The 69,332-nt window shown below is 51.7% G+C and overlaps 6 protein-coding genes across 6 annotated transcripts in view; 2 read left to right on the top strand and 4 right to left on the bottom strand.

Annotated features, from left to right (window-relative positions):
- Positions 1–740: 740 nt before the first annotated feature.
- On the bottom strand, positions 741–1,472 carry LOC139674693 (olfactory receptor 14C36-like). Its single transcript, XM_071561298.1, has one exon. The coding sequence runs from the start codon at positions 1,470–1,472 to the stop codon at positions 741–743; it is 732 nt and encodes a 243-aa protein (XP_071417399.1).
- A 14,489-nt stretch (positions 1,473–15,961) lies between these two features.
- On the bottom strand, positions 15,962–16,891 carry LOC139674692 (olfactory receptor 14A16-like). The gene has a single exon (XM_071561295.1). The coding sequence runs from the start codon at positions 16,889–16,891 to the stop codon at positions 15,962–15,964; it is 930 nt and encodes a 309-aa protein (XP_071417396.1).
- Positions 16,892–25,711: 8,820 nt separating this feature from the next.
- Positions 25,712–26,570, top strand: LOC139674691 (olfactory receptor 14J1-like). Its single transcript, XM_071561294.1, has 2 exons — positions 25,712–26,209; positions 26,469–26,570. The coding sequence occupies exons 1-2, from the start codon at positions 25,712–25,714 to the stop codon at positions 26,568–26,570; spliced, it is 600 nt and encodes a 199-aa protein (XP_071417395.1).
- Positions 26,571–34,151: 7,581 nt separating this feature from the next.
- Positions 34,152–35,075, bottom strand: LOC139674690 (olfactory receptor 14A16-like). The gene has a single exon (XM_071561293.1). The coding sequence runs from the start codon at positions 35,073–35,075 to the stop codon at positions 34,152–34,154; it is 924 nt and encodes a 307-aa protein (XP_071417394.1).
- Positions 35,076–43,807: 8,732 nt separating this feature from the next.
- On the top strand, positions 43,808–44,785 carry LOC139674688 (olfactory receptor 14A16-like). The gene has a single exon (XM_071561292.1). The coding sequence runs from the start codon at positions 43,808–43,810 to the stop codon at positions 44,783–44,785; it is 978 nt and encodes a 325-aa protein (XP_071417393.1).
- Positions 44,786–61,394: 16,609 nt separating this feature from the next.
- The window catches only part of LOC139674687 (olfactory receptor 14C36-like), a 16,249-nt gene continuing 8,311 nt past the window's right edge, over positions 61,395–69,332 (bottom strand). The window contains exons 4-5 of the mRNA XM_071561291.1: positions 64,194–64,246; positions 61,395–62,065 (exon numbers count right to left, since the gene is read on the bottom strand). Of these exons, the coding sequence (XP_071417392.1) occupies positions 61,395–62,065; positions 64,194–64,246 (724 nt within the window). The remainder of the gene's footprint in view (positions 62,066–64,193; positions 64,247–69,332) is intronic.

The raw sequence follows: 69,332 nt of genomic DNA, 5'->3' as shown, positions 1-69,332 counted from the left end.
GGGTAGCAGTAGTGTGTTCACTGAGGGTAACACAGAACACTCACCAGGTCATTTTCCCTGTTTCCTGCTGTAGCCCCTGCAGTTACAGGGCTCTGTTTGCTGGTTCACACGAAGGTTTAGAGCCCCTGGAGAACAAGCAAACAAGGAGCCTCTATAGAGTCTATGCCTTGGCATGTTCTTGAGAGTGACTTTGCAAAAAGCCCTAAGACTGCATGTCCTGAGCTAAGGAGAAGCCCTTTCCTGATGGAGCTGCTGTTGTGGAGCCCAGCTGTGTCCCAGCAGTGCCCATGGCCTGTCCCTGCCTGTGAGCCCAGGATGCACATGCAGCAGGTCTGTGTCCCAGCTGGCAGAGGACCAAGGCCTTAGTCCAGCCCAGGGGCTCTGCAGGAGAGTGTACAAGTGGAAAGAGAGCAGGTCAGCAAAGGCCCAGTGCTGGTGCTCCCTGGCAGTGCTGCTGTGCTGGGACTCTTTGCCCTTCTCTGCACACATGGAACTGTACAGTGGCTCTCTGAAAGCCACCAAGGAAAAAGATCAGATAATCAAGGCTACTGCAAGAGAATTTATTTTGTTTAAATATACAGATAGCACAATTACTCAAAGATTTAAATATTCAAATTAATGAACCATAATTAAGATGACAGGATGAATAAAATAATTGAATTGAGCACAACATTATGACAAAAAGAACCCACTGACCACCAAGAAAAACCTGGGAAGGCAAACTGAGCCTGTCATGAGTTTTATTGTGAACACTGTACAAAAGAAAACTGACAGGTTCTCGCTGCTGAAAAGCATCCAGTCATCATTTTCCTCAGGGCATCCTTGAGCTCCTGGTTCCTCAGGCTGTAGATGAGGGGGTTCAGTACTGGAGGCACCACTGAGTACAGAACTGACAGGGCCAGATCCAGGGATGGGGATGAGATGGAGTCAGGCTTCAGGTACAAAAATGTGCCAGTGCTGACAAACAGGGAGACCACGGCCAGGTGAGGGAGGCACGTGGAAAAGGCTTTGTGCCGTCCCTGCTCAGAGGGGATCCTCAGCACAGCCCTGAAGATCTGCACATACGAGAAAACTATGAAAATGAAACAACCAAAAGCTAAACAGGCACTAACCACAAGAAGCCCAACTTCCCTGAGGTAGGAGTGTGAGCAGGAGAGCTTGAGGATCTGTGGGATTTCACAGAAGAACTGGCTCAGAGCATTGCCATGGCACAGGGGCAGGGAAAATGTATTGGCTGTGTGCAGCAGAGCATTGAGAAAGCCACTGGCCCAGGCAGCTGCTGCCATGTGGGCACAAGCTCTGCTGCCCAGGAGGGTCCCGTAGTGCAGGGGTTTGCAGATGGCAACGTAGCGGTCGTAGCACATGATGGTGAGGAGAGAAAATTCTGCTGACATGAAGAAGACAGAGAAAAAGAGCTGTGCAGCACATCCCATGTAGGAGATGGTTGTGGTGTCCCAGAGGGAGTTGTACATGGCTTTGGGGACAGTGGTGTAGATCCAGCCCAGGTCTGTGAGGGACAGGTTGAGCAGGAAGAAGTGCATGGGGGTGTGCAGGTGGTGGTCGCAGGCTACGGCGCTGATGATGAGGCCGTTGCCCAGGAGGGCAGCCAGGGAGATGCCCAGGAAGAGCCACAAGTGCAGGAGCTGCAGCTGCCGCGTGTCTGCCAATGGCAGGAGGAGGAACTGGCTGATGGAGCTGCTGTTGGACATTTGCTACTTCTGGAGGTGGGGCACTGTCCAAAGAGGAAATAACAGTGACAAATCAGATGAGATATTTCTGAGAATAATCACAGCCATTTCCAAATACACTTTTCCCTTCTGCTCACACTCCCCACTTTTCCTTTTTCAGGAAACTTTGCTTCATATGCATGGCTGGAGCCCTGCTTGGTGCTCACTACATTTCCCATGAGGAGCAGCCCCTCTGCCCACTGGCTGTGAGGGTCAGCCCTGCTCTGCTCCATTGGGGTCATGCCCATGGTGGGGGCAGGGCCTATCCTGGTGTTCAGCTGTGTCAGATGAAACTGCTCCTAAAGCAAAAGTTCTCATGGGCATCTGCACTCCCAGTTTTGAGAAGATTTCAGGATTCCAGAAGACAGTTTCAGAGGTTTGGGTGTTTTGTTTCTGACTCCCCTCATCTTCCCTGTGGAGTTTTCCTGGATGTCAGAACCCCTCAGCATTTGTGATGCCCTGAGGAAGAGCAGAGCAGGGCTTCCCAAACAGGACCATGTGTGTGGCTTAGCGCAGAGTGAGGGGAGCTGCTCGGTCCCTCTGCCTCCTTCCAGCTACGCTGGACTTGGGCCTTCCTCAGACAGAGAGTGATCACACTCCCATTTTTGTCTGAAATTCCACTAGACACTGTTGAGAGCAGAGAGATCCATCACAGACCACTCAATGTCTCAGCCTGGCTCACGGTCTCAAGGACACACGAGGCTCATCTCACCAACTCAACAGCATTTCCTGGGATGAGCACAGCATCTCTGCCCCTCTGCACTGGGGATTTCAGATAACACAATTATGCTGAGGGTGATTTGCATTCTTGAGGGCAGCTCCCAGCTTGGAAGGACATCTCAGAGAAGAGCCAAGTGTCCTGACAATGGGGTTTGATTCTGGGAAACACACCTCATTCTCCAGGCACACAGAATTCACTACTGACAGACCCATAGGTCAGAGGAAAATTGGAATGTCTCATTCCCAGGGACCCACCTGCCTGTGAGGAATCACAGGATCAGTGATTGACTCTGTAGCTTGAACTCCCATCCCCAGTGAACCTGACTGACAGAACAAGGAAACAATTCCAGTAACATGGGCAAGTTGAGAAACATGGAAATACTGCTGGGAGAAGCCAGGGCAGAGCGCATTGGACATTCAGGGCAGCCTCGCCCTGAGCCAGCTATGCCACCTCCCAGACAGCAACAATACCAGGTAGTTCTCAGCCCCTGTGCAGCTCCTCACAGTTCCCTCTGCAACATAAAACACCAGGCATGTGGCTTGAGATCTTCATAGAAATCCCTCCTTTCACCTTCTCCTTGAAGTATCCCCTGGAAAATATCCTGCAGTGCTCTGGTTCTGTAAGCAGTCCTCACCTATGAAACTCTCACTTGATAGCTGAATAAATCTGCCCTGCCCTGCCCTGCCCTACCCTGCCCTGCCCTGCCCTGCCAGGGTTTGCTCTTTCCACCCACAGCCTCTCCCCCAGCACTGAGGGAGCTCCCCAGGCCAGCTGAGAGCTGCCCCTGGCAGGTGGCAGAGCTCTTGCCCTGGCACAGCACCCTGGGGTGCAGGACCCTGCTCTGCAGGACACTTTGGGGCAGCCTGGGTGGCACAGCCAGAGTTCAAACCTTTCACCCTAGGAGAAGGGAACCCTGCTGGGATGTCCCTGGGATGGTGCAGCAGAGAGTCCCTGCTTTGCAGCCAGTCCTCCTCTTCAGCACCAGAGAAACTGTGATATCCCACATTAGAGACCCCCCAGGCTGTGGGATGTGCCAGCGTTGGGAGATCGTTCCACAGACTGCACATACATTGCCCTTCGTGCAGACTTACCTTCTGAAAGCCTGGAAAGATTCCTCTTCTGTGGATCTTCCTCTCAACTTTCCTCACATCCCAGACTGTGTGTAACCTCTCTCTGCCCTGCTTTTCTGCCCTCGGTGTGTGCAGGCAGTGCCCTGAGCCTTGCTGGGCTGTGCACAGGAGCTGCTCCTGGGCAGAGCTGTCTCTCTGCAGCGCTGCCCGCTTGCCAGGAGCTCCCTGTGTGCCAGGAGCCCGGCCCAGCTCAGCAGCACAGCAACAGCCCAGGGCATTTAATGGCCCTCTGGGGGGGTTGGTGCTGAGTCCCTGAACATCAGATCATGAGGAAAGTTAAAGAAACCTCATGAGAAACCAAAATCAGAATCGAACTTTACGTTTCTTTTGTTGTTAATGGGTCCCTCTGAGGGACATAACTAAGAAAGTGTCCCCAGATTCCAGTTAGAAAACAAAGAGACAATGATGACAAAAACGGACTAGGAAAGAAAGGTCACTCTGATGCTGAGGAAAGTAAGAAGCATTTCATTAACCCAAAGGTCACAGCCACGACACCCAGGCCTGGGAAGAGAGATCCTGTCTCTCCCTCATTCCTCAAGGCTCTTCCTTGGGCACAGGGCTGCTGGGATATGGAATACCAGGGTCAGGAGGATGGGGTGGCACCTCCCAGGCTGCTGAGCAGGGACAAGGAGGCAATGAGGCCCCAGGGCTGCAAGGCTCACTTGTCTCCTCATGCCATCAGGGGCACACACAGCAGCCATGGCCAAAGGCCTGCACAACTTGGCTCTCTTGGGGCCTTTCAGCTTCTGCACATCCCTGTCTCCTCTCCAGCCCAGGCTGTCCTACGGTGTCCATGCCCTGCCCCTTTCCCTGCAGGCTGTCGGCATCCCCCGGCTGCCCCACCTCGCTGGCCCCTTCCTGCACTGACATATCTCCCTCCTCCCTGGCTCTGCCTTGGCACACAAAGCCTTGGGCTGATCCAGACTCCTTCAGGGGGATGTGTTGCACCACAGCACTGCCCTTGGGGGGAAATTCCTTTCTCCTTGTGTGCAGTCTGGACCTCCCCAGCTGCCCTTTAACTGCCCTTCAGCCCTCTCAGCCTTCTCCTCTTCTTTCCTCAGTCTCCACAGCACTGGGTCCAGGACTTGTTCTTGAGGCCTCCAAACCCCTCCATGGGATGTTTCTGGTCCCTCTCCAAGATGTTTAGCCATGAAAATGTTGTGCTCTTAGTGCAGGAGAGACAAAGTGACACTTTCTGCCAAGGGTTGTATTGGCAGAACAAGGCAGAGGAACTGGAACTGAATGAGGGGAGATTTCCATTGGATGTCAGGAAGAAATATTTTGTGCTGAGGGTGGCAGGAACCTGGGCCAGCTTATTAAGTAACTGAAAACTCCATTCCTGGATCTGTCCAAGTTTGGGAATTTTGTACAGCCTGAACTTGTGGAAGGTGTCCGTGGCTAATGCAAAGGTCCTTGGACTAGTGTCTGGTTTAGGTCTCTTCCAATCCAAACAGTTTATTATTCTTTTTTCATATATCCCCAACTCCTTCTCCACAGGGTTGCAAACACCTACATGCACCATTTTGGCATTTTAATGTGACCTAATCCCCAACACTTTATGAAAATGGAAAAACAGTCCTTTTAGGGACATGAATTTCAATGACTTTGGAGGAACCTTTCAAACCTCAAAAGTTACAAAGGAACTAATAGAGATTTCCAACATCTCTACATGAAAGGCTCCCCAAGTGATCAGTGACAGCCCCCCAGGATGGCCTTGCAGCTGAGGTTGGGGGTTTTCTCACTCAGGTCCTGAGACTCAGGATGGGCAGCCAGAAAGTGCATTTAGGGGCAGTGCAAGACTTGCCATGGGATGTCCAGGAAATGACCAAAGTGACTTGTGGAGGAACAGACATGAGAAAACAGAGAGAAAAGGGTATGAAGGAGCTGGGCATGTGCAAAGAGGTGACTGGTCAGTGCCTTTCCCTGGCTATGCCCTGTAACTGATCCCACAGTCTGTTCCATTTTCCTAATCCCTCCACTGCCAAGACCTTTCTGGGAGAAGGGATCTCTGTGCTCTGGGTTTGAAGGGAGGTCCAAGTGACAACCACTGGAGTGGGAGCCCCAAAATCATTAGATCTTGTGTTCCTTGGGGGCCCAGACACTGGTGAGACTGGTGTGTATGCACAGAACACTGGTGGGTGTGTGGGTGGGTGAGTGGGTGTAACCACCAGTGACCATCAAACCAGAACAAACAGGGATTGGCAGAAGCCTGGGAGTCCCTGTCTGAGATCATATCCTGGAGGGATCCACATTGTCTGGGTGTCTCTGGAGCTCTACATCTTCTCCTGACATGGCAGAGCACACAAACAGCCCATCCTTGTGTCCCTTTCCCCACTCACTGTGCTTTGGTTTGGCCCAGAACCCGCCCGAGGTCCCTTCCAGGATGAGTCTCGGTGCATTTCCCTCCCCCATGGACCTTCCCTTCCTGATGCAGCATCTGTGGGGCAGCAGGGCTGGGTCAGTGCAGGGCCAGGGCTGGCTGTTACAGGGGCCATGAAGCCACTGCCAGGAGGTGACAGCAAGGACAGTTTGCAAAGAAAGTGTTAAATATGGGGACTGTTTTTGAGGGAGGGAAAGCTTGGCTGGAGCTGGCATGTGAAGAGGATGAAAGACAAGGGGTGTTGAGGGAAAGAGGGAATGTTCAGCCTGGAGATGAGGAAAAGAATTTTCCCCAGTTGCAGGGCCAGTGCAGAGCAGGGTGGCCACAAGCCCAGGCTGCCTTCCTGCCTGCCAGGGTTGGTGGGATTGTGTGACAGAGCTGCCCCCAGAATCAGAACCTGGGGGGCTCTCCCTCCTGCCCCACTCCTTCACCTCCCCCAGATGGAATTTCTGTTGTGTGGGTTCCCTGATGTGCTGGATGACCTCACAGTGCTCCCTGGCCAGAATGTCTCCTGAGGGCCACCCAGGCTGCTGCAGTGGAAGTGACCTCACAACCATCACATTCCAGCCATATCTCCTTGGCCTGAGTCTCCCCTTTCCTCTGCCCCTGTCTGGTCTCTGCTTCGATTGTAGGAAATGATATAACTTTTCTAATATCATAATGGTTTTAATTAGCCTTTTAATGAACTGCTTGAATTAAGGACAAGTTGTGTGTTGGGCCTTAAATCTCTTTCAGCCAGCACTCAGCAGAATTTAACCTACCACTGTGAGAACACAGCTTGGGAAAAGTACTAATTCTCTAAGTTTTGTTAAGTGAACCTTGATATGCTTTGATGAACAAAGCCTGGGATAGAAAGATGTACTGTTGATGTTGGACATCTGGAATGCAGAATTTATGGACCACAAGGACATTTTGTAGAAACCAGCAGATAAAGAAGATGGCTAACAAGGACTTAGTAGATGTGATGGAAAGTCCCAACCAGGAGAAAAAGACTAAAAATATGGACTAATTAGCATAGAGAGGGAGAAGTACATAACCAATAGAAGATAAAAATTAATTCAATATTAATTCAAAATTACTTCAATAAAATTATGTCATTTAGAACCAATGAACATTGATTTCTTTGTTTGCTAAAAATGTATAAATAGGTGAAAAAGTGATGCATTGGTGTCTGTGTGAAAGGATTTCTGTTGGACACACACACAGAGCACTGGGAATAAAGTGATGCCTTCCTTTCTAACACCAAACATGCAGTGTTAGGGGGTTTTATTACCCCAATCATTTCAGAGGGGTTTGGCAACAGCATGAGCAGGTTTTTATTAATATTTTGTCTCCAAGTTGCTGGGGCCCAATTGCTTCCCCATGAGGCTCCTGTAGCAGAAGTGGCTTTGCAGAGCCCAGCAAGAAAGAACACCCTTAAGCAGCAGCTCTGCAGTGCTGCCCACCAGGCTGGGCTGGCAAGGGAGGGCTCCTGGCCATGGACTGGCAGGACCTGCTGCTGCCAAGATGCATTTGGGGTTTCAGGCTCTCCCTGGCAGAGGTGCAACCAAGTCACTCTGCAGTTGTGCCCGTGGCCTTCAATGTGCTGGGGCTGGCCTGGGGCTTTTCCTGCAGTGGGATGTGCCCTGGTCCTGTCACAGGAAAGGCAGTTCCTCCCCCAGCAATCTGCTCCTTCTGTGTGTCAGGCCCCCACTCGTTGCCCCTCACTCTGCTCAGTGTTTGCCTTGCCTCGTGGGTGCATTGACCAGATCTGTTTGAGTGTTCTGAGCCACAACCCAACACCTACTGCCTTCTGCACCCACAGCATAAGAAATATCATTTTCCCTTTCTGTGGGGCTGGATCTTATGGGTCTTTTTGCATTCCTGCTTTAATTGCCCTTTTTGGAAGGTGACGTTTTCCCCAGTGAGATCAAAATGTTGGGGTCTTTCATAGTTGCTTCAAGAAATTCAGAATCCTAAAATGTCCTGAATTTCAGGGACCTTAAAATATCACCAAGTTCCATCCCCAGTGATATGAACAGAAGAACCTTCCACTAGACCAGGTTGCCCAGAGCTCTGTCCAATCTGGCCTTGAACACTCCAGGGATGAGGCAGTCACAGCTTCTTTGGGAAACCTGTGCAAGTTCCTCCACACCCTTAGAGGAAAAAATTACTTCCTAAAGTCTCATCTAAACCTACTCTTTGTCAATGTCAAGCCATTCCCCCTTGTCCTGTCACTCCTGGCCGTTGTAAACAGTCTCTCTCCATCTCTTTGTTGGCTCCTTTCAGGTCCTGAAAGGCACAATTATGTCACCTCAAAGGTTGTCTTCTCCAGGCTGAACAATCCCAGCTCTCTCAGTATTCCCTCATGGCAGAGCTGCTCCATCCCTCTTATCATCTTGGTGCCTCTTCTGGACTCACTCCAACAGGTCCATGTCCTTGCTGTGCTGGGACCCCAGAGCTGGAGGCAGCTCTGCAGGTGGGGTCTCGCCTGAGAAGGCAGAGGGGCAGAATTCCCCTCCCGTGCTGCCCAGGCTGCTTTGGAGGCAGCCCAGGACACCACTGGTCACCACTTGCCTGGGTGACCAAAGATCCAGGAACACATCCCCCCTGGAAAGGCCTCCTCTTACCTGGGTCAGGAAGTTTTCCCCCATGCATTCCAGGAGTCTCCTGCAGTGCCCAGAGCCCTCCTTGCTGCTTTCCCAGGAGGTGTTCAGAGGATTGAATTCCCTCAGCAGGACAAGGGCCTGTGAGCTCGATGCCTCCTGTGAGCTCCAAGTGAGACCATTCCACCTATTTCATCTCCTAAACCAGAGTCACACATCCTGTACCCTGGAGGGGATGGAAAGGAAAAGTGATTTGATGATTTAGGGAGTCTTACAGGAAGCCACTATAACAGATGTGTGAGATGAGTGCAAAGTTGATCATCCAAACCCCAGGGGTGTCACTGACACTGGTCACTGCTCCCCTGTGTCAGGTGAGAGAGCTCCACCTCAGAAACCTCAGGGAACTCCTTGTGTGAGGTGGGGCAGGGGCAGTGATGGGCAGAAAGGATTTATCTGGGGCACTGGGCACTTTCCTAGGCAGAAAGGTACCCAAAAATCATCCAGAGGGAAGAAAATGTTAAGCTCTTAATATTCTTTTTGATTCTTCTCCTTGTCTTACCAGGACACAGATACCTGATGCTCTTATGTAGGTTCCCTGGGACCCTCTGCCCAGGTTCCATCTGCAGCTTCAAAGAGTTCCTGATGTCCTGCAGGTCCTGTGTGACAGCTGCCAGTGCCAGGGAAGGACCTCAAATACACCTGAGCCTCCAGCAGCACTGGGTACTGATGGTCAGTCAGTGCAGCTCAGCCTGAAAACCAAACAGTATCCTTTCATATTTTGAATTTTAAATAACATATTTTTATCAATTGAAATGATTCAATATATTCAAGGAAATGTCAATACCATTTCTGTCATATCAGAATGTGATTGCAGGAGAAGAATTATCAAAATCATAGATTTGATGAGTCATTGCATCAGAGAATCACTGAGGTTGGAAAAGCCCTCCAAGGTCACCGAGTCCAACCACAATCCAGCACTGCCAAGTCCACCAATAAACCATGTCCCCAGGTGTCACATCCACACCCCTTGTAAGCCCCTCCAGGGATGGTGACTCTGCCAGGTCCCTGGGCAGCCTGTTCCAAGGCCCAGCCCCATCCTCGGGCCTGACCTCAGAAGCTCCTCCTAAGCCTTGACTGACCCAGCTGAGCAGGGAAGTGTTCCTGGACTGTTCCAGTCAAGCCACAGGGACTCCCTGATGGCACCAGGAGCTCTTGCATGGTAGAGGTGGGAACAGGCAGAAACAGAAGGGGCCAAGAAGGGTGGGAAACCAAGGATGAGTCATTAGCCCTTGTAACCCTGATGAACTGTTTACCTGACTTGTAGCCCAAGTGGATCAGCACCACTGGGAATTGTTGTAACTGGAAATCAGAGGGAGTGTGGTTCAGAGCCAAGGCTTGTGGAAGGGATTGAAGACATGAGAGTGTCAGAGAGGAGGAACAAATGCCTCAAGGGATAAGTATTTCAAGGCCAAAAAGGATGATCTCCCCTGAAAGAGCTGCCAAGCATTGAAAGAGTCTGCCCAGGGAAGGGGCTGAGCCACCATCCCTGAAAAAGTCCAAAAGATGTCTGGGCATGGTACCTGGGGACATGGTTTAGTTGTTGGTGAAGGTGACAGCGATGATAACTTGTGTTCCATGATCTTAGAGGTCATTTCCAACCTTAACCACTCTGTGATTCCATGGTGACTCAGTCACTTCCCTGGACATTCTCTTCCAATGCTTGATAACCTCAGTTGCACAGACCCCACAGGCAGCCGAGCCCTGTCCTGCCAGCCTGCACAGCCCAGCTCTGCATCTCTCTGACCCTGGGGACAGCAGGGATTACTCCTTGGGGACACCTCAGTTGCTCTTTCATTGCCACCCACTGTTGCAAACCAGGGCCTAGGGAGACTGCACACACCAATGTGATGTAAAGCAAATCCCAAGTTTATTCAAAAACACAGGTATATATGACCTCAAGTGACCCCGCCCCAGGTGCGGTGGTCTGACTCCAATTGGTTGAGGCTGGAAACATGTCCTTTTAAGGTGAAAACGAAACCTGTAACGTGGTCCTCCAGACCCACCTGAATCAGGGGCTGCAACATCTCCCCCTTTTGTTTCAAAGAACAAAGCAAAAATGCAAACAACATAATACACATCTTGCATATTGCAACTTGAACAGAAAGGCTGAAAATTTTGAAAATTGAGAAATAACATTTTGAAAGTCTTAAATTTTGCTACTTCCAGACTTAACAGGGTATTTGCAGGTTACACATTCCTACCTCCCCCTCTCTTTTCAAAATAGAACTTTTGGAAGGAGGTACAGTAACCTTTGTAAACTCACACAAACTAATACATGACTAAGACATGTATGTTTGGAATTTGCAAACTTACAACTAATGCAAAACAAGAAACTTTTCTTTCACACGTGAAATCGTGGTGGTTTTGTGCAGTCATCACCGCACAGACCACTGTAAACAAACTACAAATTTTATTAAATTTTGTGCAAAGTGTCCAAGAGTGCAGAGTGACTTAGCAAAGAAGCAAGTTCAGTCCAGCTGAACTAAATCGCCTTATGCTATAGTTCAAGGCTCATTCTCAGAACTTCTGTGTGGCCATCACAGAGGTTTGAGAATCAAGTTGTGATTTTTAGTCCTTATACACTCTTGGTAAGCAGTAAACAAGTGTGAATTCACAGAGAAAATTCACAAAGGCTAAACATAACCAACACTGAAAGAGAGTAAGTACTGATGATCTTACGCTCTCTAGAAAATGTTCAGCAGCTTAGGGGGGCAGGTATCCTTACCCCTGCAGCCTGCTGGGCAACTTGGCAGTGCAATAAGCTCAAAATATTCCTTTAAACTCATCACATTGGTAACCATGAATCATCAACAAGAATCTTAGGGCTTCTCTGTTTTGTAATACTGCTTGTTCTATCCTATCAGCATCTGTTGAGAAATCATTAAGCATTTTGGCAATGATGTTTAGTTGTTCCTGCACCCAGTAGTTAAGCATTTGCACTAAACGTAATGCTCTGTCTACACCAACTGGGGAAAAAACTGCTTCTAGCAAATTTCCTGTATCACTCCAATGTTCTGTGGTGTTTTCCTCAGCTTGAGGACTAGACCACTTAACATGCTCTTGTATTGATTGTGTAAATTTGGTCAGCTTGCCGAAGTAACAAGGTCCACTTTTTACCTGGGTATTCCAGGCCATGCTCTATTACCACAAATTAAGAAATATCCAGGAGGCAACGCTCTTCTCTGGTTACCTTTTGTGTGAACCAATCTTGTTTTGGGGTAACTTGTATTTTGTGAACCAACAACATTCCAACACCAACTGCTATTGGTGTAACTCTTATTATGAGGAGTGACATCTGTGCTTCCCACAGGAAAATATTGCTGTGACCAGTGTTTGTTTGACCATTCTGATACACTGGAATGCACAGGGTGAAATTCAACACATGACTCATTTCCAGGGAGAGCTCCTACTAACCTTAGCTCTTGCGGATCTCTCTCTAAGGGAGTATTCAATTGCCATATGATGTCTGCTATGGTTTCTCCAGTACCACTGCAGGACACTTTTGCTTCCTCAATACCAAAAGGAATGAAATCTTTGATGTTATGATAAGGTGTTCCTATAAGGCACACTTTGTTTGGTTCTCCTCCTTTAACCATGTTATCTGAGCAGAATTTTTTTAGATTTGCCTGTTGAGAAAGCATTATCCATACATTCTGATTAGTAACAGCAACAAGACAAGTTACAAATGCAAGAGATACACTTAGATACTCTCTGGATTTAACTACCCTTTGAATTATGGTGGCTAGATGCTTTTCATCTGGCTTCACCATAGTTGTGAAGGCTTCTGAAATGGTTTTTTGAGTTACCAGAGGCTTCCCTGTTCCAGGAAGGTTAGAAAAGACAGCTAAAGCAGCATTTTTGGATCTTTCTAATCCCTTTTTTACTACATCGTGATTCCCAGCTCCCCCCAGCATGTTCCAAACAGAGGCTTCTTTTTCTTTTGGTGCCGTGCCTTTAAATGGCTGTGCTGTTGCTTTCCATTCTGGGATACAGCTGGTGGGTGTGGCTGTCGGTGATGGAGGCTGCAGGTACCAGGTTGCCGGTGCAGGGGCAGTCCCTACCGGTGCGGGGGGTTCCAGTGCCGGTGCTGGCAGCTGCGGGCAGCGCGCGGCTATCGGGGAGGGAGTCCCTGCTGGTGATGCAGAGCTTGTGTCCTGCGCGACTGGCGCTGTGGGAACTTGTTCTCGGGACGCTTGCGCTGTGAATGGCACGCAGTGAAGGGAACGACCAGGGGGAGCTCCGCGGGTTCCGCTCCACTGGGGAGGAGTCTCTCCCCTCTCCATGACGCAGTCGATCCACGCAGGAGGTGGTGGGGGTGGCGCGGGAACTGATCCGCCCCAGGAGCAGGCGAATTCGGAGCCGACTCTGGCCCCTGCAGGCTGCGGCGGACCCGCGCCTGGCGCATGCGCTGTGATTGCCATGCAGTACGGAGGGGGGTCAGGCGGTCCGTGCGCCTCGTGGTAAGGGCGCGCCGTTCCTTTGTTTGATTTTGCGGGGTTTGCAATCACGTGGTCTCTTTGTTTTCCTGTCCACGCGGTTTCGAGTCCTGCCAAAATGTCTCCCGCGGCCGCCTCTTGCCACAACGGAGCAACTCCGGCGTACCCGCGGGGCGGCGGGGAGCGCGGCGGCGGGGCGACCGCAGCCCCGAGGAACCCGCAGGGCATTGGCGGCAGCGGCGGCGGTGGCGGAGCCGGCGCCGAAGGTGGATGGACAGGGGGAGAGAAACTCCACGGGGTTTGTCCCCCCCTCCACATGTCTCTCTCGGCTGAGGGCATTCCCCATCGCGCCTTCTCGGAGTTAGGATTTAAATAAAACTCACTCACGGTTTGGTTTTCTGCGGCGTGTCTCGTGGGGTTCCAAGGTTGCTGCTGAGGTCCGGCCGCTTCTACAGCGGCAGCCGATGGTCTCATTTGCTGTGCATAGGCTGTTTCTTGGTAGTTGTAAGGCGGTGCACAGACGACTTCTTGGCTTTTCGCGGTGACGAACGGCGTGGAAAAGCTTTGATTCCATGGTTGCTGTGGTCTTGCCGGGTTTTCTGGAGCGGGAGCGGGCGGTGCCGCGTGTGGGTACCGCGGCGGGGGTCCCGCAGGCGGCACGGGCGATGCCGAAGGGTACCGCGGCGGCGTTTCTGCGAGCGGCGGTGCCCACGGCGGTGCAGAAGGATGTTCAGGAGAAAAACTGCTCTGTAGAAACTGACTTTTTTCCCTTCTCTCTGGTAGCTCGAGGTTTTTACGGGCTCGTTCTACCTCTAACAGCATTTTCCTTACAGCTGCATATGACGGAATGAGCTGTAAAAATTCGTCGGGTGCAGTTTGCACTAAATTCCACAAGTCTGCCCCAATTTTATCACACACTTCTATGGGAAGTGTGGAATTGGCATCTGTTAGGTGCCTTCGAGTGAAACACCAATCCAAAATTCCTGTAATGCTTGTCTTTCAATGTTTGTTTTTGTAACATGAGCTAGTTTTTCAAATTTATCAAGCAATAAGTTCGTTTTAGTCGAGTTGGAATTTCCCATGTTTCTTTAACTCACCGGTTCGAAGGTCATGGTTCCTTCAGTCCACGTTCTTTCAGCAGCTCTCAAGGCCACTACAAAAAACTCCCAAGTTTACGGGATACAGAAGCTCTCGGGGGCTTCTCCACAAAGCACCCAAAAAAAACTGGGGCATAGCAGCTCTCAGAGGCCACTTCTTAAGGCTCTAGGCAGGTCTGCAGGTGGCTTCATGTTCTGAGACACGTTGGGGTCCACCAATTGTTGCAAACCAGGGCCTAGGGAGACTGAACACACCAATGTGATGTTCAAGCAAATTCAAAGTTTATTCAAAAACACAGGTATATATGACCTCAAGTGACCCCGCCCCAGGTGCGATGGTCTGACTCCAATCGGTTGAGGCTGGAAACATGTCCTTTTAAGGTGAAAACGAAACTTGTGAGGTGGTCCTTCAGACCCACCTGAATCAGGGCTGCAACAGTTGTGGACAGTCCCCATTTCAACCAGTAAAACTTTTGGGGCTGATGTCTGAATTTCCTAGTCCCTTTTATCAATGGAAGTATTTACTCTTCCCTTTAACTTCTTTATCTCCTTTAAAATCTTCGTGTCCCCTCTGCCCTGCTTGGACACCTGTGACTGAGAGCATTTGTTTCTCTGTTGGGTGCTCACTGAAGCTGTGCAGGCAGCTCAGAGGGGTGACCCATGGAGGTGTGTGTGCCTCTGGCTGCATCCCACTGCCCAGCTGTTCTCTGTGCTCTGGGAAAGGGCAGGAATGCTGCCTGCTGGAGGGCAAAGCTGCTCCTGCCTGAAGAGCCCTTTCTGCCTGCACAGGGGAAATGCTGCCCAGCCAGGCTGGTTTGCTGCTGGGAAGGGAAAGGGACAGGCCAGAAGACAGGACAGGGACATACAGAAGACATGCTGAAGTGCAAACCAAACATGGACTTCTGACCTTGACATCCCTTCATGGAGGCACAACCAATTTCTTGCAGGTGAGATGAGAGGCCAGAGCCGGGAATGGGGCTTGCAGGAATTGGTCTGTGACAATTGCTGTGGGGCACCTTTCAAGGCTCTGCAGGGAACAAAGACATAGCCCAGACCCTGCTCTGCTGGTCCTTCAAGTCTGTCCTAGGAGCTCTGGCTGTGCAAGGAAACTGCTACAAGCCCACATCCTGCACACTCACACTCTGCAATGGGGCACTGGGATTTGCTTTGCCAGGGAACTTCCTTGGGCACATTCTTGACAGTGACTTTGGAAGAGGAGCAAAGCCTTCCTGCCCTGCCCTCAGGAGATGCCCTTCCCTGATGGAGCTGCTGTTGTGGAGCCCAGCTGTGTCCCAGCAGTGTCCATGACCTGTCCCTGCCTGTGATCCCAGGATGGACATGCAGCAGGATGTGACCAAGCTGGCAGAGCACTTGGGCCTGGCACCAACATAAGGGCTCAGAAGGAGAGTGTGGAGCTGGAAAGAGAAGATGTGGAAGGAGCAAGTGCCCTTGTCCCTGGTTTTCCTGCTATGCTGGGAGTCTCTTCCCTCCCCCTGTGCACGCAGACACTGACCCTGCAGCACAGAGAAGGGTTTAGGAAGCATCTTGGACACCACAAGTCAGTGCAGGGAAGTTTATTTCATTAAAAATCACAGGACTCATGACTTTTGAACAATAACTGAATATCAGGAGACTTGTAGATATTGTGGTAACATTAATCATTAATTAGACATGACATTCTTTAATGGAAACATGTTTAATAAGAAAAGAAAAAAGAAAAACTACCAGAAACAAAACAAACACAAAAGAGGACATGTGACTAAAAGCAGACAGGGCTTGTAACAAGTTACATTCCGAATGCTCTAAGAAGAAAACTGGTACTTCATTATGTCTGAAAGAAACCAATCATCAATTTCCTGAGGCAATGCTTGAGCTCCTGGTTCCTCAGGCTGTAGATAAGGGGGTTCAGTGATGGAGGAACCACCGAGTACAGAACTGACAGGGCCAGGTCCAGGGATGGGGAGGAGATGGAGAAAGGCTTCAGATAGGTAAACATACCAGTGCTCACAAACAGGGAGACCACGGCCAGGTGAGGGAGGCACGTGGAAAAGGCTTTGTGCCGTCCCTGCTCAGAGGGGATCCTCAGTACAGCCCTGAAGATCTGCACATAGGAGAAAACTATGAAAATGAAACAACCAAAAACTAAACAGATACTAACCAAAAGAAGCCCAATTTCCCTGAGGTAGGAGTGTGAGCAGGAGAGCTTGAGGATCTGTGGGATTTCACAGAAGAATTGGCCCAGGGCATTGCCCTGGCACAGGGGCAGGGAAAATGTATTGGCTGTGTGCAGCAGAGCATTGAGAAAGCCACTGGCCCAGGCAGCTGCTGCCATGTGGGCACAAGCTCTGCTGCCCAGGAGGGTCCCATAGTGCAGGGGTTTGCAGATGGCAACGTAGCGGTCATAGCACATGATGGTGAGGAGGGAAAACTCTGTCATGATGAAGAACAAAAAGAAAAAGAGCTGTGCAGCACATCCTGTGTAGGTGATGGTTGTGGTGTCCCAGAGGGAGTTGTGAATGGCTTTGGGGACAGTGGTGCAGATGCAGCCCAGGTCTGTGAGGGACAGGTTGAGCAGGAAGAAGTGCATGGGGGTGTGCAGGTGGTGGTCGCAGGCTACGGCGCTGATGATGAGGCCGTTGCCCAGGAGGGCAGCCAGGAAGATGCCCAGGAAGAGCCACAAGTGCAGGAGCTGCAGCTGCCGCGTGTCTGCCAATGGCAGGAGGAGGAACTGGCTGATGGAGCTGCTGTTGGGCATTTGCTGTTTTTTTAAAGACGTTCTGTTCAGAAAAGGAAAACACGGGGATTAATTAAGGACAGGTCTCTGAAATAAACAGTCTGTTTTTAACTAAAATCAATTTGTCAAATGTGCTATCAAGTAGTCAGTGCTCCTGTGCTGTAACAGGACATGAAAATTTTTTATTACAGCTCTGACATTCACGAGTGATATCAGATGGAACCCACCTTGAATGCAAAAGCTCCACCTCTGCACTCATGACTCAGAAGACACATCTGGTGAAGGTTCTGACCCACTGGAGAAATCCTCATTTTCCTGGCCCAGCACACAGTGCCCAGTAGAGCTGCAGGGAAGGGCCCCCAGAGCTGCCTGAATATCCCCTGTCCCAGGGATCCCTTAGTGACACTTTCCCCCCACTCTCTGTCCAGGGCTCTGCTGCCTGGAGCTGTCCCTGCCAGCAGCTGCTTCCCTGTGCCCAGGACTGGGCCCTGGCAGTGCTCCCAGAGCCCATCCCAGCCCTGGGTGCTCAGCTCTGCCCTGCAGAGCCCTCCCAGCACAGGGCACTGCCCAGGGGCAGCTCTGGCTGGGCAGGCTCTGATACCAGTGTCAGAGCAACCCGGAGGAGTCTGGAAAAGCAACACTGATGCTGCCTCTGAGCCACTCTGTGGTGGCTTGTGGTAGTCCCTGGTTTCTGCACCTATAAAAGCAACAGTTTACAGGTTTTAGAGTCTCTTGCTCAGCTCAGAGATGAATTTCTGTCCCATTTCCTACCCAGACAATCCAGAGGGCAAAACTGTAAGAAAAGAAGCTTTCCCTATAAGGCAACCTCCCTCATGCTGTGCTTCCTGCAAATGCACCTGGCAATTTTTCTGCATTGATCTGGAGCTATAAGTAGCCCTTGCTCCTACAGCACAATTTTGACAGCAGACGGACCCTGCCCTTCCCTACAAGGGCCTGCTCCTTCCCCACAGCCCTTCTCCCCAGCCCTCTGAGCAGCTCCCCAGGCTGGCTGAGAGCTGACCATGGCAGGCAGCAGAGTCCCTGCCCCAGCACAAGCACCCTGGGCTGCAGGACCCTGCTCTGCACCACAGCCCTGGGCACCCCTGGCTGCACCCCCCGGCTCCACAGCTATTCTAATGTGTCCCCCAACAGCACCCTCCTCACACATCACATCAGCTGGGGCTGGGCCAGATGTAGGAGATGCCTCCAGGAGCTGCCCCTGCATTGCCCTGCACCCACAGACTCACCGTGTCCAGCACTGCAAAGATTTCTCCTCCATGAGCTCTGAGTCATCCTCCCAATGCTGAGCCCCTTTAAGCTCTGTCTGTGCCCTGCTGGTGTCCCTGAGCTGCCCTGGAAGTGCCCTGAGCCCTGCTGGGCTGTGCACAGGAGCTGCCCCTGGGCAGAGCTGTCTCTCTGCAGCGCTGCCCGCTTGCCAGGAGCTCCCTGTGTGCCAGGAGCCCGGCCCAGCTCAGCAGCACAGCAACAGCCCAGGGCATTTAATGGCCCTCTGGGGGGTTTGTGTTGTTTACATTAAACTCAGTCCATCAGAGTAAGTTCAAACAACTTCTCAAGAACTCAAATTTACATTGAAACACTGAAGTTTCTTGTAGTGTTAATGGGTCCCACTGAGGAACAGGACTGAGAAAGTGTCCCCAGATTCCAGTTAGAGCAGAAAACTGGAGGCAGTGATGACAGTTATGGACAAGCAAGTCAAAGATGTCTCTCATGCTGAGTTAAACTGGCTGTGTTTCAGAATTCAAAGGTCCTAGCCCTGACCTCCAGACCCTGAGAAGGGAGATCCATTCCCTCCCTCATTGGTCAGGGGTCTTCCTGGGGCAGTGGGATGTGGGATGTGCAATGCCAAGGGCAGGAGGATGGGGTGACACCTCCCAGGCTGCTGAGCAGGGACAAGGAGGCAATGAGGCCCCAGGGCTGCAAGGCTCACTTGTCTCCTCATGCCATCAGGGGCACACACAGCAGCCATGGCCAAAGGCCTGCACAACTTGGCTCTCTTGGGGCCTTTCAGCTTCTGCACATCCCTGTCTCCTCTCCAGCCCAGGCTGTCCTACGGTGTCCATGCCCTGCCCCTTTCCCTGCAGGCTGTCGGCATCCCCCGGCTGCCCCACCTCGCTGGCCCCTTCCTGCACTGACACCTCTCCCTCCTCCCTGGCTCTTCCATGAAGCCTTGGGCTGATTCAGACCCCATCTTTGTGACACTTTGTATCAGAGCATTTCTCTTGGAGGGAAATTCCTTTCTGCACAAGTCCAGTCTGGACCTCCAAGGTGCCCTTGGTGACATTATTTCTTTCTCATTCTGTTTGTAACTACAAAAGAAAAGCACCACAACCTCTGACACCACCACTGTGACACTGCAGGACCTCATGGAATCACGGGGTCACTGTGGAATCTCATGGATTTCAGGGACCTTTTTCTCAGTGCAGGGCCTTGATTAGCACAAGGGACCAGTGTGACACTGTGGAACCTCATGGAATTGTGACACTGCCGAGTCTTATTGAAACAATGGGATCATTGTAGCTCTTCAACCTCATGGAATTAAGGGCTCATTGTGACTCTCCACAGTGATGGAACAAAAGGGACACTCTGACACTTCAGAACCCCTTGGAATCAAAGGGTCATTTTGGTGCTCTGGGACCTTATGGAACTGAAGGGAACCTGGGACACTGCAGAACCTCATGGAATGAAGGGATCACTGTGACATTGCAGGGCCTCATAGAACAAAAGGAATCCTGGGATAGTGTGGAAGCTCATGGTGTCACAGAGGTAACAGAAGTTTTAGACAGAGTTTATTAGAGAAGATGTCTCATTGAGCTGTTGGGGCAGAAAGGACCCCTTGCTTTCTAAACTCCTTCTCAGAGAGGAGCCTGGGGGTGACTGAATCCAATCTTAGCTGCAGATTTACTGTGCAATTTAAATTTCAGGAATTATAAAGGTGTGATGGAATCACTTTTTTCCACAGGTTTTAATGATGGCCAATCAGATACATAAAATGAGTTATTTGTTATGTGAAATGAACAGAGAAAAGAACAGACAAGTGAACAGATGAAAGATCTTAATCATTTACTTAAACATTCAGTACACTGTGGAAAAGCTAAAAACCTCCTAGTAGAGTATATTATAGCATAAAATAGTGCAGTGCACTGTGTCAAAGAAGTTATTTTAAAACAGTTGTGTTGAAACCAGCAAAGAAATGATCATTAAGCAGAGATTGATGTAACTCTCACACAACTAAAGAGGGCAGATCTCTCTTCTTCCCTTAATCCCTGGGCAATGACCATGAAGAGCCGTCCCTGCTTCATGGGAGAAGCTCCACATGCTTCAAGACAGTCTGTGAAAGGATCTCCATATGGAAGTTGGACTGAGGTTTTAGAGTTATACAGTGAGGGATTGCTAGTCATGAATTTCCAGGCCAGTGAGCAGCTTATCTGTCAGATCCTGTTCCAAAAAGCAGGATGTGCATTTGCAGTTTGGTGAACCAGGCTGGTTTTAGCATAATTCAACACCAAAACAGCCCCTTGGTGGCAGCAGTAACTCAACCCAGAGAGCCTGCATTGTTTGCATTCTCTGAGTGGATTCTGGGCCTGATCAGGGCAGAACATCCTGTCATGGTCCATAAGGCTCTGCAGTGTCACAATGGCCCCTTGATGCCGTGAGGTTCCAAAATGTCCTGAGGTTCATTTGATTCCAGGAGCCCCCACAAGTCACAAAGGCCCCTTGGTTCCATGAGATTCCACAGTGCCCCAGGGTCCCTTTGGCTCCATGATGCCCTGCAGTGTCACAAAGCCCCTTCATTCCATCAGGTCCCTCAGTGTAACAACAGCCCCTTTTTCTATAAGGTTCTGAAATGTCTCAGTGTTCCCTGGGTTCCCTGAGGCCCTGCAGTGTCACAATGGCCCCTCATATCCAAGAGGTTCCACAGTGTCCCTGAGTTCATTTGGTTTGATGAGGCCTCAGGTGTCACAGTGACCTCTTCATTCCATGAGGTTCCAAAATGTTCCAGGGTTCCATTGGTTCCATGAGGCCCTGAAGTGTCACAATGGCCCTTGATTCCAAAAGGTTCCAAAATATCTGAGGATTACTTTGGTTCCCACATGTCACAATTGCCCCATGGCTCCATGAGGATCCACAGTGTCCCAGGTTTACTTGGGTTCCAAAAGCCCTGGAGTGTCACAATGACTTCTTGATTCCATGAGGTTCCACAGTCTCCCTGGATTCCTTTGTTCCCATGAGGGCCTAAAGTGTCTCAATGTCCCCTTTGGTTCCAGGAGGTTCTGTGATGTCACAATGTCCCATTTGGTTCCAAGAGGTTCTGTGGTGTCACATTGGCCCCTTTGGTTCCAGGAGGTTCCACACTGTCCTTGCTGGAACACACCTGGTTGGATGTTGCCCCACCTGCAGAGCTGCCTCCAGCTCTGGGGTCCCAGCACAGCAAGGACATGGAGCTCTTGGAGTGAGTCCAGAGGAGACCACCAAGATCATAAGAGTGATAAAGCAGCTCTGCCATGAGGGAAGGCTGAGAGAATTGGGATCTTTCAGCCTGGAGAAGGGAAGGCCTTGGGGTTACCTAATTGTGGCTGAAGGGAACCAACAAGAAAGATGAAGAGAGACTGATTACAAGGATCTGGAGAGACAGGACAAGGGACAATGGTTTCACACTGATAGAGGGAAGGGTTAGATGAGATATTGGTAAGAAATTCTTTATGGTGAGGGTGGTGAGGCCCTGGCACAGGTTGGTCAGAGACGTTCTGGCTCCTCCATCACTAGAAGTTGTTCAAGGCCAAGCAGAATGTGGCTCTGAGCAATCTGGTCTAGTGAAAATTGTTCCTGCCCCTGGGGTTGGAATGAGAAGCTCTTTAAGGTCCCTTATGACCCAAAGCATTCTGTGATTCTGTGGCTGGTGGGTGATGTGGTGGTCAGGGCTGTCTTGGGCACAGAGACCATGAAATAATGGGGATTTCCATTGTGAGTGAAGGGAGAGGAACCAACAGAACTGACACCTTGGACTGACAGCTGACAGACTTTGGCCAGTTTGGGAAACTGATGGATGGAGTCCCTTGGGAGTCAGTCCTGATGGAGAAAGGAGTGCAGGATGGATGCAGGTGTTTTAAGAAGGAAATCTCAAAGCTTCAGGAGCTGTGCCTCTGTGGCCTTAGACAAGCCAGGGGGCAAAAGGTATGGCCTGGTGAAACACAGACCATGGGCTGGATATCAGGAAAAAAAAGAGAGTGTGTCACCTCTGGAAAGAGGGGCAGAAAACTTGGGGGAATTACAAGGATATGGTGAAGTTATGGAGGAGGAAAATGTGAAGGGCCAAAGACAAACTGGAACTGAATTTGGCCACTGCAGTTAAAGACAGCAAAAAATGTGTCTCTGAATCCATGGGCAGCCAAAGGAGGGCTCAGGAGAGTCTCCATCCTTTGCTGGATGCAGAGGCAGCGCAGGGTCAGGGCAGGAGGAAAAGGCTGAGGGAATTAATGCCTTCTTTGTCTCAATCTTTTAACACCAAATGCAGTTGTGCTCAGGATTCCCAGATCCCAGGGCTGGAAGTTGGTGATGGGGAGCTGAGTGAAGCCCCCATAACCCAGAGAGAAATGGTCAGTGACCTGCTGTGTCAATGAGAACCCCACAAGTTCCTGCCCACATGAGATGCACCTGAGGGTACTGTGGGAGCTGGAGAAAGAGCTGGCCAAGCCACTCTCACTCATTGCCCAGCAGTCCTCGTGAACTGGAGAAGTCCAAGCTGAAAAGAAATCAGCCAAAGTGACACCCATTTATAGGCAGGGCCAGAAGGATCTGGACAACTCCAGGCCTGTCAGGCCTGAACTTGGTGCCAAGGAAGTCCATTGAGGAGATCATCCTGAGTGCCTACAGACATACAAACAAGACAGTCAAGGGACCAGGGACAGTCAGTGTGGGTTTGGGAAAGGCAGGTCCTGGTTGACAAAACTTATCCCTCTATGACAAAATGACCCACTCAGGAGATGAGGGAAAGGCTGTGGATGTGTCTCTCTGGAATTCAGTCAAGTCTTTGGCACCACCTCCCACAGCATCTCCTGCAGAAACTGGCTGCTCATGGCTGGGATGAGGGAACTGTTTCCACCCTCAGTAAATTTGTGGACAACACCAAGGTGGGTGTGATTGTGGGTCTGCTGGAGGGCAGGAAAGGATCAAGAAGACCAAGTGTCAGATCCTGACCTTGGGTCACAACAACCCCATGGAATACTCCAGGCTGGAGGCAGAGTTGCTTGAGAGCTGCTCAGCAGGAAGGGACTTGGGGGTGCTGCTGGAGAGTGGCTGGATATGAGTCAGAGTATGCCCAGGTGGGCAAGAAGGCCAAAAGGCATCTGGCCAGTGTAAGGAATAATGTGGCCAGCAGGACCAGGACAGGGATTGTCCCTCTGTGCTGGGCACTGCTGAGGCCCCACCTCAAGTCCTGTGCTCAGTTCTGAGCCTCTCACTACAGAAAGGACATTGAGGGGCTGGAGCATGTCCAGAGAAGGGAATGGAGCTGGAAAAGAGTCTGGAAAACATGTTGGATAAGGAACTGGTGCTCTTTAGTCTGGAGAAGAGGAGGCTCAGGGAGGACCTCATTGCTCTCTTCAAAGACCCAAAAGGAGGTCTTAGTGAGCAGGGGTCTCCCTCTCTTCTGCCAAGCCTATAGGGACGGAAAGAGAGGAAACAGACTTGACTTGAGTATGTCAAGGATCAGATTAGATAATAAAAATATGTTTTTCACTGAGAAGGTGTTTATGCAATGAAATAATTAGCCCAGGGAGGTGGTGGTATCTTGAAGTGCTCACGTGGTGTATGGATGTGACATCTTGGAATACGATTTAGGGATGATTCTAGTGGTGCTTGGATGACAGTTGGACTAGAAGACTTTGAAGGTCTCTTCCAGCCTTGATAAATCTGTAAGTCTCAGACCTGTCATCACTGTCTCCAAATTTCTGCTCAGAAAAACCCTGGGATGTTTTCACAGTCGTGTTCCTCAGTGGGACTCATTAGCACTGCAAGAAACTTTACAGTTTGAATCTCACTTTGGCTTCTCAAGAGGTTTCTTTAACTTTCCTCAGGGTCTGATGTTCAGGGACTCAGCACCAAACCCCCCAGAGGGCCATTAAATGCCCTGGGCTGTTGCTGTGCTGCTGAGCTGGGCCGGGCTCCTGGCACACACGGAGCTCCTGGCAAGCGGGCAGTGCTGCAGAGAGACAGCTCTGCCCAGGAGCAGCTCCTGTGCACAGCCCAGCAGGGCTCAGGGCACTGCCTGCACACACCGAGGGCACAGCAGAGAAGGGACAGAGGTGAGAGGCAGCCTGGGCTGGGAGGGGACTGAGCTATCACTATAGGAGAAACCTCCACAGTATTTGAAAGAAGAATTCTCTGGCTATAGGAAAGTTAATCTTCCCTTCCTGCAGGTATCTCCTAAAGCTGGCACATCCCACAGCTTCCAGGATCTTTCAGAAGGACTCCCACAGTTCTTCAGTGGAGAGGAGGTGGCCATATGGCAGAGCAGGGCAGGACCTGCAGGCACCAAGGGCAGACAAGAGAAGTGAGAAAGAGTTTTAAAGTGTCCTGGAGTGGGAGGACAGGTGAGAGCTCATCAGGAGAGGAATCTTCACAGCCCTTTGCCAGGGTAAGTCTCTGGCTGCAGAGCACTGCAGGTGAGTTTCTGGAATTGTCTCTTACACCTGCCAAATGCCAGCAGTGACAGGACCTGTCAGGATGGCTCTCCTGGATTTCCTGGTGTGGAGCATCAGAGGCACAGGGCAAGAAGGTTCCCTTCTCCCAGGGATGGCTGTGGGGTGTGAGCTGGGGGTGCAGCCAGGGGTGCCCAGGGCTGTCCTGCAGAGCAGGGTCCTGCAGCCCAGGGCTCTGTGTGCTGGGACAGGGATTCTGCTGCCTGCCAGAGACAGCTCAGCACGGCCAATGAGCTCCCATGGCCCTGCAGGGAGAAAGTGTGGGTGGAAGGAGTGACCCCCTCATGGCAGGGCAGGGAAGGGCAGGGCAGGGATGTGGGTCATGTCTCTTGACCCACAAGACTTGACCTGCAGTGCAATAAAAATTTCAGGCATTTCAGACACCCACAACCACAGGTAACTGTGGCAGGTGCAACTGCGTGAACAAATACAAAGAATACCCTCAGCTGAATTCCTCAGCTGGGCAAATTGCAACCAGTGGGGCTGGAAGCTCTTTGATGTATCACGAGTACATTAATTTGAGCTCACCCTGCATTCTGAGTTCCCTCTCTCTGCAAGGCAAAAAGGACTCCTCAGGAGTCCATTACAGTGTCCCTGTTTTAATGGCCTCATCAGCCAACAAAACCCAGAGCTCAGGTGAGCAGGATGCAGAGAGGTCTTAAAAAGAGAGACCCTTATTGTCAAGTTGCTGTGAGACAATGTGTTTTGCTACAATAGTCACAGCTAACTTAGTTCTGCCTTTTCCTCCTCAACAGACAACATTCCCCCAAGGCAGCAGATGTCCAACAGCAGCTCCATCAGCCAGTTCCTCCTCCTGCCATTGGCAGACACACGGCAGCTGCAGCTCCTGCACTTGTGGCTCTTCCTGGGCATCTCCCTGGCTGCCCTCCTGGGCAACGGCCTCATCATCAGCGCCGTAGCCTGCGACCACCACCTGCACACCCCCATGCACTTCTTCCTGCTCAACCTGTCCCTCACAGACCTGGGCTCCATCCTCACCACTGTCCCCAAAGCCATGCACAACTCCCTCTGGGACACCACAACCATCTCCTTCGTGGGATGTGCTGCACAGCTCTTTTTCTTTGTCTTCTTCATGTCAGCAGAGTATTCCCTCCTCACCATCATGTGCTACGACCGCTACGTTGCCATCTGCAAACCCCTGCACTACGGGACCCTCCTGGGCAGCAGAGCTTGTGCCCACATGGCAGCAGCTGCCTGGGCCAGTGGCTTTCTCTACTCTCTGCTGCACACAGTCAATACATTTTCCCTGCCCCTGTGCCAGGGAAATGCCCTGGACCAGTTCTTCTGTGAAATCTCACAGATCCTCAAGCTCTCCTGCTCAAACTCCTACCTCAGGGAAATTGGGCTTCTTGTGGCTAGTGTTTTTGTATTTATGGGATGTTTCATTTTCATAGTTTTCTCCTATGTGCAGATCTTCAGGGCTGTGCTGAGGATCCCCTCTGAGCAGGGACGGCACAAAGCCTTTTCCACGTGCCTCCCTCACCTGGCCGTGGTCTCCCTGTTTGTCAGCACTGGCACATTTGCTTGCCTGAAGCCTCCCTCCATGTCCTCCCCATCCCTGGATCTGGTGGTGGCAGTTCTGTACTCGGTGGTGCCTCCAGCAGTGAATCCCCTCATCTACAGCCTGAGGAACCAGGAGCTGAAGGATGCTGTGAGGAAAATGATGACTGGATGCTTTTTAGCAGGAAGAGACTGCCTGCTTTGCTCTGTCAGTGACACCCAGTGCATTTCATGAGAGGCCAAGTCTCTCCTCTTATATAATTTTCGTTTTTTTCCCCTTCTACCTTTGCTCTTATCAAAAAAAAAAAAAGTATTCATTTTATCCCATTTAATTATTCACCCACTCTTTTGTGACCAAGGCCAAGGACTGTCCTGGGCATTCCATCAGAGCGGCCATTCCCCACCATGGGTGCTCCTGCCCTGGGCTGGGGCTGCACAGGGAGCTGTGGGACAAGCTGTGAGGCAGTGGGGCACAAAGGGGCCATGGAATCTCTGCCAGGGATTTAAAGCAAGGCGAAGCACAGACAAGGAATTCCTGGGCATGGCCTGTGCTGTGCATGTGGGACTTTGGGGAAGGCAAAGCTCATCTGGAGTTGGTGGCTGCAGGAAAAGTCAAGAACCAGAAGAGCCTCAGTGGCTGTACTGGAGACCAAGGCTGAAGGAAAGAAATGCGGGGCTGCTGTGGGATGGGGAGGGGGATTTAATTCCAGCAGACACTGCTGTGGGGCTGAGGGACTCCATGGCTTCTCTGCCTGAGTCTTCACTGGAAAGGTCTCTCAGGCCTCTGTGCTCAGGGAAAGCTTCAGGGAGGAGGAGAGCCCATCTTGGCAGGAACCTCCTGCAATGGCAGAGGGACACATGGCAGTGTGTGCCCCTGCAGGGCACTGCCCTGGCCATGGCACAGGCTGGGAGCTGCCTGGCTGGGAGCAGCCCTGTAAGGCAGCTGTGGGTGGGCAGGAGCTGGGCAGGAGGCAGCCGTGTGCCCTGGCAGCAAGGAAGGCCAGGAGCACCCTGGGCTGTGGGACCAGCACAGCAAGGACGTGGCTTATCCTGGTTGCTGTGGCTGAGGAAAGCTGCACAAAGAGCTGTGGAGTTCAGAAATTGTATCCTCTTTAATTTTTGGGTTTTGGCCATGAAAAGGAACTTTCTGTGGGTCTAAATCTCAGCACTTTCTGGTCCTCCCAAAGAGCACAAACCTGATGAGTTGTGGTTCCCACTCTAGTGGCACTTAGATCTTGCTTCACACCCAGAGCATGAAGCGCCCTTGTCCCTCAAAGTTCTTGAAAATGGAGGGATGAAGGACACAGGACAGACTGTGGGGATCAGTTGCAGGGCATGGCCAGGGATTTGGGGTGGTTGTCACCCCAGGGCAGGACCCACCACTTGGCCTCGTTGAACCTCATCCAGTTGGCCTGGGACCATCGATCCAGCCTGTCCAGACCCCTCTGCAGAGCCTTCCTGCCCTCCAGCAGATCAGCAATCCCACATAACCTGTTGTCATCTGAACAAATGCTGCAGAACATGTCCAAAAAAATTCCTGTAACCCCAAAATATTTGGATTAGTGGAGATTTAGCTCTGCACTACAAAGTAATTCATTCACTTTCTCTCTTTTCCTCCTGCTCTGGATCAAGGGAACTTCTGACTTCAGTGTGTGACTCACTTTGTGCAAAGAGCAAAATGGACAGAATTGGGGCAGGGAGCGCTTGGAGGGACCTTTAGATCTGTGCTTGACACAGAACGTGTTTTCCATTGGTCTAAAATTGCCTGCTGTGGAAAGTGGACGTCAGTGATGTGAACTTAAAATACAGCAGAGGAATTTCTTCTATTTTTGAGCTGTGCCTTCCTTTGGTTTTGTTTGCTGACAATACATGAACATCCCTGTGTGTCTCCTGCAGCTCTTTCTCCAAGTACAGCAGGTGGGAGTTGGTGCCCAGGAGCTGAAACCTGCAGGTCCAGCCTTTAGTGGAGGAAGCTCAGATTCCACAAGGCTGCTTTGAGTGCCAGGGATGTGATGAGGGAAATGGTGGGGTGGGGATTAGGGATAAAGTCTGATGGATTGTCAGACAAAAAGGGTCTTGATTTTCATATCTATTCACACTGAATTAGGAGATGCTCTGGGTCAATATCAATAGGGAATTGCTGATAATAATGTATAAACAGGCAAAAATAAACAGGCCACAAAAAAGACATATTTTTGCTGTGTGTTTTTTTTTAAAGTATAAGATATTCACTTTGAATGCATTCCTGAGATCTCTGTAATTGACCTCAGAAGATTTGAAAATGTAAAAGTAAATTATTCCCAGGGGATAGTTTGGTTAAAATGCCATCAGTGAAAAGAGACCATGAAGGGAATGAGCAGACAAGGAGACCATCCCTGGTGCTTGGGAACAATATCAATTAGGGTTTGCTGCTCTCAGTGTATAAACAGGAAAAAGGAAATGGGACGAAAAGTTCTATTTCTTAATTTTTTTGTCACTGTAGTGCACTCACTTTGAATACACTTCTGGTATCTGTCTAATGAAGCATAAAAGAAATGAAGACTTAATATTAAATTATTCCCAAAGGCTTGTCTTGTTAGGATGTTTTGAATGTTAATGAGCACTCTGGCAGTGAATTCCTGAACTGAAGATTTGAAAACTGAACAAACCTCTAAAAAAGCAAAATTCATCATCAAACCTTCAAGTTCCTGAGAGTGTCAGCAAGCCCCACTGAGGTCATGACTGAAAAGATACCCCGGAGGGAATGAGCAGACAAAAAGACCCTCCCTGGGGCTGGGGAAGCAGCAACTCAGAGTCCCTTCCACAGCCAGGCCTCCAGGGACACACCTGAAGGAGCAGCAGAGCAGGGTCTGGGCTTTGTCTTTGTTTCCTGGACACCCTGGGCAAGGGGCCCCATGGCAATTGTCACAGATCACCCCCTGCAAACACCATTCCCAGCACTGACCTCTCACCCACCACTGACAGGTTGTTTGTCCCTCCATGGGGACACCAAATGAGCAGCTCACAAGGCCATGCTGCAATTGTACAGAGGAGACTTCAGCATGCACAGTGTGTGTGTGGGGGAGATGAACCCAAGAGAACACAAAGACCATCAGCTAATCCTGGAGGTGCTGGGAAGGGCTGTGGGACACACAGTGTCTCGAGGTCACTTCACTCTGGGCCCCACATCCCCTGGAAAACCCCCAGGATGCAGCACTGGGATGTGCTTCTGAGCACAGAGCTCCCCCTGTGTCCATCCCTCAGGCCGTGGGGCATCTCAGAGAGGGGCAGAGCAGGTGACACCCCACAGGGCTGAGGTGCCTCCAGCCCCCAGCAGTGGCAGTGAGAGCCCAGGGAAAGACTGTGACTCCTGCAGTGATCTCCCCGTGGGTGTAAAAGGGAAAGACTCTCTGATCACCCCTGGGGGCATGAGAATTCCACAATCCCAGTTCAGAGGTGGATGCCTTGCTGGACCTCGACATTTCAGTGAGTGACTCCAGGAACAAACTCCACTGGCCCAGTGAGATTCATCTCAGTGGTCTTGGACAGTTCATTGCAAGTGCTCCTGAACTGCTGCATCACCCTTGCCTGGGATTCTGGGCTGTGCTCTCAAAAGGGCCAGAGCAATCTGAGAGGTTCTGGGGTCCTTGGAAAAGGCAGATGCCAAGCCCATCTTTAAGAAGAGCAAAATGAGAATGGGGAGAATTACAGGCTGCCCATCAAGCCGCTCTATCACTGCCCTTCCCAGATGGACAGGGGAGAGAGAATAAGATGGAAAATGACTGGTGGGTTGGGATAAGGCACTTTACTAAATCAAAAGCCAAAGTTTGCACACAAACAAAGAAAGAGGAAAATAAGGCAGGTTTGTTCTCTGCTCCCCATCATCAGTGATGTCTGGCCATGTCCCAGCAAGCCAGGCTTCGGCACATGGAGCAGCTGCTCAGCAGGCAAACATTGGAAACAATGAATGCCCCCCTTCCTTCTCCTTTCCTCGTCTTTTATATCTGAGCTGACATCCCATGATCTGGAATATCCCTCTGGTCACTCTGGCTCAGCTGGCCTGGCTGTGTCCCTTCCCAGGACCTTGCCCTCAGTTGGGGAAGGAACGTTGCAGTGCTGGGGCTGTGCCAGCCCTGCTCAGCAGTAGCCAAAACATTGGTGTGTTCTCAGCACCTTTCCAGCTCCCAACACAGAGCACAGCACTGGGAGGGCTCCTGTGGGGAAATGAGCTCCTGCTCAGCCACACCCAAAATATTTCCATAATGTTCCTTAGTGTCCCAGGATTGCTTTGGTTCCATGAGGCCTTGCAGTGTCCAGGTGACATCCTGGTTCCCTGAGGTTCCACAGTGTGACAATGATCTCTTGATTCTATGAAGTTAAAAACTGTCTCAAGACCCCTTTGGTTCCATGAGGCCCCACAAGTCACAATGAACCCTTTGGTTCCGTGAGCTCTGCAGTGTCCCAGGATACCTTTGGTTCCTTCAGGCCCTGCAGTGCCCCAATGGCCCCTGGTTTCCATGAGTTTCCACAGTGTCCCAGGGTCCCTTTTGTTCCATGAGGCCCTGAAAGGTCAAAATTGCCTCTTGGTTCCATAAGTTTCTGTAGTGTTACAGTTGCACGATGATTCCATCAGATTCAAAAATATTCCAGGATTCCTTTGAATCCATGAGGCCCTGCAGTGTCATCATGGTCCCCTGATTCCATGAATTTCTGCAGTGTCCCAGGGTTCCTTGCAGTTCATGAGGCCCTGTAGTGTCACAGTGATCCCTGGATTCCATGAGGCTCCACAGGGTCACAATGGGCTTCTGTTTCCTTGAGGTCCTGCAGGGTCACAATGGAACCTTGATTCCATGAGGTTCCCAAGTGTCAGAATGGCCCCTTGGTTCCAAGGCATTCCACAGTGTCCCAGGGTTCCTTTGGTTCCTGAGAGAAGATTGCTGGGGGTGAAATGAGGAGTATCAAGTTATCCTGACAGAAGTTGCAATGGTACACAAATTATAGGTAAAGGTCCATCAGGAGTGTTTGCACAGTCAGTGTTTCAACACCCTCAGCATTACCTAAACTTGGTTTTACCTCACCAACATCTTTCCTCTCTGTTGGCCAAGCCTCCCTTCCCTCCCCCAAATATCCCATCCCTTTTGTCCCAGTTCCTCCTGACCTCCCCAAATCCTTCAGCTGGATGGGCTCAGCTTTGTGACACCCTTCATGACCCCTGAGCCTCTGCCTGCCCAGCTTGGTCAGTCAGTTCTGGGAACACACCTGACAGCCCAGCCCCCAAGGGGACAGGATGTTCTGCTGTGCTGGAGAGGACCCTCCTCAGCCTGGCCAGCAGTGCTGCAGGGGGGGATTCCCTGCCCCTCCCCAGCTGGTCCTTCCTGCCCAGCAGCTCCTGTTCCAGAAGGGCTCACAGACACTCTGGGGGACTTTTCACACTTGGGTCCTTGAGCTGCCCTGGGGCATCTCTGGGGCAGTGGCCAACTCTGTGACTGCTCTGGGAAGTCATGGCCTGAAGCCAGGAGTGTGGGTTTTAGGAGGTAGTTGAAACCTCTGCAGACAAGAAATCCTGGTAATTGTTGAAGACTTCCTTGCCTGTCATTATGATGTGCTGTTTATTTTTAATTTCAAGATTTTTTCATCATTTTCTTTTTACTGACAACACCACACACTTGTTCTATTAATCTGATTCACTCACTGTTTATGTGAAAATATTTGTGCAGCTGTTTATCAGAGTACATTTCCTACCAGTGTTTTGAATGCAGAAACATTGCTCAGAGGAGCTACTGAACTTCTTTGGGATGGTTTCATATCCCTAATTTTGCCTCTTCTGTTCTTCCTCTCCCAATTTGCCTTCCAAGATCTCTCCAAGCTGTGTGTGCCTGGGAATGTTTTCACAGTCCTGAGCTCTGGGCCATGTCAAAGGGGACAAATGCACCTTCTGGAGAACACTGTCACTCCTGCTCACAGAGCCTCTCTGACTGCACAGAGGAGATTCCCCCAGGCTGTTTCCTGGTGTGGGAAGAAAGGGACATAAAGGCAGAGGAGAGGGATGGAGGAGACATGGACATTTGCAATGGGCATGCTCAAGGCTGGTGAGATAAATGTCCCTGGGTCAGGGAGGTTGTTCCTGCAGTCACACCCAGAAATGTCAGGGCTCTGACAGGTGCCCACAACAGAGCTGGGCTCATGCCCTGCTCACACCCCCAGGGCTGTTCAGAGACACGAATCCTTCCCTTGCACACACACAGACAGTTCCTGGCAGTAGGTGCAGTGTCTCCCTGGGCTCCTGCTGCCACTGCCTGGGGCTGGAGGCACCTCAGCCCTGCAGAGCCCCCACCCTGCACACTCACACACTTCAGCTCAGCACTGGGGTTTCCCTCTCCCTGGCATGGCCCAGTCCAGCTCCTCCCTGGTCCCACCAATCCACTTGCCCCAGCCCCAGCCCCAGAGAGCAGCACAATCATGTCTGGCCCTACAGCAAGAAATGGAGGCAATGGAGATCAGGGACAGTGACTCTGTGTCTGGAATGTTCAGGAGACCATCATCTCAGGCATCTCCTGCAGCCCCAGGGCCAGCCCCACTCCCCAGGACTGCAGGAGAGAATCAGTCCTGGGGCTCCTCAGGCAGCTTCTGCTGCCCCAGGGACAGGACAGCCTCTTTCCATGGCTCCTCTGCACACACAGCCTGTCCTGCTCTTCTCCTGGCACATCCCATCTCCCCACAGAGCCTTTCCCCAGGGGAACACGTCTGTGCTGGCCTGACCAGCCATTCCTGCAGTCCCTCCCCGTGCTCCCCACAGCCCCCGAGCTGGGGATGCTGCTCTGCAGGGCACACGGGCTGTGGTGCCCAGGATCATGGAGGGGCTCTGCTGGGCTGTGCTGGTCAGGCTGGGAGGCAGAGCCAGCTGAGGGTGGTCCCTGCCACTGACCCCCTGCCACACAAGCTCTTGTGTGGCCATGGAGGGTGCTCAGAGGGGCCCTGCCTTGTTCCAGTGCTGGGAGATGGGTTTGGGGGCTATGCTGGATCTGTACTATGAGTGTCCAAGAAGAATAAATGAATCACTTACAAGACTCCTTTCCCTGTACCTGCTGTGTCCCATGAGTTTGCAGAGCTGTTGTTTGTCAGTTCACACTCAGATGTAGAATATTATCTCTGGGTGACTACACCCTGAACATGCCTGGGCTCATTGGACTCTATTCACTGCTGACTGCCTGGCACCTGCTGGCACATCCCCTGTGTTTTCATGGCAGTTCCCAAGTCTCTTAAGAAAACATTCACCTGCCATCAGCCCTGTCACAAGCTGTAGAGCCCCAGAAAGGTTAATCAGAAACCATTCACCATCTACATGGGTTCTGGCTACCAACAAGCAAAACCTGAACCAGACCTGAGGCCTTGGAAGGCCACACTGGGACCCTGATCTCATCCCACTGAGCCCCTGGAGAACAAGCCAAACAAGGAAAGTCTTTAGAGTCTATTCCTTGAGCATGTTCCTGAGACTGATTTGCAAGAAGCCCAAAGCCTTCCTGCCCTGCCCTCAGGAGATGCCCTTTCCTGATGGAGCTGCTGTTGTGCAGCCCAGCTGTGTCCCAGCTGTTCCCATGGCCTGTCCCTGCCTGTGATCCCAGGATGGACACGCAGCAGGATGTGACCAACTTGTCAGAGTACTCAGGCCTTACAGCAATAGCAATAGCGTGGAAGTAGAAACAGCAGCACTGAAAAGACCAAGCACTGCTGCTCACTGGCAGTGCTGCTGTGCTGGGACGCTTTTCCCCCTCCCCTCTGCCAACATGCACTGTCCTGCAGTGACCTTTAAGAACTGCTGTGAATAAGAATCAAAATAGTTACAACAGAGTCACTTCTTTTGTTTAATTATTTTGACAGTCTCTGGGTCAAAATCAGTAGTGAGAAAAAAGATTAGAAGGGAATTTATTATCAAATTTCAGTGGGCACAATATTGTGACAAGATGAACCAAATGACCTCCACCAAAACCTGAGAAGGAAGGATGGGCCTGTCAGGAGTTCCATTCTAAAGGCTATGCAGAAGACAACTGGAAGTTTGAAGCTTCTCAAGACCATCCAGTAATCAAATTCTGCACAGCACCCTTGAGTTCCTTGTTCCTCAGGCTGTAGATGAGGGGGTTCAGTGTTGGAGGAACCACTGAGTACAGAACTGCCACCACCACATCCAGGGATGGGGAGGAGATAGAGGGAGGTTTCAGGTAGGCAAACACACCAGTGCTGATAAACAGGGAGACCACGGCCAGGTGAGGGAGACACGTGGAAAAGGCTTTGTGCCGTCCCTGCTCAGAGGGGATCCTCAGCACAGCCCTGAAGATCTGCACATAGGAGAAAACTATGAAAATGAAACAACCAAAAGCTAAACAGACACTAACCACAATAATCCCAAGTTCCTTGAGGTAGGAGTGTGAGCAGGAGAGCTTGAGGATCTGAGGGATTTCACAGAAGAACTGGTCCAGGGCATTGCCCTGGCACAGGGGCAGGGAAAATGTATTGACTGTGAGCAGCAGAGCATTGAGAAAGCCACTGGCCCAGGCAGCTGCTGCCATGTGGGCACAAGCTCTGCTGCCCAGGAGGGTCCCGTAGTGCAGGGGTTTGCAGATGGCAACGTAGCGGTCGTAGCACATGATGGTGAGGAGGGAAAACTCTGCTGAAATGAAGAAGACAAAGAAAAAGAGCTGTGCAGCACATCCCATGTAGGAGATGGTTGTGGTGTCCCAGAGGGAGTTGTGCATGGCTTTGGGGACAGTGGTGCAGATGCAGCCCAGGTCTGTGAGGGACAGGTTGAGCAGGAAGAAGTGCATGGGGGTGTGCAGGTGGTGGTCGCAGGCTACGGCGCTGATGATGAGGCCGTTGCCCAGGAGGGCAGCCAGGAAGATGCCCAGGAAGAGCCACAAGTGCAGGAGCTGCAGCTGCCGCGTGTCTGCCAATGGCAGGAGGAGGAACTGGCTGATGGAGCTGCTGTTGGGCATTTGCTGCTTCTGTAGATCGGGACCTGTACAAGTAGGAACGACAACTTAGATTTGAATTCACAGTGAAAATTCAAAGCCCTTTCTCACCCAGCCATCCTTGCCACTCAATGTGTCTGCCTTTTCCATGTCTGCCTTTTCCATGTCTAGGAGACCTTCCTTCACCTTGGTTGCTGTATCCCTGATTGCTGCTGGGCAAGGGTTCTGTGAGGAGCTGGACCTCAGCCTGCAGCACAGTGGGGAGTCAGCTCTCCTCCCCCCAGGCAGTGCATGGGAATAGGGAGGAGAAGAGCCAGTCCTGATAGATGAACTTAGACAAGGAGTGTGCTCCTAAGGCAGTGGAGCTTGTCAGCAACAGCCTTGCCAGCATGAAGGAACAGGGATGGCAGAAGGCAGAATGAGAGATATTTCTGCACTCAGGGAGAACAGTGAGCCCTGTGAGGCAGGAGGATTGTCTGAGGCTCAGTGTGGAGTGAGGGGAGCTGGTCTGTCCCTCTGTCCTGTTCCCAGCTGGCCTGGGCACACACCTCTCTGAGATCCAGAACAGTTACACTCCTGTGTTACCCTGGAAAGACACTACTGAGAGCAAGGCCATCCCAGGCAGAGAAATTTCCTCCCCATTTTTATAAAGTCTGGACAAATCGACTTGTTCCCAGCCTCCCAGAGCTCCACGGGGCAGAAGGAGCTTGGACACCTCATTGCTGTGCTCAAACCTGCACAGGAGGAGCCACAGGGGCTGGTACTGACTCTGCAGCTAAAACTGCCATTCCCAGAGAGCCTGCCAGCAATAGCAGGAGCACTTGAGAAAGGCAAGGAGAGAGACAGATGAGCCCTAAAGGAAAGTCCTTCCCTTCCCAGCCCTGCACAGCCCCTACCAGACAGCACCAGTGCAGGACAGTCCCCTCAGGGCCTGGTCAGCAGGAAATGGGCACTTTGTAGGAGAGATGCCCTTCATCCCCTTGTGCTGCTCTGCTGGCCCAGCAGGTGCCTGAGGGCCGAGAGCCCCCGGGCTGAGTCTGTGCTGGCTGGATGGGGACACAGGAGCTGTGCTGCTCAGGACAAGTGTCTGCACTGCAGGGCAGGGTTGGGAGGTGCCACGTGAGCCCTGCAGCAGGGCTGCCCTCAGCATTCCCTCCCTCCCTGCCCTTGTCTCTGCTGCCTGGAGCTGTCCCCGGTGCCTTGGTCCTGTTCCTCGGTCCTTCTCTGCCAGTGCTGCCAGAGCCGAGCCCAGCCCCTGAGTGCAAAGCTCTGCCCTGCAGCCACTCCGAGTGTGCAGGGATTAAAGAACAGCTCACCCAAGCCTGGGGACAATGGGAAGGGGACCCTGACTGGATCTGCAGGCTCGTGGGGGCTGAAGGCAATTGTTGAGGTTCCCAGAAAACATCAGTCTGATGGTTTAAGAGTCTCAGCCCCTGCTCTAATCTGCCCAGCTGGGATTCCATTCCAACCAAACTGAGGCAGGAAAAGTGGAAGCACAGATTCAGGAAAGCAAAACTCAGGCAGGAAACTCCTGTCCTGAATGTGCTCATGGAAAGTCCTCTCAGAAATGGACTGGACATCTACTAGAGCTGTGAGACCTGAAACATGTAAAATAGTCTCAAAAGCACCGGGACCCAGCTCCACCATTACTTCCTCCTTCCACCCACAGCTTCTCCTCATTGCACTGTGTGTATCTCCCCGGGCAGGGCAAGAGCTGATGCTTGAGGCAAAGAGTCCCTTGCCTGGCACATAAAATCCTGGGCAGCAGGACCCTGCTCTGCAGGACAGCCCTGGGCACCCCTGGCTGCACCCCCACCCTCACACTCCACAGCCAGCCCTGCCAGAAGGAGCCACCCTGCCCTGTCCCTCTGATGGTGCCACAAGGAAGCCCTGCCCTGGAACTCATCCTCCTCCTCTGTAACACAAAAACTGTCAGAGTCCTCCTGACAGATGCCCAAAGCTCCAGGATGGGCCAGCTTTAGGAAAATCTTCCAGGAACAAAAGAGACATTGCCTTGCATCCACATACTTACCAAGTACAGGCTGTGAATGTCTCTCCTCACTCTGCCTCACTCCTCTCCTCTCAGTGCCTGCAGGCAGTTCCCCAGCCCTGCTGGGCTGTGCAGAGGAGCTGCTCCCCAGCAGAGCTGTCTCTTTGAAGCTCTTCTCGGTTGCCAGGAGCTCCCTCTGTGCCAGGAGCCCAGCCCAGCTCAGCAACACAGCAACAGCCCAAGGCAGCACTTTGCCCTCTCAGCCTCCCTCCAGGTGTCCCTGGGGCTCCAGGGGAACCTGCTGTAGAACAGGCTAAAGCAAGCAAAGATGTTCCCTCCCTCAGCTGGGAGAGACATTTCTCCTGTGCTGTCATTTCTCCCACTAGACTGAGTGAGATCCAAGAATCACCTTGTCATTGACTATCTTTAGTCAGAACATCAGACAGGGATGGGCAATTAGCCCAACTACTGATGAGGGAAGGGATCCAGCCCCCATTCATGACTGCAGTCCTTAGCTTCCTCACACACACACAACCTCACAGGAGGCAGGATTGCTCCTGCCTCAGGTCAGGTGTGCACACAACAGTCACTTGCCTGGGTGCTCCTGTTTCAGCTCCTGTGGGAATAGCTGGAGATGTTAAGGTGCAAAGACCTGGTGACACTTGAGGTGCCGGGGTGGTCTAAGATACCTGGAGCTCCCTGCAAGCCTCAGCTGAGCAGTGCTGGGAGACAGGGCAGCACCTGTGGCAGGTTCTTGGAGGCTGGTGGAGAATCTCTTTGGCCAATTGAGATGAGATCAGGTGCCACCCTTTGAGCAGTAGAAATTGTTATGTTCTGGTCAGCCTTTTTCTGTACTTGATCTCTCCATAGGGAGAGCCAGGTTGATCTCTGTCTTTTCCATCAACAGGTTGATCAGATCTCTTTGACTATAATGGCAGTGGTGTCATGGACATCCTCACATGACCCAATCAAACCCAGAGCAGTTCCTCTATTTTACTCCAAACACAGCCCTAGAGTGGTACCTGAGGTTCCCAGGCTCTCACACACAGACATAGGTGGGTTCAGGGACACCACTGGTCCCGTATAGGAAAGACATCTCCATTCAGAGAGAATGACCACTTGAATCCATGAGATTCCACAGTCTCCAAGTGTTCATTTGGTTCTATGAGGCTTCAGTGTCACAATGGCCCCTTGGTTCTATGAGATACTGAAATGTCTCAGGGTTTCTTTGGTTTCATGAGGCCCTGACATGCCACAGGTGCCCCTCAATTCCATAAAGCTCCACAGTGCCGTGGTGGACCCTTTATACCAGGAGGTTTCACAGTTTCCCAGGTTTTCTTTGCATTCATTGAGCTCTACAGTGTCCCAGTGGCCCTTTCATTCCATGAGGTTCCACTTTGTCCCAAGGTTCCTTTGCTTCCATGAGCCACTGCATTGTCACAATGTCCCCTTGATTCCACAAGGCCCTGCAGTATATTAATGCCCTCTTTATTCCTTACTCCTTCAGTTCCATGAGGCTCTGCAGTGTCAAAATGGCCCTTTGATTCTATGGTGGTACCAAGTGTCACAAGACTCTCTAAGGTCTCTGGGGACCTGCAGTGTCCCAATGACCCCTTGATTTTCAGAGGTTCCACGGTGTCCCTGGGCCCATTTGTTTCCAGGAGGTTCCAGACTGTCACAATGGCTCATTGATTCCCACCAGTTCCACAGTGTTGCAGAGTTCCTGTGGTTCAAAGAGGCCCCACATGTCTGTATGGTCACTTGATTCCATGAATTTCCACAGTTTCAGAGTTTTCCTTTGGTTTCATGAGGCACTGCAGTGTCACAATGGTTCCTTGATTCCAGGTGGTTCCACAGTGTCAGACAGTCCCCTTGGTTCCATGAGATTCTCAGAGTCAACAGGACTCCGTCATTCCATGAGGTTCCAAATTTTCTCAGTGTTCCTTTTTGTTCCATGAGGCTGTGAGAATCTGAATTGCCCCTTGATTCCAGGAAGTTCCACAGTGTCCCAGGGTTCATTCCATGAGGCCGTGCAGTGTCACAATGGCCTCTTGATTCCATGATGCTCTGACAAGTCTCAAGTTTAACTTGGTTCCAGTAGGCCCTTAATTGTAGCAATGGCCTCTTGGTTCCATGAGGTACCGCAGTGTCCAAGGATTCCTTTGGTTTCATGAGGGTCTGGAGAGCTACAACAGACCCTTGACTCCTGATGCCAAGAAAAGGCTGGAATGAATCCTGCTAAGAGAAAATTTTATCTATTAGCAGAAGGTATTTATTCCCTGTGCAGGGGAAGTGAAGCAGTGAGTACTGCTGGAGGCTCACTTCCAGCTTTGGGTAGGAATTGGGGGGATTCTATACAGGGTTAGTATGGGGTGATAACATTTTACATGCATATCCATAACAGGTGGAGTTCAGGCGGAGTTAGAGGAGGAGTTTTGCTAGAATATTCTTTTAGGGGACATATCTAGGGGTTGTTCCAGTTCTTCAGCTTCTCCTGGGGGTCTTCTTACTCATCTTCGCTTTGAACTTTTCAACTTTGTTCACTTGACTCATGGTGCTTGACATTAGGGAGTTCTTCTGATTCATGTTCTCTTAAGTTAACATCTTATCAGTCTGTGACTGTAAGGATGTTTAAGTACATTCCTGTCATCAATCTCTAGGATAGAATGAGCTGATATTCACATAGTGCTGATGGTACAAGGCACAGTTCTTAACATGGAATGTGAATTTTACAGCATTTCAGTTAACTCTTTAAAGTCAAATGCCTGTTTCACTCCATGGCTTTACACAGTGTCATAATGGTCCCTTTACTCCATGAGGTTCCACAGTGCTACACGGGCACCTTTAGTCCATTATGGTTCAAAATGTCTCAGGGTTCCTTTCGTTCCATGTCTCCCCACAATTCACAATGTCCCCTTTGGTTTCATGAGGTTCTGTGGTGTCACAATGGCCCTTTGGTTCCAGGAGGTTCTGTGGTGTCACAATGGCCCTTTGGTTGCAGGAGGTTCTGTGGTGTCACAATGGCCCTTTGGTTGCAGGAGGTTCTGTGGTGTCACGGTGTCCCTTTGGTTCCAGGAGGTTCTGTGGTGTCACAGTGTCCCTTTGGTTCCAGGAGGTTCTGTGGTGTCAAAATATCTCTTTGGTTCCAGGAGGTTCTGTGGTGTCACAATGGCCCTTTGGTTCCAGGAGTTTCTGTGTTGTCACAATGTCCCCTTTGGTTCCAGGAGGTTGCACACTGTCCTTGCTGGAACACACCTGGTTGGATGTTGTCCCACCTGCAGAGCTGCCTCCAGCTCTGGGGTCCCAGCACAACAAGGACATGGAGCTGTTGGAGCAAGTCCAGAGGAGGCACCAAGATGATCAGAGAGATGGAGCAGCTCTGCCATGAGGGAAGGCTGAGAGAATTGGGATTGTACAGCCTGGAGAAGAGAAGGCCTTGGGGTGACCTAATTGTGGCCTTCCAGGACCTCAAGAGCCAACAAGAAAGATGGAGAGAGAGTATTTACAAGGGCCAGGGTTGAATGAGAAATGTAGTCCAGTGGAAAGTGTCCAGACTCAGTTGTCCTCAAGTGATGGGGGTCTGAGTGAAGTCCCCATAATCCAGGAGTATATGCTCAGTGCCAATGAGGCCCCACAAGTCCCTGCCCACATGAGATGCACCTGAGAGTACTGAGGGAGCTGGAGAAAGAGCTGGCCAAGACACTTGCGCTCATTGCCCAGCAGTCCTGGTGAACTGGAGAAGTCCCAGCTGACTGGAAATCAGCAATTGTGATGCCCATCCACAAGAAGGGTTGCAAGGAGGATCTAGAAAACTCCAGGCCTGTCAGGCTGACCTTGCAGCCAGGAAAGTCCATGGAGCAGATCATCCTGAGTGCCATCAGACAGCACAAACAGGACAACCAGGGGATCAGGCCCAGTCAGTGTGGGTTTGAGAAAAGCAGATCCTGCCTGACCAACCTGATCTCTTTCTATGACAAAATGACCCACTCAGGAGATGAGGGAAAGGCTGTGGATGTGTCTCTCTGGAATTCAGTAAAGCCTTTGGCACCACCTCCCACAGCATCTCCTGCAGAAACTGGCTGCTCATGGCTGGGATGAGGGAACTGTTTGCTGGGTGAAAAACTGTCTGATGGCCCAGAGAGTGGTGGGGAATGGAACAGGTGGGGCTGGTCACTAGTGGGGTTCCCCAGGGCTCAGTGTTGGGGCTGGTCCTGTTTAACATCATTATTGATGATCTGGACAAGGGGATCGAGTGCACCTTCAGTAAATTCATGGACAACACCAAGGTGGGTGTGATTGTGGGTCTGCTGGAGGGCAGGAAAGTTCTGCAGAGGGATCTGGACAAGCTGGATCAATAAGATCAAGTGTCAGGTCCTGACCTTGGGTCACAACAACCCCATGGGATGCTCCAGGCTGGGACAATGTGCCCTGAGACTTGCTCAGGGACTGCTGCTTGAGAGTGGCTGGATATAATTCAGAATATGCCCAGGTGGACAAGAAGGCCAAAGGTATCTGGCCAGTGTCAGGTATAATGTGACCAGCAGGACCAGGGCTGGACTGTCCCTCTGCACTGGGCACTGATGAGGCCCCACCTTCAGTGCTATGTCCAGTTCTGGGCCCCTCACTGCAAAAAGGACATTGAGGGGCTGGAGCATGTCCAGAGAAGGGAACGGAGCTGGGGAAGGGTCTGGAAAACATGTTGGATGAGGAACTGGTGTCTTGAGTCTGGAGAAGAGGAGGCTCAGGGAGGACCTTGTTGCTCTCTACAAAGACCCAAAAGGAGGTTTTAGTGAGCAGGGGTCTCCCTCCCTTGTGCAAAGCCTATAGGGACAGAGAGGAAACAGACTTGAATTGCATAGATCAAGATTCAGATTAGATATTAAATAATACTTTTTTTCACTGAGAGGGTTTTTAGGTAATGAAATAAGTAGCCCAGGGTGGTGGTGTTATCTCAAAGTGCCCAGGTGGTGTTTGGATGTGGCACCTGGAATATGATTTGGGGGTGATTATGGGGTGCTGGTTGACAGTTGGACTAGAAGATCTTGAAGGTCTCTTCCAACCTTGATGATCCTGTGATTCTCTGGCCTTTCATCACTGCCTCCATGTTTGTTCTTCAAAAATATCCTGGGGATGTTTTCTCAGTTGTGTCGCTCAGTGGGACTCATTAGCACTACAAGAAATTTTAAAGTTTGAATCTGACTTTGGTTTCTCAAGAGGCTCCTGTAACTTTCCTCAGGGTCTGATGTTCAGGGAGTCAGCACCAAACCCCCCAGAGGGCCATTAAATGCCCTGGGCTGTTGCTGTGCTGCTGAGCTGGGCCGGGCTCCTGGCACACAGGGAGCTCCTGGCAAGCGGGCAGCGCTGCAGAGAGACAGCTCTGCCCAGGAGCAGCTCCTGTGCACAGCCCAGCAGGGCTCAGGGCACTGCCAGGGCAGCTCAGGGACACCAGCAGGGCACAGACAGAGCTTAAAGAGGCTCAGCATTGGGAGGATGACTGAGAGCTCATGGAGGAGAAATCTTTGCAGTGCTGGACACGGTGAGTCTGTGGGTGCAGGGCAATGCAGGGGCAGCTCCTGGAGGCATCTCCTAAAGCTGGCCCAGCCCCAGCTGATGGGATGTGTGGGGAGGGGGCTGTTGTGGGACACTTTGGAATAGCTGTGGAGCCGGGGGGTGCAGCCAGGGGTGCCCAGGGCTGTGGGGCAGAGCAGGGTCCTGCAGCCCAGGGTGCTGTGCTGGGGCAGGGACTCTGCTGCCTGCCAGGGTCAGCTCTCAGCCAGCATGAAGAGCTGCTCACAGGGCTGGGGGAGAAGGAACAAACCATGATAGGTGAGGGCAGGATCCTTCCACTCTCAGGGTGCTGAAGGTGGCTGGCTGCTCACAGCTCCAAATCACAACAGGACATTCAAGAATGGAGTTTTAAAGAAGCACAGAAGGTTTTGTGACATATGACTGGAATTGATACTGCTCTTTATGTCTTCTGCTCTGGCTTGCCCAGGTAGGCAATTGGACACAGAAATTAACTTCTTAGTCCAGCAGCAGGCACAAAAATTCTCCATCTTCTACAACTAGAACTGAAGAAAACAGGCAATATGAGAAATCACCACACTGTGCCCTACAGGCACCATCAGTGTCCCTTTTCCAGCCTCCTCAGGGTTGCTCTGACATTGCCATCAGAACCTGCACAGATATTTTTCTCTTTAATCAGCTCTGAGGCACCATGAATGGAAGTGCAGGGCAGATGGGAAACAGAGCAGTCAGCACTATCTGTCTGTGCTGACTATGAACTAAAACACTGAGATTTAAGCACTATTACCTATCCAAGCCTAAAAATGTTCACATTTTCATTCACCAAAAATTAGAATTTTTACACTTAAAATTAGCATGTGACAGATATGACAGTAGGAAAAACCCCAAGCAAGCAAGTAGAACAATACCCTCTAACAAAATCACTATTAAGTTCAGCTAACCCTGTGTTCTGCAGTCCAGATTCTTCTGCAACAAGAGCAGGTAGTGTAATTCTGTTACACCTGCCATCCCTTGGGATTCCTGGAACTTTCATCAGCCAGTTTCTATGTGCCCACTGCAGCAGGGCAGAACTAGCTCTCTTGGAGCAGCAGAGTCAGCCCATAGAGAGAAAATGACTCCAAAATTAGTGGAGTAGGTGGGAAATTCTATGAGCTATTAGCTGATTTTTCCATTAGAATTCTGTCCTAAATTGTCTCTATCATTTCCTTCTTGGACAGTGTTCCATGCCCTGGGGAAGCTCATGTCGAACAGCAGCTCCATCAGCCAGTTCCTCCTCCTGCCATTGGCAGACACGCGGCAGCTGCAGCTCCTGCACTTGTGGCTCTTCCTGGGCATCTCCCTGGCTGCCCTTCTGGGCAACGGCCTCATCATCAGCGCCGTAGCCTGCGACCACCACCTGCACACCCCCATGCACTTCTTCCTGCTCAACCTGTCCCTCACAGACCTGGGCTCCATCTGCACCACTGTCCCCAAAGCCATGCACAACTCCCTCTGGGACACCACAACCATCTCCTACAGAGGATGTGCTGCTCAGGTGTTTTTCTTTCTGTTCTTCATCTCAGCAGAGTTTTTCCTCCTCACCATCATGTGCTACGACCGCTACATTGCCATCTGCAAACCCCTGCACTACGGGACCCTCCTGGGCAGCAGAGCTTGTGCCCACATGGCAGCAGCTGCCTGGGCCAGTGGCTTTCTCACTGCTCTGCTGCACACAGCCAATACATTTTCCCTGCCCCTGTGCCAGGGAAATGCTGTGGGCCAGTTCTTCTGTGAAATCCCACAGATCCTCAAGCTCTCCTGCTCACATTCCTACCTCAGGGAAATTGGGCTTCTTGTAGTTGGTGCCTTTTTAGCATTTGGTTGTTTCATTTTCATTATTTTCTCCTATGTGCAGATCTTCAGGGCTGTGCTGAGGATCCCCTCTGAGCAGGGACGGCACAAAGCCTTTTCCACGTGCCTCCCTCACCTGGCCGTGGTCTCCCTGTTTGTCATCACTGGCATATTTTCTAACCTCAAGCCTCCCTCCATCTCATCCCCAGTTCTAGATCTGGTAGTCTCAGTTCTGTACTCAGTGGTTTCTCCAGTATTGAACCCCCTCATCTACAGCCTGAGAAACAAGGAAATCAAGGATGCCCTCAGCAAAGTCTTTGAACACAGTCCACTTCAGATTAAGATTTCCAATTACCCCACTGGGGCTCCAATTGTACCTCAGGAATAGCCAGAAATAACTTTCTTTTTCCGTTTTTCTGTTCTATACCTGTGATAGAATTCAATCATCACAGAACTGTTCTGTTGGGATGAGACCTTAAAGTTCAATCTAGTTCCAACTACTCCACCACTGGCAGGGGTGGCACTCACTAGGTCAGGTTACTCATGTTGGTATTAGTCAGGTTTCTCTGTATTATCTTGGCCTTCTCTCAGCCTATTCTTAACCCAGCATACTGAAGTACAGATGGATCCCTGTGATGATGATCTCATTAAATGACACAGGAAAAAATTATTTCTCTCAGCTCCAATTTATTCCACCCTCTGGAGCTGTTGGAGCAGCCCCAGCTCTCAGGAGGGTCTCAGCAGCCCAATGTGCAGCTGCCCCGTGGAGGAGCAGCCCTGGTGCCCTTGGGGCTGGCCCTGGTGCCTTGGTGGGCACTCGCTCTCTGTGCCTGTGACTCGGGGCTGCTGCTCCCCTGAATCCCTGGCCAAGAACAGCAGCACATGGTCTTTCCATGGATGGGCTCCCCTCCCTTCCACAGTGTCCTCTTGTGCCCTGAGTGTTGTGGGAGCCCCAAGGTGTCCTGTAACCTGTGACAATCCTGTTGTCCCTACAGAGCCATCCCCGTGGTTGCAGCAGGAACAGGCCATGTGACCCCTGTGTCAGAGCTGGGCTCTGGGCAGGCACCACCATGGCCAAAGGGTCTCACTGCAGGGCAGGGCCAGGGGCTGGACACCTCTTCAGAGCTGGGAGCAGGAACACACCCAGGGAGCTCATTTGTTAAAATGGTTTTGGCTCTTGGGTTCTTGATGGATTTAGAGGGACGGGATCAGACACCAACGGGAATCTGTTTGGACCAAGGGCTGGACCAAGAGCCCCATTCTTGGTTGGACATGTTCAAGCAGAGTGTTACAGATCTTTGATGGATGTGCCTGTTGCTGTCCCACCTGCAGTGGGACTGGTGACTGATGCCATCCTGGGAAGAAGCTATTGTAGCATCTGGGAAAGCTCAAGGGATGCCTGGGGCATCCTAAAATGAATGACAATTGAAAGAGGAGTCATATAGAGGAAAAGGTGAACCTGTGGAGAACACTCCTCACTCCCCAGTGCCAGGAGCTGCTTTGGGGAGCCAGCAGGCAACGGGACACAAGCCTGGGGCATGTTTCAGAGGAGCCCATGGGCTGGATGTAGTGCAACCCCACCCTGCCCTGGTGCCATTGGAGACACCCCCTGGTCCTGCCCAGCCTTGTCCTTGGCTCCTGAGCCATCTGGGAACATGGACATGAGCTCAGCAGCTGTGATCCCGACCCAGCTCTGTCTGCTTCCCACCCTGACCAGCATGGCCAGTGCAAGGTCGCCCCATGGCCCCAGGGCACCACAGTCCCCTCCCTCTGCAGAGCAACTTCACCAGCTCAGGGCCCTGCAGGGAGCAGGGAGTGGGAACCAGGAGCTGCCACCCAGGCCAGTATGGACAGACTCATGTGGGGAAAGGCTCTTTGGAGAGAGGAGATGACTCTGAAGAAATACAGTGAATTTAGGGGAGAGAAAAGTAGCTTGGCAAACAGAGATGAAAGAATTTGATGGGGTAAAAATTGGTTCAGGTAACACTGAGGGTGCTGCAATGCTGACTGTGCAAATATTCCTGATAGGCCTTTACCCAGTTTCTTACCAGTAGCCTCAAACCCTGACACCACTGAAAGATGCTGCCCTCACAGGGGAAGTAATCCACTCCTCTGATCCCAATCTCAGCTTTACCAGGAAGTCAAAGCTCAAGCTCCCTGTACCCTTAGTTGGACTCTGTTGCTGGCACTAATCCATGGCCCCATCACAAGCATTAAAACTCTCAATTTAATCCTAACCCTCCCTCACAAATATACCCCACTTGCTGAGGACAAATCAGACACTCAGCACAACACCAAACCTTCCTAAACTTCTGCCCAAGCCCTACCCCTGAATGTCAAACTCTAAACCCTAATACATCAATCCTTACCTCAACACCACAACCCAGGGCATTTCTTCCCACACTCTAAGCTTGCAACCATTTACTCTCCATGCCCCTTCCTGGGATCAGGGCAAAGACCTTGAGGCCCCAGAGCAGGCACAAGGTGTTGGGAGAGGAATGTGAGGTGACCTGGACCTGATCAGCTCATGGCACACAAGGAGCAGATGGGTGGCAATGCTGTGAGGAGTCAGCTGTGCCTCAGCAACTCCAGGGGGCCATGGCTGGGAAGGGGCTGCCAGGTCACATCTGTCACCTCCCTGACAGGCAGCAGCAGCCTTGGGCACCCAGAGGCAGCTGAGCCACCTGTGCACACACCCTGAGAGCTGCCCCAGCTGAGAGTCCCTCTCAGGGGCCCTGAGGAGCTCTGGGCTCTGGCAACACAAACCTGCTGGAGTTTTAGAAGGCAAAGAGTCCAGTCCTGCCCTGGGGTCACAATGACCCAGAGATGAGGGCAGGGACCTGAACAGCTCTGGAGTGACCCCGAGGAGAAGGGCCTGGGCTGTGTGAGGGATGTCCTGTGGCACAGGGGCTCGGGATCAAAGTGAATAAGGACAACAGAACATGGGGCTGCCTTGGGGGAGTGTGGCCACCCAGACAAGGGAGGTGTCACCCCCTTTGAATGAGCCCTGGGGTAACACATCTGGACTGATATGTCTGGGTTTGAGGTTCCCCATTGTGGAAGAATGAGGAAGAACTGGTGAGGGCTCAAGGAAGATCTGGTTGGGCATTGAACAGTCACCCTGGGGCACTGGTCACAGCTCCAAGCCTGACAGAGCTCAAGGAGGGTTTGGATGATCCTCACATGGTGTGACTCTTGGGGATGGTCCTGTGCAGGGCTAAGTGTTGGACTTGATTATCCTTACAGGCCTCTTCCAGCTCAGCATATTCTGTGATTCTGCCAGGATGACAGAGCTTTTCTTGGTACTGGAAAGAGAAGGAAAGTCACAAAGTGCAGCTTGGAAGTTTCTGAGTGGAAGGGAGGAAAAAGAAATGTCACTCAGAAAGGAGTCTTGTACAAGAGGTCACCCAGAGGGTGTCAGTATCATCCCATGGCTTTGTGTTCCAGGGAACAGTCAGAGATGGCTGCAGAGACATCAGTGAGGGCACAGAAATGCTGCTGGGAGGGCTGGTGGCAAAGCAGGATGGGTGTGTGCAGCCTGCAAGGCCAGAGGAGCAGCAGGGACAGGGCAGGACAGGCTGCAGGACAGATGGCCAAGGGCTCTGGCAGGGCTGGAAGGCACAAAGGCACCCAGGCCTTTGTCCCCTGGGCTCTGGCAGCTGCCTCTGCCACTGAGGCCACCAGAAGGAACTTTCCTTTTAGGTTCTGGACTTTGTTTCTTTCTCATCCCTCCCTGAGGAGGCTGGGAGGGGTTGCACAGGTTTTGACATTTGTTGTTCTTCCCCCTCCCATCCCACTGCCCCACAAACAGCCCTGAGCCACCTGTGAGGGACAGGACCTGCTGTCCCAGGGCCTGGGGCTCAGGCCTTGGCCTTTATGCTTCCTCCAACCAGCCCAGGGTTTTCTCAGCATTGCAGGTGCCTGCACAGAGCCTTTGTCTCCCTGCAATCAGGGCCTCCAAGGATCTGCTCTAAGGAGTCCCTGGGGAGGCTTTGTCAGTGCCTGCCCTCAGTGGGGCCCATTGGTGCTTCAAGGGACTTGGAGTTTTCCTTCTGACTTCTTGAGCAGTTTTTCAAATTTTGTCTCACTTCTTGAGTATCATGGACTCATCTCCAAATACACAGTGGGGCTCATTAAAACACAGAAAACCAATTTATTTCTCTTTCTTTAATTGTTTTCAAGTCTTCAAGACTTGTACTAATTGGAGTTGTTTTGTAATTTTGCTAAGGAGGAAATTTCAAAGTGAACCTCAGAAAAAAATTATATTCTTGTTATAAAATGGAATTATCTACAAAGAGACTTGGAATGCAAATGGTCAGGGTGTCCTAGTTCAGCAGGAGGGACCAGCTAACCCTGTGTGGTGGTGATCAAACCTGTGTATTCCAACCCCTCTATTCATTCCCCAAGGACAATGGGCCATTAGCAGCCGCTGCCCAGGGAGCCATTATCACTTCACACCCAGCCTGAGGGGGGCGGAGCTGCTAATGGGCCATCAACAGCTCAACACCCCCTGGCTCCCAGAGTTAATCACCCATTGTGTGAGTCCCCACCCAGGGGGAGGGACTGAGAGCTCCCTGAGGGTACATAAGGGGTGGGTAAGAAGACCTCGAGAACCTCTCGTCGGATCCAGAGCAGCAGCAGGACCTCGACAGCAGGAGATCACCGCTCTCAGCCAGACCACAGCCCTCGCCTGCACCAACAGGTTTTTCTTTTCCTTTTGCTCTGGACTTGGGGGAACCACAGGGGTCTCAGCACAAGGGCAAACAAACCCCCTTGGGTTTGTGCCCCAGGACACTGGGTTATACTGCTGGGGTATTGTGAGTTGAAAGCAATTTCCCTTGTGTGTCAGTGTTGTTATTGTAATATTATTATTAAATTTTAGGTCTGACTTATAATCTCTCTCGTGGTGAGTTCTTTTCCCCTGCTGGTTCACCTTTAAACCAGCACATCTTTTGGCGCCCAACGTGGGGCACGAGAGAGAAGTCAGAATTACAATTTCATTTTGTGTATTTGGATACAGAAACTCCCTGACTACCATGTTGCTTGATGTATTCATGTGGATGGTGTATCTGGGCCTGTTCATATTTCGACACATGGGGAACCATGTGCCTATTTTGATGCTCTCTTTAATACCAGGGAGAAGGATCAAAATTGCTTTATTAATATACTATGTTTATGTTGTCATAACATCAGAAGCAATGAATTTCATTGTGAATGTATATTCAGTCTGGTGTGCCTGTCCTGTTGTGGGTTGTTACCTCTGGGGTCTCATTAAAAATAGCACCCAGACTGTGGGGAAAACAGGCGGAGATGGTTACTTCCACCTTTTCACCTCTGCTACAACAATCATTGAAAATATTGAGCTTCCTTTTGATGTTAGGGACATCATAATCCTACTGTTAGTGCTGTTAGTATTGCTTTGTCTCCTCTGTACTGTATACACCATGTTTAGGGTCAGAACTGGGCTCTCTAAGGAGACTTGCTGGAGGCCTGCCCTGGGAGCGGATGATGTTGAGTGGCACGGGAAGTGGGAAGATATGGGCCAGTATTTGGAGACCTTCTCTCCTCAAATGATCTGGAAATTCACCCCGGAACAACTGCAGGACCCTGCCAAAATGCTAAGCTATGTGAAAGGAAGATGCTCTGGTAGTCCCAGAGAGGTGCAGCTCACAGCAACCTGCTGGGCCCTGGCCACTGCCTACCGCACACTGCTTGGGGTGGTACAGCATCATCAGGAGGAGGGGAAAAGGAGCAAATCCACAGGCACCATGTCCACCCAAACCACGGCTGAGCCAGAGAGGAAGAGAGATACATCAACTAGCACCATGTCCACCCAGACCATGACTGAGCCAGAGAGGAAGAGAGATACATCAACCAGCACCATGTCCACCCAAACCATGGCCGAGTCAGAGAGAAGAGACACATCAACCAGCACCATGCCCACACAAACCACAGCTAAGCCAGAGAGAAAGGGAAACAAATCAACCAGCACCATGTCCACACAAACCATGGAGGAGCCAGAAGGACAACAGAAACCGATAGCAGTTGCCCCTGTCCAGAAAAGAAAATCAAAGACCAAATCAGTTCATATAGTGAATGATGAGGAAGAGGCAGGACCTTCATCTCAAGCAGAAGAAATGGAGCCAGAAATAATCACCCGGTCCCTATCCCTGGGAGAGCTGCGTGAGCTCCGGAGAGAGTTCACACGACAGGCAAATGAGTCCATCTTGACCTGGCTACTTCAAATCTGGGATGCTGCAGCCAATGATACAATTCTAGATGGGAGTGACGCGAGGCAGCTGGGATCCCTTTCTCGAGATGTTGTCATTGATCAGGGCATTGGAAAGAGACAGGAAACTCTCAGCCTCTGGCGGCGACTGTTGTCAAGCGTGAGGGAGAGATATCTTTGTAAGGAGGACCTCCACGTACAGCAAGGACAATGGAACACGATGGAACAAGGTATCCGGTGCTTAAGGGAATTAGCCGTACTGGAGATAATCTTTTCAGAGGATGAGAGATTCCCTAAAAGTCCAGATGGTGTCCAGTGCACATCCCAGATGTGGTTAAAATTTGCACGACTTGGGCCAGAAATGTATTCTCGCTACCTTGCAACATTGCAGTGGAGAGAGGGAGAAGACAAGGTGGGTGCACTGGTCAGCAAACTCAGGATTTATGAAGACACTGTCACTGCTCCATTACGAGCCCATGTCTCAGCTGTGGAAACAAAACTGGCTGAACTGGAAGAGAAGAGTAAGGAAGGACTCTTCCATATCTCTCCAGAACAAACGAGAGTCTCTGCCATCAGAAGCAGGCGTCTTCCAGCTAAGGAGAAAGGGTACACTCCACGTGGCAATCTGTGGTTTTACCTCCATGAGCATGGAGAAGATATGAGGAAGTGGGATGGGAAACCCACCTCTTCCTTAGCAGCTCGGGTACGTGAATTGCAAAGAGGCACAACTAACACAGGGAATTCTTCAAGGTTGAAGGCTGCCCCGGTCTCTCGTGGGCAAGGCTCCAGACAGTATAGGAATGATGATGTTATGCCCGATCCTCTTGAAGGAACCTCCCGGTCATATTCACAGGGAGAGCGCAGTGAATACCATGACCAGAACTAGGGGGGCCCTGCCTCTAGCCAGGTAGAGGAGAGGGACAATCGGGTTTATTGGACTGTGTGGATTTGGTGGCGTGGCTCATCAGACCCACAGAAATACAAAGCTTTAGTGGACACTGGTGCACAATGCACGTTGATGCCATCAGGATACGTTGGGGTAGAATCCATCTCTATTTCTGGGGTGACAGGGGGATCCCAACAGCTGACTGTACTGGAAGCTGAAGTCAGCTTGACTGGGAAGGAATGGCATAGACACCCCATTGTGACTGGTCCAGAAGCCCCATGCATCCTTGGCATAGACTACCTGAGGAATGGATATTTCAAAGACCCAAAGGGACTGCGTTGGGCCTTTGGCATAGCTGCTGTGGAGACAGAGGAAATCAGACAGCTGAGCACCTTGCCTGGCCTCTCAGAGGACCCTTCTGCTGTGGGACTGCTGAAAGTTGAAGAACAATTGGTACCGCTGGCCACAGCCACAGTGCACCGTCGGCAATACCGCACTGACCGAGACTCTGTGACCCCCATACACAAGATGATTCGTGAGCTGGAGAGCCAAGGGGTGGTCAGCAAGACTCACTCACCCTTTAATAGCCCTATATGGCCAGTACGAAAGTCCAGTGGAGAGTGGAGGCTGACGGTGGATTACCGTGGCCTCAATGAGGTCACACCCCCCATGAGTGCCGCTGTGCCGGACATGCTGGAGCTTCAGTATGAGCTGGAGTCCAAGGCAGCCAAGTGGTATGCCACCATCGACATTGCCAATGCCTTTTTCTCCATTCCGTTGGCAGCAGAGTGCAGGCCGCAGTTCGCTTTCACCTGGAAGGGGGTGCAGTACACCTGGAATTGACTGCCCCAGGGGTGGAAACACAGTCCCACCATTTGCCTTGGACTGATCCAGACTGCACTGGAAAAGGGTGAGGCTCCAGAACATCTACAGTACATCGATGACATCATTGTGTGGGGGAACACAGCAGGGGAGGTTTTTGAGAAAGGAAAGAAGATAATCCAGATTCTCCTAAGAGCTGGTTTTGCCATTAAACGAAGTAAGGTCAAGGGACCTGCTCAGGAAATTCAGTTCCTAGGAGTGAAGTGGCAAGACGGGTGTCGCCAGATTCCAACAGAGGTGATCAACAAAATAGCAGCTATGTCCCCACCGACCAGCAAGAAGGAAACTCAGGCTTTCCTAGGTGCCGTGGGCTTTTGGAGGATGCATATCCCTGAGTACAGTCAGATTGTAAGCCCTCTCTACCTTGTGACACGGAAGAAAAATGATTTCCAGTGGGGCCCTGAACAACAACAAGCCTTTGAGCAGATTAAACAGGAGATTACCCATGCAGTAGCCCTTGGGCCAGTCAGGACAGGACAGGATGTGAAGAATGTGCTCTACACTGCAGCCGGGGAGAATGGCCCATCCTGGAGCCTCTGGCAGAAAGTACCTGAGGAGACTCGAGGACGACCGCTGGGATTCTGGAGCCGGGGATACAAAGGATCTGAGGCCAGCTACACCCCAACTGAGAAAGAGATCCTGGCAGCTTATGAAGGAGTTCGAGCTGCCTCAGAAGTGATTGGCACTGAGGCACAGCTCATCCTGGCACCCCGACTACCAGTGTTGGGCTGGATGTTCAAAGGAAAAGCTCCTTCTACCCATCAGGCCACTGATGCCACATGGAGTAAGTGGATCGCTCTGATCACGCAGCGAACCCGGATAGGGAATCCTAATCGCCCTGGGATTTTGGAAATCATCACTAACTGGCCGGAAGGTGAGAGTTTCGGATTGTCCTCTGAAGAAGAAGAGGAGCAGGTGACACGAGCTGAGGAGGCCCCACCATATAACCAGCTACCAGAAGAGGAGAAGCGATATGCTCTCTTCACAGATGGCTCTTGCCGCATTGTAGGGACAAGCCGGAAATGGAAAGCAGCTGTATGGAGTCCTACACGTCGAGTTGCAGAAGCAACTGAAGGACAAGGTGGATCAAGTCAGGTTGCAGAGCTGAAAGCTGTTCAGCTGGCTTTGGATATCGCTGAATGAGAGAAGTGGCCAAGACTCTACCTTTACACTGACTCGTGGATGGTGGCCAATGCTCTGTGGGGATGACTGGAGCGTTGGAGAAAGGCCGGCTGGCAGCGCAAAGGGAAACCCATCTGGGCGGCTGAGATGTGGCAGGACATCGCTGCCCGGGTAGAGAAGCTGAGTGTGAAGGTCCGTCACGTAGATGCTCATGTACCCAAGAGCCGGGCTAATGAGGAGCATCGTAACAACGAGCAGGTGGATCGAGCTGCCAGGATTGAAGTCTCTCAGGTAGATCTGGATTGGCAGCATAAAGGTGAATTGTTTCTAGCCCGATGGGCCCATGATGCCTCTGGTCATCAGGGCAGAGATGCGACATACAGATGGGCTCGTGACCGAGGGGTGGATCTAACCATGGACAGTGTCTCACAGGTTATCCATGACTGTGACACATGTGCTGCCATCAAGCAGGCCAAGCGGGTGAAGCCTCTATGGTATGGTGGACGGTGGTTGAAATACAGGTATGGGGAAGCCTGGCAAGTTGACTACATCACACTTCCCCAAACACGCCAAGGCAAGCGCTACGTGCTGACCATGGTAGAGGCAACCACTGGATGGCTGGAGACATACCCCGTATCTCACGCCACTGCCCGGAATACCATCCTGGGCCTTGAGAAACAAGTCCTGTGGAGACACGGCACCCCAGAGAGAATAGAGTCTGACAACGGCACCCACTTCAAGAACAGCCTCATAGACACCTGGGCCAGAGAGCACGGCATTGAGTGGGTGTATCATATCCCCTACCATGCTCCAGCTGCCGGGAAAGTTGAGCGATGTAATGGACTGCTGAAAACAACCTTGAAGGCGTTGGGTGGGGGAACTTTCAAACACTGGGAGCTGCATTTGGCAAAGGCCACCTGGTTGGTCAACACCCGGGGCTCCATCAATCGAGCTGGCCCTGCCCAATCAGAACTCTTGAATACTGTAGATGGAGATAAAGTCCCTGTGGTCCATATGAGAGGTATGTTAGGAAAGACTGTTTGGGTTAGTCCCACCTCAAACAAAGGCAAACCCACCCGAGGGATTGTCTTTGCTCAAGGACCGGGTTGCACTTGGTGGGTAATGCAAAAAGATGGAGAAACACGTTGTGTACCACAAGGGGACCTAATTTTGAGCGAGAAGAGTTTGTAATGTTTCATTGTATACATGTGTATATATATGTATAGGTAAAAAGGGGGTTAATTTGGGAATGACTAGATGGAGTGGAATAAGGGGTGGATAATGTCCTAGTTCAGCTGGAGGGACCAGCTAACCCTGTGTGGTGGTGATCAAACCTGTGTATTCCACCCCCTCTATTCATTCCCCAAGGACAATGGGACATTAGCAGCAGCTGCCCAGGGAGCCATTATCACTTCACACCCAGCCTGAGGGGGGCGGAGCTGCTAATGGGCCATCAACAGCTCAACAACCCCTGGCTCCCAGAGTTAATCACCCATTGTGTGAGTCCCCGCCCAGGGGGAGGGACTGAGTGCTCCCTGAGGGTACATAAGTGGTGGGTAAGAAGACCTCAGGACCTTCTCGTCGGATCCAGAGCAGCAGCAGGACCTCGACAGCAGGAGATCACCGCTCTCGCCCAGACCACAGCCCTCGCCTGCACCAACAGGTTTTTCTTTTCCTTTTGCTCTGGACTTGGGGGAGCCACAGGGGTCTCAGCAGAAGGGCAAACAAACCCCCTTGGGTTTGTGCCCCAGGACACTGGGTTATACTGCTGGGGTATTGTGAGTTGAAAGCAATTTCCCTTGTGTATCAGTGTTGTTATTGTAATATTATTATTAAATTTTAGCTCTGACTTATAATCTCTCTCGTGGTGAGTTCATTTTCCCTTGCTGGTTCACCTTCAAACCAGCACAACGATGAAACATTACAAACTCTTCTCACTCAAAATTAGGTCCCCTTGTGGTACACATCGTGTTTCTCCATCTTTTTGCATTACCCACCAAGTGCAACCAGGTCCTTGAGCAAAGACAATCCCTCGGATGGGTTTGCCTTTGTTTGAGGTGGGACTAACCCAAACAGTCTTTCCTAACATACCTCTCATATGGACCACAGGGACTTTATCTCCATCTACAGTATTCAAGAGTTCTGATTGGGCAGGGCCAGCTCGATTGATGGAGCCCCGGGTGTTGACCAACCAGGTGGCCTTTGCCAAATGCAGCTCCCAGTGTTTGAAAGTTCCCCCACCCAACGCCTTCAAGGTTGTTTTCAGCAGTCCATTACATCGCTCAACTTTCCCGGCAGCTGGAGCGTGGTAGGGGATATGATACACCCACTCAATGCCGTGCTCTCTGGCCCAGGTGTCTATGAGGCTGTTCTTGAAGTGGGTGCCATTGTCAGACTCTATTCTCTCTGGGGTGCCGTGTCTCCACAGGACTTGTTTCTCAAGGCCCAGGATGGTATTCCGGGCAGTGGCGTGAGATACGGGGTATGTCTCCAGCCATCCAGTGGTTGCCTCTACCATGGTCAGCACATAGCGCTTGCCTTGGCGTGTTTGGGGAAGTGTGATGTAGTCAACTTGCCAGGCTTCCCCATACCTGTATTTCAACCACCGTCCACCATACCATAGAGGCTTCACCCGCTTGGCCTGCTTGATGGCAGCACATGTGTCACAGTCATGGATAACCTGTGAGACACTGTCCATGGTTAGATCCACCCCTCGGTCACGAGCCCATCTGTATGTCGCATCTCTGCCCTGATGACCAGAGGCATCATGGGCCCATCGGGCTAGAAACAATTCACCTTTATGCTGCCAATCCAGATCTACCTGAGACTTCAATCTTGGCAGCTCGATCCACCTGCTCGTTGTTACGATGCTCCTCATTAGCCCGGCTCTTGGGTACATGAGCATCTACGTGACGGACCTTCACACTCAGCTTCTCTACCCGGGCAGCGATGTCCTGCCACATCTCAGCCGCCCAGATGGGTTTCCCTTTGCGCTGCCAGCCGGCCTTTCTCCAGCGCTCCAGCCATCCCCACAGAGCATTGGCCACCATCCACGAGTCAGTGTAAAGGTAGAGTCTTGGCCACTTCTCTTGTTCAGCGATATCCAAAGCCAGCTGAACAGCTTTCAGCTCTGCAACCTGACTTGATCCACCTTGTCCTTCAGTCGCTTCTGCAACTCGACGTGTAGGGCTCCATACAGCTGCTTTCCATTTCCGGCTTGTCCCTACAATACGGCAGGAGCCATCTGTGAAGAGAGCATATCGCTTCTCCTCTTCTGGTAGCTGGTTATATGGTGGGGCCTCCTCAGCTCGTGTCACCTGCTCCTCTTCTTCTTCAGAGGACAATCCGAAACTCTCACCTTCCGGCCAGTTAGTGATGATTTCCAAAATCCCAGGGCGATTAGGATTCCCTATCCGGGTTCGCTGCGTGATCAGAGCGATCCACTTACTCCATGTGGTATCAGTGGCGTGATGGGTAGAAGGAGCTTTTCCTTTGAACATCCAGCCCAACACTGGTAGTCAGGGTGCCAGGATGAGCTGTGCCTCAGTGCCAATCACTTCTGAGGCAGCTCGAACTCCTTCATAAGCTGCCAGGATCTATTTCTCAGCTGGGGTGTAGCTGGCCTCAGATCCTTTGTATCCCCGACTCCAGAATCCCAGCGGTCGTCCTCGAGTCTCCCCAGGTACTTTCTGCCAGAGGCTCCAGGATGGGCCATTCTCCCCGGCTGCAGTGTAGAGCACATTCTTCACATCCTGTCCTGTCCTGACTGGCCCAAGGGCTACTGCATGGGTAATCTCCTGTTTAATCTGCTCAAAGGCTTGTTGTTGTTCAGGGCCCCACTGGAAATCATTTTTCTTCCGTGTCACAAGGTAGAGAGGGCTTACAATCTGACTGTACTCAGGGATATGCATCCTCCAAAAGCCCACGGCACCTAGGAAAGCCTGAGTTTCCTTCTTGCTGGTCGGTGGGGACATAGCTGCTATTTTGTTGATCACCTCTGTTGGAATCTGACGACGCCCGTCTTGCCACTTCACTCCTAGGAACTGAATTTCCTGAGCAGGTCCCTTGACCTTACTTCGTTTAATGGCAAAACCAGCTCTTAGGAGAATCTGGATTATCTTCTTTCCTTTCTCAAAAACCTCCCCTGCTGTGTTCCCCCATACAATGATGTCATCGATGTACTGTAGATGTTCTGGAGCCTCACCCTTTTCCAGTGCAGTCTGGATCCGTCCATGGCAAATGGTGGGACTGTGTTTCCACCCCTGGGGCAGTCGATTCCAGGTGTACTGCACCCCCTTCCAGGTGAAAGCGAACTGCGGCCTGCACTCTGCTGCCAACGGAATGGAGAAAAAGGCATTGGCAATGTCGATGGTGGCATACCACTTGGCTGCCTTGGACTCCAGCTCATACTGAAGCTCCAGCATGTCCGGCACAGCAGCACTCAGGGGGGGTGTGACCTCATTGAGGCCACGGTAATCCACCGTCAGCCTCCACTCTCCACTGGACTTTCGTACTGGCCATATGGGGCTATTAAAGGGTGAGTGAGTCTTGCTGACCACCCCTTGGCTCTCCAGCTCACGAATCATCTTGTGTATGGGGGTCACAGAGTCTCGGTCAGTGCGGTATTGCCGACGGTGCACTGTGGCTGTGGCCAGCGGTACCAATTGTTCTTCAACTTTCAGCAGTCCCACAGCAGAAGGGTCCTCTGAGAGGCCAGGCAAGGTGCTCAGCTGTCTGATTTCCTCTGTCTCCACAGCAGCTATGCCAAAGGCCCAACGCAGTCCCTTTGGGTCTTTGAAATATCCATTCCTCAGGTAGTCTATGCCAAGGATACATGGGGCTTCTGGACCAGTCACAATGGGGTGTCTATGCCATTCCTTCCCAGTCAAGCTGACTTCAGCTTCCAGTACAGTCAGCTGTTGGGATCCCCCTGTCACCCCAGAAATAGAGATGGATTCTGCCCCGACGTATCCTGATGGCATCAACGTGCATTATGCACCAGTGTCCACTAAAGCTTTGTATTTCTGTGGGTCTGATGAGCCAGGCCACCGAATCCACACAGTCCAATAAACCTGAGTGTCCCTCTCCTCTACCTGGCTAGAGGCAGGGCCCCCCTAGTTCTGGTCATGGTATTCACTGCGCTCTCCCTGTGAATATGACCGGGAGGTTCCTTCAAGAGGATCGGGCATAACATCATCATTCCTATACTGTCTGGAGCCTTGCCCACGGGAGACCGGAGCAGCCTTCAACCTTGAAGAATTGCCTGTGTTAGTTGTGCCTCTTTGCAATTCACGTACCCGAGCTGCTAAGGAAGAGGTGGGTTTCCCATCCCACTTCCTCATATCTTCTCCATGCTCATGGAGGTAAAACCACAGATTGCCGCGTGGAGTGTACCCTTTCTCCTTAGCTGGAAGACGCCTGCTTCTGATGGCAGAGACTCTCGTTTGTTCTGGAGAGATATGAAAGAGTCCTTCCTTACTCTTCTCTTCCAGTTCAGCCAGTTTTGTTTCCACAGCTGAGACATGGGCTCGTAATGGAGCAGTGACAGTGTCTTCATAAATCCTGAGTTTGCTGACCAGTGCACCCACCTTGTCTTCTCCCTCTCTCCACTGCAATGTTGCAAGGTAGCGAGAATACATTTCTGGCCCAAGTCGTGCAAATTTTAACCACATCTGGGATGTGCACTGGACACCATCTGGACTTTTAGGGAATCTCTCATCCTCTGAAAAGATTATCTCCAGTACGGCTAATTCCCTTAAGCACCGGATACCTTGTTCCATCGTGTTCCCCTGTCCTTGCTGTACGTGGAGGTCCTCCTTACAAAGATATCTCTCCCTCACGCTTGACAACAGTCGCCGCCAGAGGCTGAGAGTTTCCTGTCTCTTTCCAATGCCCTGATCAATGACAACATCTCGAGAAAGGGATCCCAGCTGCCTTGCCTCACTCCCATCTAGAATTGTGTCATTGGCTGCAGCATCCCAGATTCGAAGTAGCCAGGTCAAGATGGACTCATTTGCCTGTCGTGTGAACTCTCTCCGGAGCTCACGCAGCTCTCCCAGGGATAGGGACCGGGTGATTATTTATGGCTCCATTTCTTCTGCTTGAGATGAAGGTCCTGACTCTTCCTCGTCATTCACTATACGAACTGATTTGGTCTTTGATTTTCTTTTCTGGACAGGCGCAACTGCTATTGGTTTCTGTTGTCCTTCTGGCTCCGCCATGGTTTGGGTGGACATGGCGCTGGTTGATGTATCTCTCTTCCTCTCTGGCTCAGCCGTGGTTTGGGTGGACATGGTGCCTGTGGATTTGCTCCTTTTCTCCTCCTCCTGATGATGCTGTACCACACCAAGCAGTGTGCGGTAGGCAGTGGCCAGGGCCCAGCAGGTTGTTGTGAGCTGCACATCTCTGGGACTACCAGAGCATCTTCCTTTCACATAGCTTAGCATTTTGGCAGGGTCCTGCAGTTGTTCTGGGGTGAATTTCCAGATCATTTGAGGAGAGAAGGTCTCCAAATACTGGCCCATATCTTCCCACTTCCCGTGCCACTCAACATCATCCGCTCCCAGGGCAGGCCTCCAGCAAGTCTCCTTAGAGAGCCCAGTTCTGACCCTATACATGGTGTATACAGTACAGAGGAGACAAAGCAACACTAACAGCAGGATTATGCTGTCCCTAACATCAAAAGGAAGCTCAATATTTTCAATGATTGTTGTAGCAGAGGTGAAAAGGTGGAAGTAACCATCTCCGCCTGTTTTCCCCACAGTCTGGGTGCTATTTTTAATGAGACCCCAGAGGTAACTACCCAAACCAGGACAGGCACACCAGACTGAATATACATTCACAATGAAATTCATTGCTTCTGATGTTATGACAACATAAACATAGTATATTAATAAAGCAATTTTGATCCTTCTCCCTGGTATTAAGGAGAGCATCAAAATAGGCACATGGTTCCCCATGTGTCGAAATATGAACAGGCCCAGATACACCATCCACATGAATACATCAAGCAACATGGTAGTCAGGGAGTTTCTGTATCCAAATACACAAAATGAAATTGTAATTCTGACTTCTCTCTCGTGGCCCCACGTTGGGCGCCAAAAAGATGTGCTGGTTTAAAGGTGAACCAGCAGGGGAAATGAACTCACCACGAGAAAGATTATAAGTCAGACCTAAAATTTAATAATAATATTACAATAGCAACACTGACACACAAGGGAAATTGCTTTCAACTCACAAAACCCCAGCAGTATAACCCAGTGTCCTGGGGCACAAACCCAAGGGGGTTTGTTTGCCCTTGTGCTGAGACCCCTGTGGTTCCCCCAAGTCCAGAGCAAAAGGAAAAGAAAAACCTGTTGGTGCAGGCGAGGGCCGTGGTCTGGGCGAGAGCGGGGATCTCCTCCTGTCAAGGTCCTGCTGCTGCTCTGGATCCGACGAGAGGTTCCCGAGGTCTTCTTACCCACCCCTTATGTACCCTCAGGGAGCTCTCAGTCCCTCCCCCTGGGCGGGGACTCACACAATGGGTGATTAACTCTGGGAGCCAGGGGGTGTTGAGCTGTTGATGGCCCATTAGCAGCTCCGCCCCCCTCAGGCTGGGTGTGAAGTGCTCCCTGGGCAGCTGCTGCTAATGGCCCATTGACCTTGGGGAATGAATAGAGGGGGTAGAATACACAGCTTTGATCACCCCCACACAGGGTTAGCTGGTCCCTCCTGCTGAACTAGGACAGTGGGTCACCAGGTCTTTACCCAACATGGGTTAGCAGGTCTGTGCTCAATGTGGGTCACTGTAGATCATTCAACATTGGTACTCCAATGGGTGATGGAGCTGGAGCAGCAGACAAAGCTCTTCCCGCAGTTGGGGCACTCTGAGGGCTTCCCTTATTGGTGGGTTCGTTGGTGTTTGGTCAAGGTAGAGCTGTCAGTGAAGCTCTTCCCACACTCGTCACACTTGTAAGGCCTCTCCCCGGTGTGGGTGCGCCGGTGTGTGACGAGGTAGGAGTTGTGTCTGAATCTCTTCCCGCAATCAGTGCAGCAGAAGGGCCTCTCGTCTGTGTGTGTGCGGTGATGCTTGAGGAGAACTGAGCTGGTCTGAAACCTCTTCCCACACTCAGAATACTTGTAGGGCCGTTCCCCAGTGTGGATCCTTTCATGGCGGATCAGCTCAGATCTGCAGCTGCAGCCCTTCCCACATTCCCCACATGTGTAGGCCCATTCCCCACTGTGGATCATTTGGTGGCGGATCAGGTGGGAGCTGAAGCTGAAGCTCTTCCCACATTCCAAGCACTTGTACCGCTTCTCCCTTGAGTGAAGTTGCTGCTCCATCACCAGGTCAGAGCACCTGCTCAAGCCACGGCCACCTTCGGGGCACTGGGTTGGTTTTAACTCCTCAGAGCACCCAGGTCTAGTTTTGGAGACTCTCCTCCTGGCAGATCTCCGTGGATTTTCCTTCCCGGTGACTTCCTGGTCTGTGGAGCCATTCAAAACAGCCTCTGCCAGCAGGTTCTGCCGGGGGGATTTGTCCTCCGTGCTCTCCGTGCTCAGCTCGGGGCCTGGGGCAGGAAGGAACAAGGACAGGCAGGGCATTTGCCTCCGGCCCACAAGGAAGGCCAAGGATATCCCCCCAAACCCGGCCCCGGCAGGACGGCGTCGGCAGCGGGGTTGTCCTGCAGCCGGGGCCATGCTGGGCTGGAAGATGCAGCACAAGGGAGGGGCAAAGGGGCACTGACTTCCTCCTCACCTGCCTGGGGGTTCCGGGGCACCTTCCTCTTCCTCCCAGCCTCCTCCTCCATCCTGACAAGCTTTGGGAAGGAGAAATCCTGGTTTGGGGGCAAAAATAAGGTTGGGGGATCCTCCTGCCCAAGTCCATCTCTGGAATTCACCAGGCATCTTGTGCCCTTAAAACCCTCGAAAACAGTAAGATTAAGTAATAAAAAAACCTCTCTCAGGAGTTTCTTCTCTCTGGTCTCTTTACTTTGGGGTTCTGGGGGTCTCCCCTGTCTTGGCCGCTGGGGGTCCCACGTCAATTGAGGGTTCCCCCTCTCTGGGGTCCCTGCCCTCTCCAGGCTGCCGGGGGTCCTGGGAATCAAAGGGGTCCCTCCTCTCTGCTCTCCCCACTTTGGGATTCTTGGGGTCCCTCTTCTCTGGGGTCCCCCAGTTTGGGGATAGGGGTCCGCCCTCCCCAGCATGCCAGGGGTCCTGAGGGTGCCCCATTTCTGGGGTCTCCTTTTTGGGATCCCAGGAGGATTCCCGAGCACCGTGAGCAGAGAGTCAGGGCATAGGGGACCTCTGGCACCCTCGGCATCCCTAATTGGGACCCTGGAGAGGGGGAATCCCAGAACCCCAAAGGGGTCACATCACGGAGTGGGGACCCCTGGCATTCCCAGGATCTCCAGCAGCCTGGAAAAGGCAGAACCCCAGAGAGGGGCCCCCAAAACACAAGGCACCCCCAACAGCCTGGACAGGAGGGACCCGCAGAACCCCAAAGTGGAGAGATCAGAGAGAGCAAATTTGGAGGTGAATTTTGGTGCTTTGAATTCCTTTGGTCTTAATCTGCATATTTTGGAGGGGGTTTTGGCCAAATCTTGATGGTTTGGGGTTTTAGGGGATCTGTGCCAGGCACCTCCATTTGGGGGAATGGGAGGATCCCAGGATTTTCCAGCATCCAGGGATGCTCCCCAAGCAAAGGCCCTTTGGGGATGACTCCCTTTGTTCCCCACACTGAGGTTGCTCCTCACTCGCTCACACCGTTCCCTTTTCCAAAAGCATCATCCCCAATTTCCCCCTTTGATCTTGCAGAAAAAAACAACAAATAAACCCCATTTTCCAGTTTTTTCGGGCTGCCCACGTGTCTCACTCAGCTTCAGTTCTCTCTGTTTCAGCTTCACTTCCAGATCCCAGTTTGGGGCTCCTGAGGTGTTTTAGGGGCCTCTTGGGGCAGTTTGGGGGTCCTGGGACAGTTTAGGGGAGTCCTAGGGTTGTTTTAGGGTCTGACGGCAGTTTGGAGATCCAGAAGTACTTTGGAGGGCCAGGGAAGGGTTTGGGGGGTCCTGGGGTGGTATGAGGGGGGTCTGAGGGCAGTGTGGGGGTTCTGGGAAAGGTTTTGGGGACCCAGAGATGGTTTTGGGGGATCTGGGAGCAGTATGGGGGTTCTGGGAGGGGGTTTAGGGGGATCCTGGCCTAGTTTGGGGAGTTCTGGAAGTAGTTTGAGGGCCTTGGGGCAGTTTGGAGAGACTGGGAGAGAATTTAGGAGGGGTTTGAGGTAGTTTGGGAGTCTTGGGGCAATTTGGAGAGGTCTGGGTGGGGGTCTGGGGGGAGGTTGAGGGAATTTGGCAGGTCCGGTTGCTTCAGAAAGGGATTTTGGCGGGTCCTGCGGTGGTTTGGGGGGGTCTGGGAGGAAATACAGGATAGCCTGAGGGTAGTTCGGTGGGTTCTGGGCAGTTTAGACGCTCTGAAAGAGGTTTGGGGGGGTCTAGGAGGGGGTTTAGGGGGTCTCTGAGGTGTTTGGGGGGGCCCGAAGTGTTTCAAATGCTCCAGAGCATTCAGGATGGGATTTGGGGCATCCTGGGGGGCCGAGGCAGTTTGGGAGGTCCCAGGTGGGCGGTTTGGGGGTCTCAGGGATTTTTTGGGGTGATCTTGGGGGGTCCCGAAGCGGATCCCGGGGTAGTGGGAGGGGCTTACCCGGCTCCTTCACCGTCACGGCCAACACGGCCCCGGGGGGGTCCCGGGGGGGTCTGTGGGGGGTGGGTGGGTCGTGAGGGATCCCCAAAGCCCGCCCCGAGTCCCCGATTGTTTCCTAAATGTTTCCAATTATCTTGCGAACCTCCCTATGGCGCCGCCATTGCTCATCTCTCCCGGCAGCGCCGTCGAGTCCCGCCCTCCGTCTGCGCCGCCTCTGATTGGGCACTGTGCCTGCCCATCACCACCTGCAGCCAATCAGCGCTCAGGAATGCAGCGGGCGGTGACGGGCCACGGACTCCCGCGCCATTTTGAGCCTGTCCCGTACTACATCTCCCGTCATGCACCGCGGCCCGTCCTGGCCAATCACAGACGGGACTACAACTCCCGCCCCCCCCGCGCCCAATCGGGTCGGTCCCACCCCTATTGCAGCCCCCCAAGTGCCCCCCGGACCCCAAACTGCCCCAGAAGGGCCCCAGGACCCCCAAGTGCTCCCCCAATACCCACTCAGACTCCCAAATCACTCTCTGGACTTCCAAGTGACCCCCAAGTTCATCCAGGACTTACAAGTGACCCCTAAAATCCTGTTTGGACCCCCAGATTCCGTCCCTGGATACTCGAGTGACCCCCCAGGTGTCCTCTCGTACCCCCAAGTGCCCCATAAATGCCCCCACAGACCCCCGTGGGATTCCCTTTGTGTCCCAAGTGCCCCCCAGACGGCAATTCCACCCCAATCCCTCCAAAGCCCCCCAGGCCCCCCTTTCCCGTGGTGCTTTTTCCCAGGATTTGGCTCTCCAAGGGGGCACTTGAGAGGCCGGGGGGGAATTGGGGGCACTTTGGGGGCTGGTGAGGTGGGGAAGGGATCTGGGGTGGGGTTAAGAGATTTGTGGTGCGATTATAGGAATTTTGGGTGGAATTCAGTGGTTTTAGTGCAGAATTAAATCGGTTTAAGGTGACATTAGGAGAGGTTGGCTGGAATGAAAGGAACTTGAGATGGAATTCAATATTCCTTGTGTGAAATTAAGGGGATTAGAGTGGAATCTTAATGATTTTGGATGGAATACCAGGGATTCTAAGAGGGATTAAGGAATTTTGGGGTGCAACTAAGAAATTTGGGGTAGAATTAGGAATACTTTGGGAAGAAATAAGAAAATTTTAGATAGAAAAAATGAGATTTTAATTGGAAATATGAAGATTTGGGGAATTTTAGGTGGAATTAATAGAATTTTCAGTAAAATAAATGCAATTATGAAGATTTTAAATGAAATTAAATGAATTGTGAGAAATATTATTAGGGATTTTCAGTAAAACTAAGGGGATTAGGTTTAAAATTCGTGATTTGGGTAGATATGAGAAGAATTTTATGTAGAATTAAGAAAATTTTGAATCAAATTCAGGGGATTTGAGGAAAAATCAGCAGGATTTTGATGGGTTTATAGGGATTAGAGGTGGAATTAAGGCAACTTTGAGGAGAATCAGTGTAATATAAGGTGAAAATCAGGGAATGTTTTGGTGGAATTAAAAGAAATTTGGGATAGAATTAAGGGAACTTTGAGTGGAATCTTTAGGGGGTTTGGAGTAAAACTGGGGTGATTTGGGATGAAATTCTGGGCATTTCAGGAGACGTTCAGGGACTCTTGAGTGGAATTCAGGGATTTCAGGAGGAATTAGAAGGCTTGATGGCACCTTAAGAGATGATGGGATGGAGCAGGTGACATTTTTAGGGGTGTAAAGTCAATAAATCCCCTCTTCCCAATGAATTCCCAATGCTGGTCTGCGTCCTGATGGATGTTCCTCCCCCTGAACTCACCCAAGTGCCCACAGGGAACCAGGAGGGTGTGGAGTCCTCCAGCCAGGTGTGCTCTCAGTCTGGGTCACTGGGAATGTGAGTCCCCAGGTGTGTTCCCAACGTGGGTCACTGGGAATGTGGCTCACCAGGTTGTTCCCAATGTTCCAGGTTCATGAGGATTCCCAGAACAAAATACAAGACACTAAAACACAGCTGAGGTAGCAAAGCAGATATATTGGTGAGCAAAGCCGATGGATCCTGTTCCTTGGCACACACACAGCACATCTCCAGCCCTGCAATCTCCCCAGGCCAATGGATCCTGTTCCTTGGCACACACACAGCACATCCCCAGCCCTGCAATCTCCCCAGGCCAATGGATCCCGTTCCTTGGCACACACACAGCACATCCCCAGCCCTGCAATCTCCCCAGGCCAATGGATCCTGTTCCTTGGCACACACACAGCACATCCCCAGCCCTGCAATCTCCCCAGGCCAATGGATCCTGTTCCTTGGCACACACACAGCACATCCCCAGCCCTGCAATCTCCCCAGGCCAATGGATCCTGTTCCTTGGCACACACACAGCACATCCCCAGCCCTGCAGTCTCCCCAGGCCAATGGATCCTGTTCCTTGGCACACAAACAGCACATCCCCAGCCCTGCAATCTCCCCAGGCCAATGGATCCTGTTCCTTGGCACACACACAGCACATCCCCAGCCCTGCAATCTCCCCAGCCCGCGGGGCAGGAGCAGCAGGTGCAGCGGCACTGGCGCCAGGGCAGGCAGGCACTGCCCCTTCAGGCCGTGCCCTGCACCAAACCAGGCCCAGCTGGGCCTCCTCACCCCCAGCCCAGCCCACCCCTCCTGTCCTCTCTCTCTGCAGGGCAGCTTTGCCAGCTGCAGCACCAGCCCCTGCGTGCCCATTGCACCAGCCCAGGCTGCAGCAGCTCAAGGGCTGACTCCGGGACAACAACAGCTCTGCCCTTTATTGTCCCTGGGGCACAGCCCAAGCTCTCAGCACTTCCAGCTCACACTGATGGCTCTTTCTCCAGGCCTGAGCTCTCCACAGGCAAACTCTGCAGAATTTTCTCACACCAAATCAACAAGCACAACCACAGACCAAACATGACAGGCCCAGACACGGCTCTGGTCCCTGACACAAAACCTCCTCAGAATACAAACCTTCCTCTGCTTCTGGGGATTGGGAGGATAAGGCTTAGCCCCAGTCTGTTCTATTCCCATGCATTAGAGTTTGTCACATGATTATGGACCACAAACACAGGCTGGGTGGAGAATGGATTGAGAGCAGCCCTGAGGAGAAGGACTTGGGGTGTTGATGGATGAGAAGTTCAGGCAGCCCTGCTTGTCTGGGCAGGGAAGCCACTGGCAAGAGCCCAGTGGTCCCTGAGCATCCCAGCACGGGCAGTGGCTCCTCTGGGCCAGCGAGGGGCTGGGAGAGGGGTCTGGGGCAGTGTCAGAGCCCAGAGGGACCCCCCAGCAGAGATCAGATGGTGTAACTCCAGTGTGCTGGTTGGACCTGCTGGCAGCTGCCTGTCTCTCACTGAGAATTTGCTGGGCTCTCCCTCATCCAATCTCCTTTCAGAACGGGATTTAGGGAACAGATCTGAAGCCTCCCTGCAGGGTCCCCTTTACTCCTGCAGCCCCTGATGCTGCAGGTGTGACAATGATGGGCTGAGTAGCATTTTCGGGCTCCCATGGAACCACAGGAACATCCATCTAAAACAGGCAGTGCACAAAGGCATTTCTGGAACAGATCTGATTTTTGTTAATAAAACTTTATGCTGTATAAATTTACTTTTTCATTTTTTACTCATGGCTACTGGTTGCCACCTGAATTTTATCAGTAAAATTGCAATTGCCTCTTTTGATCAGAGCCACCCACAGTGTATTTGTGACAGTGAACTCAGTGTTTCTGTCTCAGGTGTAGTGATCAGCAGACACTGGAATGCCCACAAGCCCCTGAGCAATAAGTCAAGGAGAGTTAGGGCCATACAGGCCTCATTCCCAGAACTCAAACACAGCCCTGTTGCTGGTGCTCTTGAAATAGAATAAAATTCCAGAGGCCACCCCAGAAATTGCCTCTGTACTGTCAAATAAAATTAAAATATCCACCCTCCCCTCTTAGATGGACCTCTGGCCAACAGTTCCTGCCCACTCCTGTGCTGGTTGCTCCTGAATGACCTTGCTGGCAGGTCCTAAACTGGTCTTTTCAAGGGTTCCTTGTTTACAAACTAAACCCTGAGATCTTTTTCTTCACCAGAGCTGTGTGAGAAAGGGCAGTGGTGGTGCCAGTCAGGGCAGGGCTGAACACTGGGGTGACTTGGCAGCTTCCACTGCACCGTCTGTGACACCTGGATTCCTTTGGGAAATATTTCTGCCTCCAAATGGAACACAACAGTGGCCTTTTGGACATGCTGCCCCCAAGGGGGTAACTCTAAACACTTAGAATAAAACAATGACCCCTCCCAAGAGTCAAGCAAAGCTTGTAGCTGTTTCCTAAAAGCATCATGTGTGGTGTCCCCAGTTGTGTCTCGGGGCCTGGTCTGGAGGGGCTGCTTTGGGCAGGGCAGCCCTGGGGGCCCATTGCCAGGGGCAGGGCTCAGGGATGGACAGGAGGGGCTGTGCCATCCCAGAGGAGCTGCTGCCATGGGCAGCTCTGCAGGGATGGACAGGAGGGGCTGTGCCATCCCAGAGGAGCTGCTGCCATGGTCAGCTCTGCAGGGATGGAGAGGAGGGGCTGTGCCATCCCAGAGGAGCTGCTGCCATGGGCAGCTCTGCAGGGATGGAGAGGAGGGGCTGTGCCATCCCAGAGGAGCTGCTGCCATGGGCAGCTCTGCAGGCCCCAGCAGGGCAGCTCAGTGTGGGGGTGATGCTGAGGGGCCCCCAAGGGAACCAGCACTGGGGGTGTCTGAGCAGGGGCAACACAGGGGCTGGGGAGGGCCCTGGTCCTGCTGTCAGGGGCAGCCAATGGGGTGTTCTCTTAGGATTTTATGGATCTGTAGATTTTATAGAGCTATGGAGTTCCTTACATTTAAAGTAGGAGCTGGCACCTTCTCAGCCCTGAGCTACATTCCCGCATTTTCTGTCTTGAGGCTCAGAGAGCAACTGGAACATATTCTAGTCCAAATCAGGTACCATTTCAGTCCTGGCAACACAGGCCCAGAAACCAGGCTGGCTGTGCCACTGCCTGGTCACTGTGGTTACCTCCCTCTCCTGCAAAGTTATTGCCAAAGTCAGCAAAGGGGGGGGGCAAAGAAGGTTTTGTTGCCATGGTTATAAGCACGATTGTTTTGTAAGGGGTTTAATGTCAATTTACTTTTAAACAGCCCAGA

This window comes from Pithys albifrons, chromosome 7 (genome assembly GCF_047495875.1).
Source record: "Pithys albifrons albifrons isolate INPA30051 chromosome 7, PitAlb_v1, whole genome shotgun sequence".
NCBI classification, from domain to species: domain Eukaryota; kingdom Metazoa; phylum Chordata; class Aves; order Passeriformes; family Thamnophilidae; genus Pithys; species Pithys albifrons.
Note: the sequence above shows the minus strand (reverse complement) of the source record. Positions and strands in the feature narration are given on the sequence as shown.

What these genes read in the sequence shown, in the direction of transcription:
- LOC139674690 (XM_071561293.1), bottom strand. Translation starts at nt 35,075, where the DNA reads ATGCCCAACAGCAGCTCCATCAGCCAGTTCCTCCTCCTGCCATTGGCA.
- LOC139674693 (XM_071561298.1), bottom strand. Translation starts at nt 1,472, where the DNA reads ATGTACAACTCCCTCTGGGACACCACAACCATCTCCTACATGGGATGT.
- LOC139674688 (XM_071561292.1), top strand. Translation starts at nt 43,808, where the DNA reads ATGTCGAACAGCAGCTCCATCAGCCAGTTCCTCCTCCTGCCATTGGCA.
- LOC139674691 (XM_071561294.1), top strand. Translation starts at nt 25,712, where the DNA reads ATGTGCTACGACCGCTACGTTGCCATCTGCAAACCCCTGCACTACGGG. An exon ending in TGTACTCGGTGGTGCCTCCA is followed by an intron (nt 26,210 to 26,468) that starts GCAGTGAATCCC and finishes TTTGTGACCAAG; the next exon opens with GCCAAGGACTGTCCTGGGCA.
- LOC139674692 (XM_071561295.1), bottom strand. Translation starts at nt 16,891, where the DNA reads ATGCCCAACAGCAGCTCCATCAGCCAGTTCCTCCTCCTGCCATTGGCA.